Here is a 68,948-nt window from a genome sequence, read left to right as displayed (position 1 = left end):
ACATCCCTGGTTTCCCATCCTCTCTTTCTTGTGAGAAGTGCAGCGAAGAAATGGGGGAGCAGATCGCTTGGCTCTGCAGAAATGCCCTTAATGCCTTAATATCCCCCTCTTTTTAGGGTACAATTATGGATCGGCTGCACCTCGCCACCGTAAATCAGCATCAAAGGCCGCCCCGCGTCAATGGGAGAGCACATGTACTTACAAGACTCCGTCTGTTTGATGCTAATAAAACGAAGATTAAATGAGAAGTCGTCATCACTGCTCCCAAGCAGCGTGGGCAGCCTTGAGGGGGGGGGGGGTGGGTTGTGCTGGGACGGAGCCCCCAGGGATGCCCCCACTCCCGGACCCCGCCCATGGGGTTCCCATCCCCTGCAGCCCCCTGCCCCACGCCCACACCCCGTGTTGGATTTTGGGCGCATTAATCACTCTCCCTAAACTGACAGTCCGGCTCCTGCAGCCGCAGCGATTATCCAAGCGTTTTAATGACACCTTGGACCCAAAGGTATCAATTAGGCATGTCGGGAGAAGCAGTGCCCTGAGCTGATTCAGCCCCACACGACCACGAGGCAGGGCCCCGTGCCAGGCAATCCCCAAAATGCGGCCGAGCCTTTGGGGCTGGGGTGGCTCTGAACTTCCCCGGGGGGATGGAGGAGGGCTTTTTGTGTCTTTTATTTAGGTCTTCACACCGCTCACCCCTCTGCTTGTGCAACAGCTCCTGCAGAGTGCTCAGATGTGCAGCGTGGTGGTGGATAGCGTAGGATGGTGTGCAGGGGGAAATGGGGGCTGGGTTTGGGTTGGACTGGGGGAAATTTGGGCTGGGTGGGATCACAGGTCTCCTGATTAAGTTCCTGCACAAAGCAGAGTCAGCTATGGGGTCAGGTTACTCAGAGTTTGGTCCGTTCTGGTTTTGAGAGCTTCCAAGGATGAAGAATGCAGTAAATATACATTGCTGGAGGGAGATGGGATGGGATGGATTGGGATGGGTTGGGATGAAGAGGGAAGGGATGGGATGGGATGGGATGGGATGGGATGGGATGGGATGGGATGGGATGGGATGGGATGGGATGGGGTGGGATGGGATGGGATGGGATGGGATGGGATGGGATGGGAGGGGGTGGGATGGGATGGGATGGGATGGGATGGGATGGGATGGGATGGGGTGGGATGGGATGGGATGAGGAGTTTTCCAGCCAGCCATTGGCATAGAAGGGATGATACAGAGCTGGGACAGACAAGTCCTTAGGACAGGAACCCTGAAAGGAGCCCCAGATGAGAGATCGTGCTGCCATTGCCCTGGCACCACTTCTCCTGGTGGATCTCCCAGATGTCCTTTTGGGTCCTTTTGGAACTCTCTGACCCCATCATCCCATGAAGACACAGTGGATGTGGTTCGGGGTCCTGGAGGTGAGTGCCAAAACCTGGGATGTCACACATAAGAAGGATGGATGGGAACAACCGTCTGCACACGCAGCTGTGGTGTGGGACACACACTTCATCCCACAGTTGGGGGTCTTGAGATGACCCCTGCAGCCCCAGCTCCTTGTGCAGGACACAGAGCCTCACTCCTCATTCGGATCCATCTCTCCCTTTGAGTCCACCAACACTCACGACCTCGAGGAGACCTCACAGCTCCACTTTCTCCCTTCGAAGCCTGAAATCCTGCAGGCTCCCTCTGACCCCAGGCAGCCAAGAGGAGGATTTCCGCTGAGGGAGACCAAAACAAGACAGAAAACCACCCTTGAGAGCAGAGGCCGAAGGCTCGGGCGGCAGCTCTGCCTGTGGTCATCTCTCATGGCAATGACTCAACGCGGTCGCGGGCTCAGGTTCTCGCATTCCTCCCTGCGTTCCAGCATCCTTCCCCAAGGGAGAAGAGCAAGGAGCCTCCAAGCCAGCTGTGGGCAAGACGAGGAGCTCTTTGTGGTGACACAGGGCCTGTCTTCATCAGCCAGCCTGCCAAAAATGTGTCTCTTAAGATGCTGGCAATGACATCTTTTTGGGAGCTGGCTGCCTCCTACTCCTCTGGAGCTAGAAAGGCTCTAAAGCCAACGAGCTGTCAAAGCCTGAGGGCTATAAACATGTGGTTTTGCCACCCAAGGTCTTTCTCCTTGGCTTTTACCATTCTGGCATTGGGTGTTTTCTTTTTCTTTCTGCTTTTTTTTTTTTCTTTTGAGGAGCCTCTGGGAGAGGGCAGATCTTGTGCACACAGCTATGGTTCCCTGCTGGTCCTGCAGGTACCAGGTGTTGGGCCAAGAACAACTCGGGGCCGGGGAGAATTCACCATGAAACCACAGGCGTGGGATGCAGGACTGCTCGCTCCTCTCTACCACAGTGTTGGCCAACCTCTGCCCTCCAATCTTCTGTTCCTGAGCCCGCGGGGAAAGGGTGAGAGTTGTTCAGGTGGACATCGCCTACGCTCCCAAATTTATCTGTGATCCCATACCGTGTGCATCACATCCTGGTGCGATTGAGACGGGGTGCCGACCAAGAGGTGTCTGACTAAAAGAGGTGGAAGCAGAGTGGGGTTTTTGTTATCACACCAAGGCCCTTTAGTACACGCTGCTCAAGCTCATGGCTTCTTCTCATGTCCCCAGCAGACAGGGGAAGGCGTGCTCCTCCCTCTGCAGCAAACGCTGATGCGAAGCAGCGAGGGCTGCTCCTTCTGCTTCCTCTTCCCTCCTGTTCTCACTCAGGCTGCACAAGCAGGGCCGTGTTTGGTGATGCTCCTGGTCACCCTCAGCCTTTTCCTCCGTTGGTCCCCGGATCGTTCCTGAAAGAGGTGCTGAGAAGCGGTCGGACCGGTCTGTGATAAGGCTGAGATAACAAACACTCCGTTATAGGCAGAGGGGAGGAAGAGGCACCTGCAGACGGTGAATCACCACAGATCGGTACCTGAGATAGCACAGGTGAATTGTGAGCTGCTCCCTGCTGCCATGCTGGGTGGGACCGCCATGGGCCACGGTGTGACCCCACAGTGGGACTTCGCATCGAGCGAAGGGGGGTCCCATCCACCCCTCTCATTTATGGACCCCCATCGGGAGTACGGCTGCGTACCCAAACTGGCGCTGCCCCGATGCCGTTGCACGGGCAAATCTTGTCCCAGAATCTTTATTTATTTATTCATGTAATGTGCCACGGAGCGTTGGTTGGATTCCAGGACATTTTTCACATAGCTTTCAGAACCAGCAGGAGGTGGGGCAGGGAAGAGCTCTGTTCTGGAGCTAAGCTGGGATATACGAGCTTAATTCAGCACTCCAAGGGAATTAATTCAGCACTCCAAGGGAATTAGTTCTCCACTCCGAGGGAAGATCGCTGATGCAAACAGGAGTCGAAGGCGCTGAGCTGAGCATTGCAATCCCATCCTCTCCGGGGCACATGGGAACGTGGCGGTGACTCAAAAAGCTGTGGTAGTTGCTGCTGGGAGAGGAGCTAGTCTGAGCCCGTCAGTGCACGTGAGAGTGGGCAAGGGAGGGCAGGCAGGGTTAGAAGCAGCGCTGCAGAGGGAGGGAGAGGGCTGTGGCTTCTTAGAGCAAGGGGGAAAATACTGTGCTGGAAACAGCGGCTGCGGTGGCACAACAGGACGGGAGGAGGAGTACGGTGGGGAGCATCTGTCATCCACCATCATCATCATCATTCTCGAAACGCAGTGGTACATGAGGGCTGAGTGGGAATGGATCTGGCCCATGTGTGGATGTCCAGCTCATTGGCTTGGCGTCCCATCTGGGCAACTTATCCCATCCCATCCCATCCCATCCCATCCCATCCCATCCCATCCCATCCCATCCCATCCCATCCCATCCCATCCCATCCCATCCCATCCCATCCCATCCCAACCAAGTGGGTGACATTCACAAACCCTGAGCCATCCACCAGCCCAGACCAATCCAACCAAAGGGACATAATGGTGATAAAACCCCAGTGAGGGGCACCTTCCAAGAGTTCGAGGCTGATGGGAGCATCATTGTGGAGGGTTGGTGGGTGAATTTGGGCAGCTCAGGTCACTCAGAGCTCATTCCCCATGAGGTTTCCTGTCACAGAGGCTGAGTGGTGGCCTGGGTTGGGAGGAAGAGCTGGAGGAAGCAAGAGGCTCTTGCCAAATCTCTTCCTATCGCCTCGGGTAAGCCTTTATCTTCTCAATCAGCAGCCACAGAAGTATTTACTTTCATTGGACAGCTCCTCAACGAGTCCTGGGCTGTCCATCTCGGACATCCCAGGTGGTCCTCTCGAAGTGCTCATTTATCCCCAATGGGACATTGGCCAAGCTCACACCCCATGGCCGGGGTAGAGCATCCCACCAACCACGGCAGTCTGAAGCCATTTCCTCCTCTACTTTCCCTCTCCTTTGATCACTTTTGAGATGGAGGTCGGGTCGGGAGGTGCCCCGGGGATGTCAGAAGGCGGTGAAGGCACCAGCCGTGCCCAGCCTTGCTCACCATCCCTGCGTGGAGACGTGCACCCAACGAGGTCACGAGTTGAGAAAAACTGCCTCAGCATCGGCTGGCGGAGGCGAGGGGATGGGTTTGTTCCAGGCAAGGAGACAACCAGGCCAAAGAGTCATGAGTTCTTGGCTACGGAGGGGCCCATTCCTTGCGGAGAAAATTACTGGCAAGTGGCTGAAGCATTGAGTGCTGCTCCCCGGCCCTTCCCTCGCTGAGAGCGATGTGAAGGCAATTATTAGAGCTTCTGCAAGGGAAAGGGGGAGGGAGAGGAGGAGAAAGAAAGGATATAAAAAAAAAAAAAAAGAAAGGGAACAACCTGGAGAGCTGAAAGCTGCTGCCTGGATGTGGGTTTTCAACAAGAGTGCTTGGCACATCTGTTTGCCTAACCCAATGCATCACACCGGCTCCGAAAGCTATAATCAGGCAATTTTAGGGTGTGGAGTTGGGCACTAAATAAGTACTGAGATAAGTGCACGCATTGTTCACACGCCAAGAGTAGAAAAGACGTGCAGACAGCAAGCCCCGTGCCGACCCAGGGATGGGGTGAGCCCTGAAACCCCAAACCCAACCGTGCCTGGTGGTGATGGGGACGCCCCAGGGCCGGGTTTGAGTGTCCCATATCAAAATGCCTGCAGGGAGAGGATGAGAACTGGGGAAAAACCCATAGATTCAGGAGCAGAGAGCATGGCTATGCATCCCCACGCCAAAAAAACCCTCTGTAAGTGTCAATGGCGTCATCGTGGAAAGGTGGTGCTTGTCACAAATAAATCACCCCTTGCCTTTTAGCTGTGATGATAATTATATGGTGTCTTAAGTATCTGTACAAACTGTCAGGGGAAATATATGGTGAGTAAAGAAACTTGGAGCTTGCTAGCAGGGAAATGTTAAGGTGTCTCAGCTTAGCTGCTACAAAGGAACCTTGTCTGGATTTATTTGGGGGTGGGAATGATGAAAGGTTGGATTCGTGTCCTTTCTTGTCCGTCAGGAGACATTTAACGCGGTTGTATAACCCTAATGGTTTTCTTTTTCTTTCTTTCTTCTTCTTCTTTTTTTTTTTTTTCCTTTCTCAAAAGGAAAATGAGAGATTTGGAGGTTAGAGGAACACACATGGGCCCAGGGCGGGGCAGAGGGGACCCCTCTGGGCACAGCTGTATCTCGGGCGCAGCTGGGTCCCGAGGACATCTGGATCCTGAGGACATCTGGATGCAGGGCGCAGCTGGATCGTGGGCACAGCTGGATCCATGCACAGCCGGTTGCTGCTGCTCCCAGATGAAGGCCCCAGGGCCATCAGGGATGCTGGCACACCCCAACCCCCCTCCCCAGAAAGCTGCACAGAGAGCGGCTGTGTGGGTCTGGCACCCACAGGAGGGAAATCTCCAGCTGTTGGGTCCCACACTGCACCCCATCCATCACCTCCCTGCACCCCACAGCAGTTATGGCGCTGTGGGAGTGGAGCACGCTCTGCTTTTCCTTCACTCAACCCCCAGCTTTGGTTCAGCATCCCTGCGCAGAGATCTGACTGAACCAAAACTGCTCCATTTTCACCCAAAGAAAACCCCACCCAACCCCACTCTCTGCACTTCTCCCCCTCTCCCAGCTCTGATGAATCCCACACGAGCTGGGCTCGGTCGCAGCTCTTTCAGTTTTAGGTGTGGTCGCTTACACAAACCATAATTACCCCAACAGAACCCCCACGGGGGACACGACCGCCGTGCCAACGCCGGGTCTGCACGCTGCACTCCTCCAGCACGTCCCAGCCAACTCTGTGGTCACCCCAGGTTGTCCCCGTGGGGGAAACTGAGGCACGGGGGCCACAGTGTGCTGAGGGCTGGTGGTGTCCCTCCTCCTCCTCCTCCTCACTGCACGATGCCCTGAGCGTGGGGATGCTGCAAGCTCACACACGCTGCAGTGGGGTAATCCCCGCCTGCATTGGCTCCCGTGCTGCAGATGGATCCCAAATCTTTTCTTCTTCCTTTTTTCTTTTCTTTTTTTCTTGGAGGGGGGGAGAAGGGGAACGCCCTCAAGGGGGAGGTGGGGACCTGCTGGGGTGGTCGCTTGCGTTGCTCCCCAGTGCAGTGGGTTTGCGGGGTGCTGTGTGACAGTGTGGTGTGTCCTTGTCTTCATCCCCAGCACTGCAGGACTGACCCAGTTTGCAACCGGGATGGGGCAGAGCATCCCCTGGGGATGGGGGGCTGCGCTCTCCCCCACTCCTCACGGAGCACCCCCAACCCCACAGCAGCATCCCCAGATCCGCGTCCCACCCCGCTTCCCTATGGGGCAGCCCCCACTTATGGGGCTGCGCCCTCAGCCAATCCCCCTCCGCCAGCTGTGCTCCTGACCAATCCCGTGCTGCCACCTGCCTTCGCTCCCAGCCAATCCCGCACAGCCACTCACGTTCCCAGCCAATCCCGTGCATCCAGCCGTGCTCCCAGCCAATCCCGTGCTGCCCCATCCCGGCCTATATAAACCAAGGAGGGGCCATACGAACCCCACTGGTCTATTTCTGGGGAAAAAAATGGTGTTTTTTTGCTAAAAGGGGGCATGCCAAGCACCCCATAACCTCCCCCACGCAGGCAGTGGGGCTGCCTGTACCCCACAGACCTTCTCCCCTCCATCCCTGCCTAATTAGGCCCAGCTCCACAAAGCTCATTAGGGCCTCATTAGGCCGTTAGGGCTCTCATTAACCCCTACCCGGTGTCCTTGCCCTGCTAACACATCCCACAAAGCCATAATTACGACAAAGCCAAGCTCCAGCTAACGAGCTCCAGCTAACGAGCTCCTCAGGCACCAGCAGCATCCCACCTTTCGCTTTATTTCATTTTCTTTTATTTTATCTTATTTTATAATCCCCTCTTTCCCCTCCCTGCTTCCTCCGCTCGTTTATTTATGGCCCTTTTATTGCAATGGATATTTGCACGGAAGCTGTTTCCTGCTGTTCCCGCATCCTCGGGTCGGGATGCGGCGGTTTCCATGGCAACGCAGCACGATGCTGCAGAGGACCGTGCTGCCGTCAGGTGGGAGCGGGGAAGGAACAAAGAGGGTCCGAAGGGGGGGGGGGGAAGGACCCCCATTTCTGTGCCTCTGTCCTGAGCAGAGGAGAAGGGAGCGGGAGGTGTGGGAGGGGTCCCAAAGGGATCAGCTCCGCTCAGTGGGAGCACTGTGGGGCGATGGAGAGGGGCGGCTGAGGGCAGACCCCAAACTCAGCCCGTATTTTAGGGATCTTTTCGACGGGGGTTCTGGCACCGCCCTCAGGTTGGCTCCTGCTGCAGTCCCCACCCGTGCCCTCGTGAGCTGCTGCCTCGGTGCCACCCCCCACGTTCCCCTGTAGCACCGCCGCAGTGTTCGTGTGCTCGAGACAAAGGCTCAAGGGCACACGTGGTGGTTTTCCACCGCATCCCCCACAAAACGCATCCGAGAGAGCTCTGCGAGGTGCAGCACCATGGGCAGCTGCCTCGGACTGACCCCCCAGCCCTGAAAAAGCCCGTTTCCCTCCAGGTATGCCCCCGTTTCCCTCTAGATTTGTCCCCGTTTCCCCCCAGCTTTGCCCCATTCCCCACCAAGGCCACCGAGGCTGGGGCTGATCCTTCCCTCCCTGCCGTAGGGAATCTGGAGGCAATTCATCCTGGAAATACGGCCCCAAGAGTGGGGAGAGAAGGGGACAGCAGCGGCCGACCCCGACGGTTGCAGTGCGTCGCCGTGAAGCTTGCACCCCCCCCTTCCAGCCCAGAACAAAGGGCAGGATGGGTCCCCAGCAGCGACGCCTTTCCCCCACGTTTCGTGGCCCGGGGGAGGGCAGGGAGGACATCGGGCAGTGGGGAAACGCAAAGGAAACGAAAAACACGTCCACGGCCGCGGCTCTGCCCCATGGCTCAGCCCCACTGCTGCCCCCTCCGCTCGGCTCTGGGCCATATTTCGTGCCAGACTCCATCTCCCCCTCCTCCCCCTCGGCACCCCCGCGCCGCCTTTCGCTGTGTTTTCATTTTGATTCCTCCACCGGTCTATAAAACGGCGGTAATAGGGGCTGCAAATCACGGGCAGCCGACGCTGAGCGCGACGCTGCCGATGGGCTCTTTGTGACCCCGCTGCTGCAGCGCTGGTTTTCTGTTCCTTTTAGTGTATTTTGTTTCGTTTCTTCTTAATTTGTTTTGTTTCGTTTGGGTTTGTTTTTATTTTATTTTATTTTATTTTATTTTATTTTATTTTATTTTATTTTATTTTATTTTATTTTATATTTTATTTTATTTATTTATTTTATTTTTTATTTTATTATTTTATTATTTTATTTTATTTCTTATTCTATTTATTTATTTTATTTTATTCTATTTATTTATTTTATTTTATTTATTTATTTATTTATTTTTTATTTTATTTTATTATTTTATTTTATTTTCATTTATTTTGCTTTACTTTATTTTTTTAATTAATTATTTTATTTTGTTTTAATTTATTTTTATGTTATTTCATGCCATCTTATTCCATTCATTCGCTATTGATTTATTTCACTTCTATTCATGCAACTATTTCCATTCTTGTTTCATTTTTTAAAATGATTTCGGGCCGTTTCACGTCATTCTTTATTTATTTATTTATTTATTTAATTGACAGGTATTTTTATTTTATTTTGTATAATTTCATTTCGTTCTATTCTATCATTTATTTCATCCCATTTCTTTGGCGCTGACCCAGCAGCACCGGCGGCAACAACAAAAATAAAACGGTAATTTCTGGAGCCGATTTCCCGCACCAAAGGGAAGGAGCCGACCGCAAAAAAAAAAATACCCCCCCCCCCCAAAAAAAAACCAACCCCAAACCCAATAAGAGGATCGGAGGAACGTTAAAGAGGAATACAAATGAGGCAGCGCCGCGATGCCGCTCCGTGGGGCCGTTCCCCGCACCCACTCCGCCATATGTTCCCCCCCCCCCCCCTTTCGCTTTTGCGCCGCTTTTGTTCCGCGTTTGAAACCGAGAGGAGGAAGGGGGGGGTGGGAGGGGGGGGCTTTTAATCCAATTTTTTGGTGTGCCCACCCCCACTCGTGTTTCCGTCCCGATTTGCGTTGGGAATTGGGGGAGGGGGGGGGGGGAATAAAATCCCCCCCGGAGCGGTGCGCGCATCTTCAGCCATTTTCGCGTCCCCGCCGGAGCCGCAGCGGAACAATCGCGCGCTGTGTTCGCGCTCCTCTCCATTCATACGCTAATTAGGAAGCTCGGAATGACAGCCCGCTTAATGACGGCTGTAATGAGTACCTGCACCTCGCGCGGCAGCTGGCGCAAAACGCGGCCGTGTCCCTCGGAGATGGGCTGATAGGAAAACCTCGAGCTAACAAGGAAATAAATCTCCCCAAGGCTAAACTTCGCGGCAAATGGGTTCGTGAGCACCGGGAGGAATCTGAAATGAGTCGGATAAATCCAGGCCCGGCGGCGGCGGAGCTCAGGACCCCGAGCCCAGGACCCCCAGCTCAGGACCCCCAGCTCTGCGGTGTTTTGTGCTGGGATAAATCGGGGCTGGGGAGGGGGGGGGGGGGGTCCTGAGCGATGGGGTTTTGCTGGGGAGGGGTCCTGAGGCCCCCAAGTATGGTGTGGGGTGAGGAGTGTGGGGGGGCTGATGTCACATTGGGCTCCAGGAGGGAAAGATGGGATGGGGGCTGAAAAGAGCCCCCCCCACCGCCCCATGGCTGGGGAAGGGCGGCACCGCGGCCCTATATCCATCATCCCCATCTCCATGGAGGGGGGATCCCACATCCCCCCACCCCTTTCCTTTGGAGACCCCCCCCCACCCCTCTTCTTTGGACACCAACCTCAATCCACAGACGATGTGATGCCCTGGGGGGCATTTTCCCAAGCATTCACCCCCCCCCCCCACCCCAACCGGGGTCCCCCTTCCCCTCTGGGGAGCGTCTTCGTCCCTTCACCCTTCCAGCATCCTACAGAATGATGACAATGGGTGCTGCAAACCGAGGGCTGAAGTCTGCGTGCCCCATGGATCCTCCAGCCCCAGTTTCCCTCCTGGTGTCTCCTTGGAGGGGGAGGAGAAGGAGCGAACTTCCAGCGGTGACGCACAGTGGGGTTTAGCGCGTGGGACGCGGTGCAGTGGGGTCTTGGGTGGGGTCTGGGTGATCTCAGGGGTCTTTTCCAACCTGAAGCACCCCGGGAAGCTCTGAGCAGCCGAGGTCGTGGTCAGCGCGGTGGGTTTGGGTGACCTCAGTGCTCTTCTCCCACCGGAATGACTCTGACTCTGACTGCACCCCAACGCAGCGCGCCCACCCGATGCAGAGAGCCCCAAATCGCTCCCCTCCCCCGGACCCCTCTGGGACCAACGCTGGAGCCCTCCAGACGCCCCTCGTGCACCGCACGGCGCTCAGCGCGGGGCTGGGATCAGGATGAGACCCTCAGCCACGAATTCCAGCCGCGGCCACGTGCTGCCTCTCGCCGATGATTTGCGGCCCCGCTCGCTGCGTGCCTCCTCCCAACGGCTCCGTCTGACCCGGCTCAAGTTCTCCCCAGCACTAATTGATTTCTGCTTCCTGCCAGCTCCCTTCCACCCCCCCCGCCCCCCCCGCCAGCCCCCAGCCCTCGGGAACCCGCAGACAAAGCCTCCCGGCTCTCAGTTTCCTGCACTCAACCTCCGACCATCCGATCAAGTGTCTTAAAAAATCTGTGAATTCCTCGATCTTTTTTCAATATATTCCCCCCCCCGCACTCCCCCTTCCCCTTTTCTCAGGGATCTCAGGGGAAGTTCCCAGAGCCCTCTCCCCATCGCTCGCAGCCATCTGCTCTGACCCACGGAGGGAAGACTCCCACCCCCTTCCACCCCTTCAGGAGCTAATCCCCCCCCCTCCTGGGGTCGCACACGGCTGTTCCGAGGGTCGTGGGAAACGTCCCCACGCACGAGGAGACCTCGAAGCCAACACCAGTGAGGTATCAGCGTGTTCCCATCGCAGCCCCCGGCCGTTATCAGCCCGTAAATGCGAATCCTACAAACGACCCCTCGGCGCTCTCCCTCCATCCCTCCTCACGCTGTAGTGTCAAACAGGGGAGGGGGGGGGGGTTTGGCAGAGCGGTTTCACCCCCGATAACCGTCCCCAGATCCCACTCTGAGTGACGGCCCTCAGCACTGTGCCCCCCCCCCAGCGTGGGTTCCCTGCTGGCTCATAGGGCTGTGCTCCGTCTGTGGGTTTCCTTCGGTGGGGAAGGCCGTGGACGCAGAGATGGGGCAGCAAAAGGGGTGTTCCTCCCCCCCCCACCCCCAAATAAATGCCCCAAATGCGGAGCCAGGTGACAAAGCCAATGCCCAGCGAGCTCCATGCTGCGCTCCCTGCCGGCATCTCCCATCTCCGAGCCCAGAATCAGCTCCCAGTGCCTTTCACCCTCAGATTGCTCCACGCTCCCTGCGCACAGGGCCTCTCCCAGAGCAGCACTCCACACTCGGGGTCAGCATTTAGGATCTGGAGACGCCCACCACGGTCCCACCGCCGTCCCGAAGGCCGAAGCGCATCCGTCCCCCTCCCACCCCGACCCAAGCGTTGCCCACCCAGCGCTGGCGGACCCCACGCGCTCCCCTTTGTCCTCTGAGTTCGGCTCTGAGGGTGCGTGGTCCCCTCGTGGTGAATCCCATCCCACTTTTTCCATCTGGGCTGAGATTTACGAGGCAGCAGCACGGCTCAGATCGGGGTCTGATTCCGACGGTCGATGCAGGAATGTGATATTTTCCTAAACGTCCCCGTAGTGCCATGAAACGCAGTTATAAAGAAAACAAGGACATGTTTTAACAATAAAACCAATGTGCATGATCTAATTAAATGGCATAATAAAATTAGGAAATAAATGCACAAAGCATGAAAATCTGTTCCTCGAAAAGCGAATCCAATCGGCTCCTAAAAGGAGCGTTTATTCCTCGCGAAGGGAGCCCGGATCCTCCGCCCGGCTCCGGGTTTTGGGGCGGTTTGTGCCGCCCGGGGCCGTTTTTCTCCCGCTTTGAGCCGCGAGGGGGGAAGGGGAGAAGGGATGTCCGCGGACGGACGCGTTCACCTGCAGGAAAACCCATAAATACATCCCCGCGGAGCCCCACGCCGGGCCGACATCGGGGTTTGGGGACTCAGAGCTCCGAGCCCAGCGCAGAGCCCACGGCCCCACGGACCGCGGGAGCCCACGGAGCTGCGGGCGGAGCCACGCGTGGAACCTCCGCGTCCTCCCGGCCCCAGGGGATGCGGCGATCGCCTGCGTCCGCCGCGGCGTTTTCTGCTCTCGCTGTCATTTTTTTCTCTCTTCGTTTTCATTCATTTATTTATTTATTTTCTTCTTTTCCCTCTATTTTATTCTTTTTGTTCTTTCTCTGTTTTCTCTTTTTTTTCTCATTTTTTTCTTTGTATTTTTTCTCCTTTTTTCCTGTTTTCTTTCATTCTTTTTCCCCCCTTTCTATTTTTCTCATTTATTTTCCCTTTCCCCCCATTTTTATTGTTTCTCTTTTTTCTCTTTCTATTCTTTTCTCTTTATTTTTTTCTATTTTTTCCCTTTTTCTCATCTATTTTTTCTCTTTATTTTTATTTTCTCCTTCTTTCTTTTTATTTATTTTTTCTTTTTATGTTTTTTTCTTTCTTTCCCTTTTTCTTTTTTCCCCTCCTTTCCCTTTTTCTTTTCCTTCTTTTTTTCCTTTTCTTTTCCTCTTTCCCCCTTCCCATCTTTTTTTTCCCCTTTATTTATTTTTTCTCTTTCTCTTTTTTCCCCTTTCCCCCCCTTTTTTTCCCTCATTTCTTTTCTCTCCAATTAATTTTCCTCCTTTCTTCTTTCTTATTTTTTTTCCTACTTCCCCCCCACCCCTTTTTATTCCCATCACCCCTCCTTTATTTATTCATTCACTTTCTCTTTCCATATCCATTCCCCCCCCCCTTTTAAGATCCTCCCTGTATCTCTTTCCCTCACACTCCCAGATCCCTGCACCCTTCCCGCGCGGAGCCCCGCAGCGTGCTGTGACGTGAACCCATAGCCCACGGTCACACACCCCACCATCCCAACACTGTTGGGGCGCTGAGCCCCCCAGTGCCCCCCCCCACTTCCCCCACTCTCCCAGCACCGCCGGCAGAAGATTCCCTCTGCCCCCCCCGTTGGCAGCCCCCCCTCGGGGCCATCCATCAGCGACTTGGCGCGCTCCCCCTCGCAGTGTCTGTGTCATCTCGCATACCCCCGTGGTGTTAAATAATTAAAGCGTAGCACGTTGTAAAAGAGAAAAAAAAACAGCGCTCTGTCTTACAGCTGCAGAATAAAATCGTTTGGCACCGACGCCGAGATCGGATATCTCCTGGCAGGCGGCGGTGCCGGCGTTTTGAGCCAGAGCCGTGCGTGGGGTGGTGGGGTTTCTTTTTTATTTTGCGGGATTTTTCTCCCTCATTGGAAGGGGAAGCGGTGCAGCTCTGCCCCAACGCGGGGGGGGGGAGGGGAGGGGTGGAAAAACACGACTGGAAAATAACGGTCGCCCACCATCGGTCGGCAGCGCCGGCACAGAGCTCAGCGTGGGGCTGCTCCCCCCATCAGCGTCGTGGGGTCCGGTGTGGATGTGGGGTCGTATTTATGGCCGAGGTGCTGTGCCAACGCCCCTCTGCGGATCCCCGAGCACCTCCAACCCTTGGCCTCACCCAAACAGAATGGAGCAGAGGGTCGAAAACGGGTAACCCCCCCCCCCCCCCCGAAAAAGTTTGGAGGTCGGCAGTTTTCCCGGCGGTTTTACCCACTAAAAAACTTTCTGATTTATTCCCAGCCCCCGTTTTTCACGCTTAAGGGCATGACACACATTATCATTCACCACCTTCGTTTACATGTAGCAAACATAGGTCAATTTATTCCTAAATCCCCTTTTTTATGGCTCTATTGAACTATTTGCCACATTATTTATACGTTAATGCGATGAATCCCTCTGGATATCACGCTGTCTAATAAATAACGCGACAAATCATTAAGCAGGGTGATAAAATCAAGCCATTTAAAAATACATCAACCTGTGTTGCTTTCGTGTAAAATAAGCTCCGGGGGCCCATCAGGGAGAGGAGGAAGGAGAGATGCACATACACATGTGCGCACACGCACACGCAGAAAAAGGCAAATTTCTCCTTCTCCTTTTACCCAACGTCCTGGAAAACCAAGAGCTGCGGGCTCGGGGGCTGCTGGTTTGGGTGGCTGTCTTTTGGAAGGGGGAGGCTGAGAGGAGAAGGGGAATTTGGGGATAATGTGGGGAGGAGGAGAAGTGCTGTGTTCATCTCTCGCTGCAGGCGCTGCGGTGGGGGTCGGGTGGGGGGTGGGCTGGCTGCTGCGTCTCTTACAGCACCCAGAGTGCACCCAGGGGTGAAGGAGGGGATGGGACAGCGGGGGCACTGCTGGAGGAGAATCCTTCCTCCCTTTTTGCCTTGACTTTCTCACCCATCTCTGGGTGGCACTGCACAGAGTTCGAAGGCTTCGTCTTCCCCATCAGACGCCCACTGGCTCTACTGGGATCCCAAACTGGTGCCACCGGGATCCCAAACTGGTGCCACCGGGATCCCAAATCAGTGCCATTGGGATCCCAAATCATCTCTGGATCTCAAATTGACTCGAACTGGATTCTAAATCAGCTCCATTGGGATCCCAAATAGATTCCAGTTGGGCCCTATGCCAGCTCCATTGCGACTTCGGATTACCTCTGTCTGAATCCCAAATCGTCTTCAATTGAGTCCTCAATCTGCTCTGCTGGGGTCCCAGATCTGCTCCGCTGGGGTCCCAGATCTCCTCCACTGGGGTCCCAGAGAGGCCCCCTCTGCACCCCCAATCCATCTCACCCGAAGCCAAAGGAGAAAACCCGCAGAACTCGCCCGCTCACCGCTCCGGAGCCATTGCTTGCCTCTGGCACTTACAAATGATGTAATCCACTTTATTTGTGTGACAACAAAACGGTTATTATAGTAATAAGTATAATTAGCACGAGACAATTACCATAATAATACATTTCCCTTGTTCCAGAGGTACTTTTAAAAAACAGGTTTATTTAAGATTTTGGAGAAAGGAATAAAAATTGCTTAGCGAGGCACAGCTATAAAGCATCTCGTTGTGCTGATGCACAGGGAACAGAAAGCGGCCCCGGCCCGAGGCGAGCGCGTCCTCGGAGGTCGTGGAGTTCCTCTTTGTCCTGCAGGAAACCAAATTCCATCCCAAAGATCTCCCGCAAACGGGGAATGTGTGGGGAGTGGAGGAATCTCCCATTGGGCGCCCCGAGTTTCGCCATGGGGTTGAAGAAAGGTCGGCTTGGTGGCAGCCATAGCAGAACATTCCTCACCCCAAACCCACAGATTTCTTTGGGGTTTGTTGGAAGAGACAATATGGGATGGGGCCACCAGTGGCGAGTGAGAGGATTACATCAGCTACGACTCAGCTTTTTGGGGTTCAATCACGCCCTTCGTGTCCCCCACGGGAGCAGGGAAGTGTGGGGCTGGAGGTGCCCCGGGGCTGGGAGGAGAGCATGACGCAGAGGGGTCAGGGTCTGTAGGCAGCATTTAAACCCACAGAGGTTAAAAATAGTCCCATGGGGTGGGGGCCGTGGGGAGATGCCCTTGCACCACATCCCCAGCGGTGGTGGGACGCGCTCGGCTCCAGCGTCACCTTCATCGGACCACGGAATTGGACCACGTCTGAGTGGAACAGAAGTGGGGAATCTGTCAGAGCGGTTTCATCCCCGATAACCGTCCCCAGATCCCCCCCATGCAGTGCCCCTCAGCACAGTGCCTCTCCCCGATGTGGATTCTCTGCTGGCTCGTAGGGTCGTGCTCCGGCTGCAGATTTCCTTTGGTAGGGAAGGTCATGTACACGGAGATGGGGCAGCAGTTGGGATTTGGGTGGATGCCCACCACTGACCTGCTGCCATCCCAAGGGTTCAAACACACTTTTCCCCCCTCCTGCCCCAACCACTGTCCACCCAGCAGCAGCCAATGGTTGACACAACCCCACGCTCTGCTTTGTCTGCTGAGTCCTGCAGGAGCACAGGTGAAGGCAATGCACCTGTGTGACCCGAAGGGGTGGAGTCTGGCTCCACCTCTCCTAGACCCCATTTAAGGGCGGACTGACCATGGGAAAGGATCCCTTTCCGGAGATCGCTCCTTTGGAGTTTCCTGCTGTGAGCCTGGGACGCAGGTGAGCATTTTCTTTCATTTTCACTGTCTCTTTCCATCGCAATAATCTTTCTAACCACGCCATCTGCATAATATCTCGGCTGCAGTGCTATCTGGCATTGTTCATTGTGTGAACCACACACCTCTCCACTTATCCCAGGGATGGGATCTGCAGAACACCGCCTCTTGCTCCTCTCCTTTCCACACACCCCGACAGGGGCACATTTTCTCCCCCCAGCGTCACCTGCCGCCCCGTCCCACCACCGCAGTCCTGCCCGCGGTATTTTTAGAAGACTCTTTGAAAATTCATGTGAGGACCCCTGTTCCCACAGCCTTATTATTTGCAGATGCAACGAGCACGCCGTCGGCAGCCGGAGTTAATGCGATGCGAATGCGATGAATCCACCGCAGCCGAACTCCCGACGTCCCCGCGCGGCTGCGCCCTTGATTTCTCGACAATGGGTCTTTGGAAAGACACCAGAACATCTCCTGTGAAGGATTTGCTCCTCTTAAGTCTGGTTCAGCTGAAAGTTTATTAGTGGAAAGGGGGTAATGAAAATAACGTGAGCTGGCATCGTAAACACGCACACTCAGCCGATGGAGCTGAGAGCAGTTTGGAAGAGGCCGTGTAAGCACCACGGTGTCGTATTCCTTCCATCCTCCCAGGCAGCCAAATGCCAATAATTAGCCATAAATAACACCTAGGCTCCTCGCAGCAGGTTGATCCACTATAAACACGAGCCGAGCTGGGGAAATAACCCTGCGATGGAAAACAGCCTGGCAGCCAGGAGAGAAGGTTTGTGCAGATGGAGACGCTGCCAGGTTTGGAGCCGTGGATCTGGGCGGCTCCTTGGCTCCTCCTGCAGCTCCTTGGCCACCGCTGCCTCGGTGTGGGGTCGGGGTGCTCCAAGCCAGCAGACCTCTCCCCAAATCCCATCAGCGTGGCTGGCTGCGGCCGTGATGTTCAGGATGGTGGGAAATGGGGAGTGGCAGCCCCTGCCGCACGGAGAAAAGCTTGGACAGAACGAGGAGGGGGCACCTATTGTCAGCCTCAATTCCAGCTCAGGGTGAATCTCAGGAGACATCGAGGCTCTCTGTGGCTCTACAGCCCCGACAGGGAAGGGAAGGGGGAGGAGGGCCTGCCAACGCAGAGCTGCAGCTCTTGGGGCCACGGTCGGTGGGTGTGGGGGGGGGTGGGCTGGGGTTGGAGTTGACGGTCAGGGGGGGACCTTTCCAACCTTAATAATGTCTCTTATGATCTGAGGATCTGTGCAGCTTCCCTCCCGGTGAGGATGACAGTGGTGGTGATACTCAACAGATGACCCATGACCAGGGACGGCCCGGAGGTGCCACCAAGAGATGGCAATGCACCCGGTCCCCACCCTGTCCCCCCATCTACCACCACATCACAGGGGGTCGGGTCGCACTCCCCTCCCATCTGCAGGAGCTGCCAAAGCCTGGGCTAAACGGAGGGCCAAATTCCCACCCCTGCCCTCCCAGCTGTGATTTATAAAGCTGCTGCTTTCATTAGAGCCGAGCAGGAGAGCGAGGAGGGCTCGTGCACGCTGGGAGAGGCGAGGCAGAGCGGAGTGTCCGTAACGCGGTGCAGATGTTTCACCGATGCAATTTAGTCATCAGCTGCTTTCATTTTCCTAATGTGTTTTCCTTTTTTTCCCTCTTCCCCTCCCATATGCTTGAAGCACTTTTTCCCCTTTTCTTTCCACACTTTCCCCCCTTTTCCTCCCCAAGCTCTCTCCCTTCTCAGGCGCAACCCCACTATACCCCCAAAATGGGCCTGTAGGGCAGAGAGAGGATCCCAAATCCACGGCATGCAGCCGTGCCCCAGGGCCACGACTCCCCCCATGCCCTGGGGTCCTTTGTGGTCGTTTCTTTCCACCCCAGTCCTCCCAGTATGGGTGGGAACTCTGGACTGGTCAGACAGGGAGAAAAAGCCGAGGTCTGCTCTGCTCAGGGTGGGCTCATTCAGAGAGAAATGCACAGCAGAAAACCCCCCATGAAGGGGAGCGACGGATCGATGCCCCCACAGCACAGAGCAAACGTTTCCCTACTGCCACGGGACGCTGTGGGGCTGGAGATGGGGACAGGAGCGTGGTGTGGGGCAGGGCGATGCAGACCCCGAGCAACGCCACCCCCTGTAGGGGCGGGAAGGGGCCGGGGCCGCCCTCGTCCAAAGAAATCACCGCGTCCCGGAGTGCCAAGGGGGCGAAGAAAAGTCGGCTTCAGCCCCGGCATAATTCCTCTTTGTCACTCGCGGCGAGGAGCCGCATTCCAGCGGCACTCAGCCCCGGCCGACCCTCCCAAAATATCCCTTTCACCACTTCTGCTTTGCACATTCCTCTCCCGGGGGTTGAACCGCTCCCCATCAGCCCCGCGCGGTTCGGCCCCGCATCGCAGCTGAGGAATGCGGGCAGATCCTGGCTCCCGTGGGGCTTCACAAAACAGCTCCACGTTTCCTACAGCCGTGTTGTGCGTGTGTCACCCGACGGCTCCGGAGATGGAGCCCAGAGCCAAGCACCGGCCCTCGAGGGAAGCAGAGGCCACCAGGAGGATGCTCAACGTTTGTAGACATCAGAGCACCCACACCGCTGCCCACTCATCCCCTGCAGCCCCTCGCTGCGAGCCCGGGGCGCAGCTCCTGCCCTTCGGGTCCCTCCTCCCACCCAAGCTGCGTTTTTTAGGATCCCGTTGCCCAATCTCCTCCACATCAGCCCCAAATCGCGGCTCTCTTACACAAACCGCATACCTCGAGGATGACACCGCCGCCAATTAGGGATCACGTGCTCCCAATTAAGCGCGTCGGTGTCGTTGCGAAATAAAATGAAGCTAAAATATCAAGTGGAGCCCATTATATCAGCTAATTGGCTGGCGGCATGGAGAGGGTGTTAAAATGGGTCTTTTAACTGCGTGTTAATCTCCCCGCAGACAAACTGTTTGTTTTCACGTTTTTACGACCCTCCCTCCCACACACGTTGTATATTTTGACCCGGATGATGGACAGAGTTATGGGAGAGAACTGTAAAAAGTAATTACAAATTATGAAAAACATATACAGCCCTTTCAGCCCGGTGGATGCGGCGGCGCGGCCGACGTCTTGCGGAGATTTAATGCTCCTGGGCTTTATTATCTCCCTCCAACCATCCATCCTTATAAAGTGAGCGCGGGGCGGCGGGCAGACGGAGCAGCCCACGGTGGTGATACGGATCCGGCCTCGATCGGAGCGACTCCTCCAAGGTCAAACCTCATCAATTTGTCTGATGTTAACGAGGGGAGGGAAGGCGGGGGCACGGGGCGAGCACGCGGGGCCTTGGGGGTCCCCACCCCGTTGGGTTGGTGCCCCCGTTGGGTCGACCCTGAGCGTGTGGTGCAACCGTGGGTGCGTGGTGCAACGTCTCACGCGCGGCACAATGCGTGTGCAACGGCCTCAAGCCTCAGCACGTCCACGGCCCGCCGTGCCAAGAGCTACGTGCTCCTTGGGGGGCAGCGGGGTGGCACCCACCACTCCGCCGGTGAGCAACGACGGACGAAAAATAACCGATGGGGAAACCCAACGGTGGGGCAGCCCCACGGTGGTGGAGCTGATGAGTGGGGCACCGTGCCCCCCCCCCCCCCCCACCCCGTCCCTGCACTCGGAGAGACGACGAGGGCCGGATGCTGGCAAGGAGCTGAAGGCAAAATGAGAACCATGAGGTTGGAGAGGCTCCAGCTCCTCGACACGGCGACTGCTCGCACGTCTCCGTGCCAGATGAGCTCCGGCCAAGAGACAAGGGCCAGCTCCCCCAGGGTAGTTGAGGGGGGGAAGGGGGGGCTGCAAAAGGGCTCCGTGCGTGGGATTTTGCAGCTCGCTTCCAAAAAGGAAGGTCCTCCAGGAGGAGGTGTCCCCTGCCCGCTGCCACGTGCAGGTGGGTTGGAAACTGTCCCCAAACGGTGGCCAATGTGGGGTCAGTGGGGACGTCTGCTCTGTGTTTGGGGCACTAGGGTGGTGTCCAAGCCCGGGGTTGTAGCACCATAGAACTGTAGAAGCACGGAGTCACAGCACTGGGGGACTCACACCCCATTGTTGGCATCTCCGTCCTTGAGGTCTTCCAGCCTTGGCCAACGTTGGCTGCGGTTCCTCTCGGATCCCATCCAGCCAACGCTGCTGCTCCCTGCATCCAGCTGGGATCGGCCCCACTGTGCCTCCCCACAGAGCCCCTCCAGAGCCCCACACATCTCCCAGTTGGCACCAGAGCTGTCCTTCTCACGCAGCCACAGTGAATGGTGTCCACCCGAGGTCCCTCAGCCAAACCCAGAACCGCTCTGGGGAATCTGAGCTCACCCTCTCCCCTCCGGATCACACATGTTTAATTCACCACGAGATTTTAGCACTGATTTACAGCACCCAGGCCCTGGTATTTCCACGTCGAGTCCAACCTGCTCTCTGCTGGGTTAGCAGCCACGGGGTGCTGGTGGATCAACCCATCGGGCCACGGCACGGTGGCCTCACAGCGAGGCATTCCCACAAAGAAAACGGTCCACACCATCACCGGGGCTGGAAGGGGATGTGGGAGGTGCTCCTCGAGACGAAGGCGATGTTTGGAGGCAGAGCCATCTTTGGGGTTTGCAGGAGTGACATTCAGGCCTGCTTGAAGTCGCTTTGGGTTGGGTGTAGTGTGGGCATCCCCACCTCCTCAGCCTTTGTTTGGAGAGATGTCCCCACGGGCAACGCTGCAGCACCCAAAGGAATGGGGCTGGGGGGGAAACTGAGGCCCACATCTTCCACATCACACATGACCACAACCTTCTGCGAGGACCCACCAGGTGAGTCCAGGGGGTGACCCTGGTGGGTCACACCACCACCCGTGAGCCCACGTGGGCTGCGGTGGCCCACGACTCTGATTTCCCTTTGGCAACGTCCCCTCGCTTTCCCGTGGCTGGAAAACCGCACAAAATCATCTTCATTTTGTGAGTTTTATTGCACTATAAAAAGGTGTGGACCTTCCATTCCGGCCAGGGAGAAAAAGATAAATAACACATCCCCATAAATCACGCTGAAATTAATGGAGAGGGCTGAAGATAAAGCAAATAAGGGCACGTGCTGGAGCAGCAGAGCTGCTGAGGCCCTCAGGGAATGGTGGTGGGATCCTGGAGGAGGAGGTGGGATCCTGGAGGAGGAGGTGGGATCCTGGAGGAGGTGGGATCCTGGAGGAGGAGGTGAGATCCTGGAGGAGGTGGTGGGATACTGGAGGAGGAGGTGAGATCCTGGAGGAGGAGGTGGGATCATGGAGGAGGTGGGATCCTGGAGGAGGTGGTGGGATCCTGGAGGAGGTGGTGGGATCCTGGAGGAGGTGGTGGGATCCAGGAGGAGGAGGTGGGATCCTGCTGCTGGTGGGATGCCACTGATGTGGGAACACTGCTGGCAGTGCAATCCTGTTGGCATTGGGATCCCATTGGCAGTGGGATCCTGTAGGTGTGGGATGCTGTTGATATAGGGTCCTGTTGGTGTAGGGTCCCGTTGGTGTAGGGTCCCGTTGGTGTAGGGTCCCGTTGGTGTGGACCTCCCTCGGCAATGAGATGCCATCCATCGTTGCCTGGGCACAGACCGCTGCGTGCCTCAGTTTCCCCTCCCCATCTCCACCACTGTTGGATGCTCCCAGGGCTCTCTCTGCTCTTCCAAGGCCGCTTCCCCTCCCCCTCCCACCCCAAACCTGTGTTCAGCACCCACGGCCACGCAGCCCCGGCCATCAGCACATCCCAAAAACGCCCTCGGGCTCCTCCGAAGCGCTGGATCCGACTCCCGGAGCAGATCCTCTCCGCTCTCCCGGCTGCTCTGCCCGCTGAGCTGCACTCCCACATGTGCTGAAAGATTTATCCCTGGGTAGTTGGCTGAGTTTCTAACGAGAGCCGAGACGGATGCTCCGCTCGCCAGTTAATAGGCTGGGTCTTGGATTAGTCACACTCACTGGCATCAGCGCGCTGATTTTCTTTTTATTGCACATTATAACTCACGCCTGGGGAGGAGAGATAGAGAGAGGACTCCGGTGGCACCGGGAGATACGGCCGCGGCTCTGCCACGAGGGGTCTGAGCCCCCGAACCGGGGACCCCCGTGGGATGTGGGAGATGGGGAGAAGAGGAAGGGGGCAGAGCTGGGGGGTCGGGCTGGAGACCACCACCGGAGGTCTTTTGGGGGTCTGTTTGGCGCCTTCGCCACCCAGGGAGGAAGGAGCCCACACTGCAGCTCCTCCCACCCAGTGCAGGGCCACGGTTTGGCACATCGAGGAGGGGGGGGAATCGCCCCTCCAGCCCCGAAAGCAGCGGGATCGTAGGGCTGGGACGTACCCGCCCCCATCCCGACGGGGGCACGGGGACTCTGCTCCCCGGGTGTGGGGTGCGGGGTGCGCGCAGCTCTGCGGGGCCGGAGAGCGGCGGCAGCAGCGCGGAGCTCCGTGCTATCTCCCCATCTAGTGACCGCAGCACGCATAGCAAGGAGCTGCGGCTCGCTTGGGTCAGTCCCGAATTCAGCATCCCAACGCGGGACGGGGGGGAGAGAGCTCCAGGATCCCCCCCCCCCCAATAAAAACCCGACGGCGGAACGCTTGGATGTGCCCACAGCGCGATGTCACCCGCGATGCCAAAGCTGTGCAGTGGGTGGCCAAATCCCCCCGTGAATTTGGGGGCACATGGGGGTCCCCATCGGCGGCGGCCCCGAGCACGGGGCAGCGCCGCAGGGATTCCCCTCCGCTTTCCCCACTCAGCACCGCCTCTGATTTATGGCCTGACCCCCACCCGGACCCAAACCCGACGGGACCTCGGGTTTGTTTTCGTGTTGCGCTGTGCACGCCTCTTTTTTCTTCTTCTTTTTTTTTCTTTTAGGGTTTATAAATTTGGAGTGGAAACAGCGCTGCTTCGCTGCGACTTCTGGGGCTCTGATTTCGGGCACTGTGTCCCATTATTCCGCTCTGATTTCGGGCACTGTGTCCCATCACTCCGCTCCGATTTCGGGCACTGTGTCCCATCACTCCGCTCCGATTTTGGGCACTGTGTCCCATCACTCCGCTCCGATTTCGGGCACTGTGTCCCATCACTCCACTCCGATTTCGGGCACTGTGTCCCATCACTCCACTCCGATTTCGGGCACTGTGTCCCATCACTCCACTCCGATTTTGGGCACTGCCCCCACCGCTCCGCTGTGATCTCAGGGGCTGCAGAGGGCACGGCCGGGCTGGGGGTGCAGTGACCCCAATTTGAGGCTCCTCCACCCCAATTTCTTCCCTTCTGGGGGGGGGACGACACACGTGGGGATGGAGGCCGAGTTCTCCCTCCGACCCCATACAACCAAACCCTCCTTAGTGACGCCCACCCCGCATCCCACCGCCCTCGGGGCTCTCCCAGCACCGCGGACCGACCCCAATTTGGGATCCCAGTGTCCCCGTTCCCCTCCCGCCCCAGGGAGACATCTCCACGCGAGGGAAGCGGAGCAGAGCCGCATCCCAGCGGTGATTCACAGCTCCTTTTCTTTTTCCAGACACTTCCATCCCTTTCCTAACCGCTTTCCGGAGGCAGAACGCGGCTGATAATTGTTCTCATGCAAATTAGAGCCAATTAAACCGACGCAGGGTTTAGCGAAAGGCGAGACGGACCTTCCACGGGGCGAAACCTGTTTGAATTTCATCACGTCGTTAACGAGCGATTAACGCGGAGGTGAACCGCGGCCCACGGCGCTTCGGTTTGCAGAATTTCTCGGTGTATTTCATTCCGATTTTCAGAGAAAGAGAAGAAAAAACCCTAAAAAAAACCCCAAACCCCCGCACCGAGAGGTTGTAGGACCTCTGCTCTACACATCCCGATGGGATGGGCTGCGGAATGAGGGGTCTGGGGGGGGGGGGAGATGTGCGCAGAGAGGGGGGGGGATGTAAAAGGGGAAGGGGGGGGGCTGCTCTGCAGCCGCGGAGCCCCAAAGGGGAGCAGAGCTGCGCCGACGCATTTGCGAAGTATGCAGGGAGCAAGCTGCAACAGGTCGGGCTGCAGGCGGCGAGCACGGCGCGCCCCGATGCGGGGAGAGGGGCCGGGGGGGGTGGGGGGGGGGGGGGAGGAGCGTGCCCCCACCCCTCGCATCCCAGCGTGCTTCTTCCAAGCAGAGCCCAGCGGTGATCGCGGTGCGGGGTTGGGAGCTCCGGTGATGCTGAGAGAGCTCTGACGGTGCCCCCCCCCCAAAAAAAAATACCCAAACAACCCGGTGACCCAGAGGTGATTCCCACACGTGAAGGCAAAGCTGGAGATGGGAGCGCTCCCCCCCCCCCCCCCAAACCCAACCGCTTTACCCCTTTTGGGTGCACAAAACTGTGGCTGAGCAGTGAGCGCTCAGTAGTCACCCCGAGGTGGGGGGGGATGGAAGTGGGAGGGGGGGGGGGGGATTGTGACCGGAAAACGCACCCTGCAAAGGTGACCCCTCCCGCAAAGCCTCATGTCCTCGCAGCACCCCGAATCCGCGCTCCCTCCCCCGGTTTTCCTTTTAGGCAGCAAATAAATTACGGCTCCGTCTGTTGTTCTTTTCATTCCTGGGGAGGGGGGGAGGGCTGCGGGGGGGGGGGGGGGGGGTTGGTGAGGAGGGGGAGATTTCATCCGGAGCGCATCCCGGCAGCTCCGTATGGCGCAGAGCAGCGCTGCAGCGTTCGCCCTTTGCAGAGCACTGCAGCAGAGCTCCATTTGCAGCCATTGCCCCCCCCCCCCCCCCCCCCCCCCGACCCCCGTGGGGGCTCTCCCGCTCCGTTTGCTGTCATTGCGACCTCTCCCCCCCCCCCCCCCCCTCCCGGGGGTGCTTCGCTTCTCGTGTCTCTCGTTGTGCCCCCCCCCCCCTCCTCCCCCGTTTTTGGGGTGATTTAAAGGTTCCCCCCTCCCCCCGCACCCACACACCCTTACAGAAATAATCACCCCCAATCGGTTTAATTGTGATGAGGAGCTCTCTGCGGGGGATGAGGACGCGTACCCCCAAAACTAAAATCTGAAAAGGGGGTTGGGGAGGGGGGGAAAGGACCCAGAGGTGGGGGGGGGGGGGGATGGGGGGGGGGGGCTCAGCGCCGTCGCTGTGCGGTGCGATGTGCGGATCCGCAGCGGCATCGCTCCCCCTGTCGATCCGCTCCGCCGCGAAACGCCTCTGCAGCACCGCACTGTGCTGCAGCCCCCACCCCCAAACCCACCCCCCACACCGCCCCGCAGCCCCCACCCCTAAATCCCCCCCCACCCCCTCTGAAGTCTCCGTCTCCATCAGCGCGCGGTCCCCATTCGGGGTATCCCACTTGCCCCCACTTTGAGGTCCCCCCCCCCCACTTTTGGAGGACGTGGGTCCATTTTTGCGCCACTTTGGGGTCTCCATTCGGGGCATTCAGTGCTGCGTCTCCGCCGCTATGAGGTCCCCCATTGGGGAACTGTTTCCCCACCGCTTTGGGATCTCCCATTGGGGCGACGCTGGGACATCCCTCCCCCATTTGGGATCGCAGCATTTCGGGTGCATCCACCAAACGTTTCCCCCACACTTTTTGGGGAGGAATGCGGGGTTTGGGGCCGCGGTGCCCTTTCCCCGCTCCCCCCTTTGCCTTTATTCCCCGTCCCCATTTATGGTCCATCTCTGCGGTGCTCATTACCACCGCTTCTGTTCTTCCGGGTGATTTTTAACTTTATTTTATTATTATTATTTTCATTTTATGACTTTTTTTTTTTTCCTTTTTTTCTTCCTTTTATATTTTTTTCCCCTTCCTCTAAAAAAAAAAACAACCAACCCCAAATCGCGTCCCCCTCCGCCCCCTCTGCCCGAAGGGATCCGATATAAAACGCGGAATAATGTCGGTTACAGCGGGAAATAAAGATGATGGATCGGGGGACGGCTGAGCTCTCCCCCCCCGCCCCCACCCCCTCCATCACCGCACAGCGATCGCCTTTTGGGGGCGGGTCGGGGGATTTGGGGGCTGTGGCGATGTGGAGCTGTTTGTTTTTAAGCGTCACCCCAAACCCAAACGGACCCCAAAGCCACCGGGGTGCGGCGGCGTCCCCCCCTGCAGTAGGAGCCGCGTTGGGATCGGATCTGTCTCTGTTCCCGACTGTTTTCCGCTCTGAAGCTGAAAATACCCAAATTTGGGGCTTTTTTAAACCCCAAAATGAACCTTTTCGGTCCTTTCATCCCCCCCTCCCCCCCCCTAAAAAAAAAATGGGCTGAGAAAAAATTCCTCCTGCGAAGATTTGGGGGGAGTGGGGGAACGCTCTTTTTTCATTCAACCCCCAATCAGAGCTATAGAAATAGGGCAGCATAGGGACCAGTGCCCACCAGTGCCCACCAGTGCCCACCAGTCCGGGAGAAACGAGACTTCCCAGCACTGCTTAATTAGCCGGGATAATTGCAAGGCTGATTAGCGCTGGGGGAGGTTCCGTCCCAGAGTTTGGCTCAGAGCACCGCAGGGGGACGCGGTGCAGTAGTGGGATTTTGGGGTAAAAAATGGCGTTTTGGGGGAAAAAAAATGGAGGATTCCACCCCGGGGGTAATGTCCGTGAGGATGTGGGGCTCCACCCGTGGCAGTTTTGGGGCATTTATGGCGATAAAAGTGTGCACTGAACGGTTTGGGTGAAAAAATGCCAAATTCGGGGCCTCGGAGGGCAGAGGTGTGTGTGTGCCCCCCGGGTGTGGGGTACGGGGTGACACCCGAATCTCTGCTCCTCTGGTTCCTGGGGCTTCACTGCAAATGGATCTTCATCCGATCCATCCAACGGACCCCACCCCCAACGGACCCCACCCCCAACGGACCCCACCCCCAACGGACCCCACCCCAACGGATCCTATTGTAAATGGAGCCCATCCCCGAGTGACCCCACCCTGAATGGATCCTGCCCCAAACGAATCCCACCCCCAGTGGACCCCACCCCCACGTGAACCCATCCCAACAGATCCTATCCCCGATGGACCCCCCGGGGGGGGCGGAGGCCCGGGGGTGGGGCTGCCCCTCACCGTGGCGTCGGGGCCGTGTCCCGCTGACATCCCACCGCCTTCCAAGCACGCCGCCACCACCCCACGTCCCCAAACCCAGAAAGAGGGAAATCGCGGCGGTGACAAAGCACCGTGAGGACAAAGGACCGCAGCGCTGCGCTCAGACAAAGGCTGCCGGCGGGGGGGGGGCTGCCGGGAGCCCGTAAATCAGCGGGGCCGCTGCCAGCACCGGGACGTGGCAGCGCCGTGTCACCCGCTGGCGTCAACCCGGGGTCTGCGGTGTCACCTGTGTGCTGGGGGGGGTGGTCCCACTGAGGGATAATGGGGTGAGCAGAGGTCTGTGCTGGAGGGGGGGGTGAGAGCTTCCTGATGGCGGAATTGGGGTGAAGGGGATGGGAGGGGGAGAAGGGGGCAGGGAAATGGGGGAGGGGCAAAGGGATGGGGGAATGGGGGGCAGGGGGGTGGGGGGACAGACAGGCTGAGCCCCACTGGTCCCTGACAACCAGAAGGGATGGATGGGGTGGAAAGAGAAGGGGGAGATGGGGAGGAGAGATGGAGGGGAAGGACGGATGGGCAGTAGGGATAAAGTGATGGGAAGGACGGAGGGAAGGGAGGATGGAAAGGGAAGATGGGTACATGGGTAGGAAGGACAGACAGACATGGGGTGGGTGGAGGGAGGGAAAGGACAGAAGGACAGAAAGAGGAAGAATGGAGGGGTGGAAAGGATACGTAGATGGGGAGAAGGGATAGGAAGGACAGCGGGTGGACGGGAAGGACAGAGGTCAGGAGGGGTGGGGGGGGAAGAGGAGAATGCAGTGTGTGGGGAAGGAGAGATGGGGGAAAGGACGGAAGGAAAGGAGGGGTTGGGTGGGCAGGAAGGGCACGTGGGGAAGGACAGACGGGTGGGAAGGATGGATGGGTGCAGTGGCACACGGGGAAGGACGGATGGGTGGGAAGGGCAGACATGAGAAGAAGAGAGAGGTGGGAAGGACAAATGGACGGGAAGGACACGTGGATAAGGATGGATGGGAAGGACAGGAGGAGAAGGACACACGGACGAGGACTCCTCTTTGTGCTCCCTCCCCCTCCTCTCCCATCCCTCCCCCACAGCTCCTCTCCCCTCGTCCCTGTCCCCATCCCAGCCCCCTGACCCCATCCCGTTCTCTCTGTGGGGTGACCCTACATGAGAGTGGGGCCGTGCGGTGCTCCCAGCTCCCTTCCAACCCCTCCTTCCTCCTCCTGTTGGATTTTCCACCCCGGTTTCAGGCTCTGCACGCCCGCCTGCATACAAATTGCGGCCTTAACCCCAAATGGAGAAATGCAGATGTAATTTTTTTCTCCTTTTCTTTTTTTTTTTTCTTGCAGGTTGCCATGGAAACCGTCCCTCGGCTGCTCTGTACTTGTAAGGGAGAGGCGGCCGAGGTGGGATCGCTGGGATGGAAAGAGGTCCCCAATGGGGCCCCGAAGGGATCGGGGACGGGAGGGGATGCGGAGGACCCCTGAGGGGGTCTGGGTCTCCCGGGAGGGGCGGCCACGTCGCTGCGTTCCTGTGCGAGTCCGGAGGGTGGAGCAGTTGGCCCAAAAATGGGACGTGATGACCCCACGCACCATTCGGGCTGTGGGGCAGGGACCCGGCAGCACCGCTGCCCCATGGGGCCCCCCCGGCGTCTCCATCCCACCCCATGGCACAGCCCCGTTCCCCGACGCGCTGTGCGTTTCCGTCCCATGATCCATCCCACTGCATCCATCTCATCCCATCCCCTATCCCCTCACCCCAACCCTATATCATCCCCTGGCTCTCCGTATCTCCCCTCCCACTTCTCCACCCTATTGCCCCATCCCCTGTCCCACCACCCCACCCCACTTTCCCACTCCTCCATCCCACAGCCCACAACCCGTCCCATGGACCCCCATCCATCCCATCCCATCACCCGTTTTCCCACTCCTCAGCACACCATCCCATCCCATGGCTGCCCACCCATCCTACAACCCCAACCCTTCCCCACGGGCCGGGCCGTGCTCGTCCTTTCAGCTCCCAGTGCTCTGAGAACAAAGGAACGGCTGAAAACATTGGGAGAAATATATGGGATTGATTCCCCCCCCTTTGCCTTTTGTCATAGGTTCACAGTGTGGGGGGAAGGGGGGCCCATAAATCCCCTCACCGCTGTAACGGGGGCTGTCCCCCACCCTGACATCTGTGCATGAGCACCCGAATGGCAGTGGGGTGTAATGGGCCTACGGGAGCATGAGGATATGGGGCTGTAGGGTTATGGGGCTGTAGGGCCATCCCTGGTGGTGACGTCCCCAGGTCCGAGGCGCAGCCCTTAGGTCGGATCTCCAGGTTGCCCTTAGGTCACATCCCCAGCTCTGTCCCCAAAAGTGTCCCCGAGTCCACAGTGTGGACCTTAAGCCGCGTCCCCACGTCCCAGATGTGGCCCCTACACCACATCCCCAGCTCTGGGATGGCACCTCTGTCCCCAAACACGTCCCCACGTCCCAGCTCTGTCCCCCAGGGGACGCACAACCCCATGTTTGCCACCAGAGGATCCCCACCGGCCATGGGTTCCCATCCTGGGGAGGGGGGGGGGTCACACCATCCCTGAGCCCCCGATAAAGGGACATCCCCACCCCACAGCTCATAGGGACGGAGCCGGACCGGCGCTGCGCTGTCGGAGTAAATCTCACCGCTCCCCCCGACCCCAATAAATATCTCCATTTCCCACTGTCCCGGAGGGAAGAGCCGATCCGCTGTTAAATGTCAGAGACGTAAAGTGAAGTTTGTCATAAAAAAAAAAAAGGGGCCGTAAAAAAAAAAAAAAGGAGAAAAAAGGAAAAAAAAAAAAGAGGAGAATGTCCCTCTGCGGAGGGGGGTGGGGGATGGGGGGTTGGTATCCATGTCCCCAAATCCGGGGGGGTGCAGCGCATCCCCCCCCCCCCCCCGTCCCCATCAGCGGCACCAAAAAGCCCCAAAGTCGCCCCAAAAGCCCCCCCCCCCCCCGCCGTGGCTTCTCCTCCCCCCATCCCAGCTCCCCGCATGACGCCATCCCACCCGGGCCCCTCTGAATCACGGCCGTTTCAGGCGCTAATTAAGCAATGAGCCGCAGCGGCGCGGATTTATGGGGCCGTATTTCAGGCGGTGGCACCGAACGGCCGCGAACGCGTCCCCACCGGGACCCCGGGGCCACCCCGCTACGGGGGGAGTTGGGGGGGAGGGGGAAAAGGGGCACTCAGCGCCCAAAGGTGCTGCTCTGTGTAGCGGGGGGGGGTCCGTTGGGTCACACTGCGGAATTGGGAACGTTCTCGGTGTCACCGGATCGCCGCCGCCCCGTGCCCCTTCCCCCCCCCTTCCCCCCAGCAGCTCCCGCCCCGCCACACCGGGATCCAGCTGTGCCCAGATGTGACATCGACACCCCCCCCCCCGGGATCCAGCTGTGCCCAGATGTGGGGGTCGATCCCTGCGTCCAGCTGTGCGCACACGTGACCGCGATGTTGGGATCCAGCTGTGTGCAGCTGCAGCGCAGACACTCCGTGCCCCCCCCCTCTGTGCCCCCCACCTCTGTGCCCCCCCCTCCGTCCCTCCATCCCTGACCCTTCAGGATGGGATCCTCTCTGCCCCCCTGGAATTGTCGGTCTCTCTGTTCCCATCCCCACCCCCATCCCATCCCTCACTGGGACGCATTGGGGACCACCACCACAGTGACAATGACCTCTGGGTGACGCCGATCCCCCTCCCCCAAAGCCCCCCACCCCATAACGACCCCCACCCCGTAACGACCCCCACCCCGTAACGACCCCCACCCCGTAACGACCCCCACGTGGGCGCAGCAGCCGCTCCCCCCGCGGTGCTTTGGAGCCGACGTTCATCCCAAGGTCAAAACCATCGCGGTGACATTAACGCGGCGATGGAGGGGGGGGAGTGGGGGGGGGAAGGGGGAGTGGGGGGGGGGAAGGGGGAGGGCCCCCCCGGGGGGAGCGCAGACGCTGCGCTTTAATTTAAGCCGTTAAGGTCAATGGTGGCGGACGGAGCCGGGGTTTAAATCAGGGAATAAAGGGGCAAATAGGAATTAAAACATAAATGGGGTGGGGGAAAAATTGGGGGGGGGAGGGGATACGCGCGGGGGTTTGTGGGAATGGGGCCCGGGGAGGGGGGGTGGGCGGTGCCCCCCGGGACGGGCTCCTTCCAGCCCGGCTCCTCGCTATTGATTTTCCTTTAATGAAAGTTAATTATAACAATGATTTAATTAATAGCGGCGCGCTCTGGCTTTATGGCTTCCCGCATTAGGGCGGCCCATAAATCGCCCCACACCCCCCCCCCCCCGGCAGCGCCGCGGTGCCACACGTCCGCGCACGGCAGCGTGCACGCGCACGCGTGAACACACGCGCGCACACACACACACACACACACACAAACACACACACACGCGTGCACGGACACGCAAACATGCACACAGCTGCACACTTACACGAACGTACGCGCACACAAACGCACGTGCACAACATGCCGTCACACGTGCACGCGCGCACACACGCACACGCGCGTGCACGCGTTCCCGCCCTCCCCGCGTGGCGCGCGCTGTTCCCCGCGCAGCCGCCAGGGGGCGCCGCACACCCCGCCCGTTTGACCACGCCCCCTTTCACCTTGACCACGCCCCCTTCCTGCTCCCGCATCTTTGTTAGTCCTCCAGAGCGGCAGGCGGCGCTGCGGGGCGGAAGGGGGCGCTCTGTGCACGGCGCTCTGTGCTTCCCTCTCTCTCTCTCTCTCCTCGTTGGTTCTTCCGGCGGTGCTTCCGGGCGCGCCTGCGTACTCGGAGCCGCCGCGGTTTGCTCGCTGCCAGGTGAGGGGGCCCGGGGCGGCGGGGGGGGAATCGTGGCTCCTCGTGAGTGGGGGTGGGGGAGGGGACCCCGTCACGGAGTGGGGACAGGGACGGGGGAGTCCCCTGCGGAGCTGCTTTGCGCTGTGGTCACCCCCACGTTGGGTTCTATGGGAACCTCCTCACGGTGAGGCCGGGGGTGATTCCCCCTCCCAGCCCCAGGTTTACCTCCGCCCGTTTGGGGGGCTGACCTCTCCGTGTGTGTCCCCCCTCCCCTCCCCATATGGTGTTGGGGTGACCCCTTCATACAGTGCTCCGCGGGGAGCCCTTCACCTCACAGCGCATTTTGGGGTCACTTTCCCCTCGCACTACACTTTGCCATCACCCCCCCCCTCACCGTGAGCTTTGGAGACCCCCACGGGGACCCTCCCGCCCCCTATCCTGCTGTGCTCACTCGTGTCCCCTCCCTGTTCCATGCCCTCATCCCAGTGACCCCTAGCCCCACCCCCACAACCCAGGATCTCATCAGCTCTGTGCCCCCCAGCTCTGCCCCCCACACTCAGTCCTTTCCCCTGGATGACAGGGACATATCCTGCCCCTGTGGCTCAGCCCTCGCGGTGTCCCCTCGTCCCCCTGCCTGTCCCCAGGGCCACCTTCCCCTTCACTCTCCCGTGTCCGTGTGTCTTTTCCAGCTGTGTCCCGCACGTGTGTCCCTCTTCCCTCACCATGTACGCCTGTACAAAGTTCGTCACCGTTCCTGCGCTGGTGAGTGGTGACAACTGGTGACAAAGCATTGATGGGTGACAAAGCTTCGACCCCAGCATCTCATCCTGTCCCTCCAGTGTGGGGCTGGGTAGGAGTGGCACGAGGTGGTGCCCCGGGTTGGGGTGGGAGAGAAGTTTGGGAACACTTTTTGCAGCTTTAAGGCCACAGACTGGTCTGGGGGTGGCGGTGGGGGCTGTGTCATGTCCCTCCCAGGAATGTGACAGCAGCCGTGCCTTGCAGGTGTGGAGGAGCCCACGGGTGCTGTGCCAGCCTCTCTCTGCCTCCTTGATGAGTATACCCAATGCACGGATGGAGCAGGTAACGTGGGGGGAGATGTAGGGACCGGGGGGGCTCAGCGCTCGTGGACATGAGGAAGGAGTTGAGCCCTGTGTGCAGTGTGGGGTCCTCGGATGCTTGCAGGGCAGGAACTGAGGCATGAGGGGGCTGTGGTGAGGCTGCCCCCCCACTCCACCACTTGTCCTCACCAGCCCATCTCCCAGGTGCGCCCAGGCGCCCGCAGGACCATTGTGACGAGCGTGGCCCGCAGGGACATCGACACTGCTGCCAAATTCATTGGTGCTGGTGCAGCCACTGTGGGGGTGGCCGGCTCCGGGGCCGGCATCGGCACCGTCTTCGGCAGCCTCATCATCGGCTACGCCAGGTGAGCAGGGGGCAGAGGGGAACGGGCGGGAGGCACATCAGCTGTGTGCCACTGACCATGTCCCCTTTCCCCCAGGAACCCTTCACTGAAGCAGCAGCTCTTCTCCTATGCCATCCTGGGCTTCGCCCTCTCTGAGGCCATGGGGCTCTTCTGCCTCATGGTGGCCTTCCTCATCCTCTTTGCCATGTGACAGAGCCAGTGGCACAGTGGCAGTGACAACACCTGTACTGGCTTGGCTGTGAATGTTCAGTGTGGGGCAGGGCCCACCCTCGCCCCTGCTGATGGGGGGAATAAATCCGGTTGGAAATGACCCTGTGTCCTCGTGCCTCCTTGGTGGCCCCAGACTTCGTCACTTGGCTGGCCTGGGGACACAGCACAGCCCCGCCGGGCGGCTCCGGTGGGTGACAGCGTCCCCGGAGCGGACACCAGCTGCTGAGTCGTCTCATCCCCAGGGCTCTCAGCCACGTCCCAGATTGGATGGAGGCATCGCTGACCCCGCTGCGGACAGCCGGGATCCTGCAGGGCATCGGACGGGTTGGGTCAGCTCCACCTCTGCCTCCGCGGGGACACTGTGAGCAGCACTCGGTGCCGTGGGCTCGGCATGTCACCCTCTGTCGGGTGTCCCAGCGTGGCCCAGTTCTCCCAGTGCTCCGCGTCGTTCTGTCGCGACATCGCAGCTCCGCCGCCGCCGCTGCGGGAGGGGGCGTGGCCAAGAGCACAGCACCCCTCTAGGCCACGCCTCCCCTGTATCGAAGCCACGCCCACCGCGCTCCGCTATTGGTGCACGCGGCGGCGGCTCCTCCCCTCGGGTCTCGCGAGAGCTCGGTGCGCGGGGCGGGCGGGGGCTGAGTTGGGGGGGGGCCGGGAGCCCGAGCGCGAGAGGCAGGCAGCGCGAGGCCCCGGCAGCGGCGGCAGCGGTCCTCCCTGAGGTACGCGGCGGTTCCGGGCTCGGCGAGGCCTTCCCCGGTAGCGCCGGGGCAGCCCCGGTGGGAGCGAGGGGCGCTGGGGAGCGCCGGCCCCTCCCCCCACAACTCTCCCCGAGTTTTCCTCAGGCGGCCGCTCAGCCCCCCCCCCACCCCACCCCACCCTCCTCCCGCCTCCCCGCTGATTGACGGCGCGCGACGGCCAATCAGCTGCGCGGTGGGCTGTGAGTGGCGGGCGGCGCGGCCAATAGCGGCGCGGATGGGTGCTGCCAGTGGGGAACGCCCCTCCCCTTGTGGGTGGGGCTGCGGGAGGCTGGGAAGGGGGCCCGGGCGGTGCCGGAGGGGGAACGCGGGGGCCTTGGGGGGGGGAACCGGGATGGGGGAAAGAGGGGAGAGTGGGGGGCGCTCAGAGGTACAGGAGGGCTGTGGGGTGGGGGCCTAAGGGGGGGGGGGTGGGACTGTAGGGGGAGCTGGGAGCCGGGGGGGGGAATCTGAAGGAGTTATAAAAGGGGCGTGGGAGGGGGGGGGGGGTCTCCACTTGCGGATATGGCGGGGCACTGAGGTGAGGGGACGTGGGGGGGGGGATTGGGGCAGGAGAGGGGATTTGGGGGAATTCTGAGGTTTGGGAGAGGCTCTGGTTCACAGCCCTGGGGCACCCCCAGGGGATGGGGAGTGGGGAGGGGGGGGGGGAGGAGGGGGTGTCCAGAGGGCCCTCCCCTAAGTGCTGTGGGGCTCAGGGCTCCCAGGCGGTGTCCAGAGGGCACAGCGCAGCTGTGGGTGCAGGGGGTTGGGGTAGGGTGGGGTGGGAGGTAGAGGGAGCCAACCCCACCCCGCCCACCACCGCAGCGATGCCCATGGCACAGGGAGACGTGCGAGCAGCAGAACGTGGGGAATTTGCTGTTTGCTTTCCCAGGGCTGAGCCCAATGGTTTGTTCTTGCTGGGGGGGGGCTTTGGGAGCACTGAGGCATCGCGATGCCTCTGGGTAGCTCCGCTTTGTGAGCACGGCCTCAGAGTCCCTTTGCAGAGGTGTCAGTGTGGGGTTCCACAGCTTTGGTGGAGAGCTGCAAAGGGGCCTGGAGCATCTCCCTGATGGGAAAGACCGGCTGCTCTGGGGCTGGGGGGAAGAAGGCCAAAGTTGGGGGGCTGAGCTGCTGGAAAGGAGCTCAGTGGAGAACCTGGGGGTCCTGGTGGCCAGCAGTGTGCCCTGGTGGACAGGAGGGCCAATGGTTCTTGGGGAGCACAGCACAGAGCGTGGCCAGCAGGACATGGAGGTGCTCCCCCTCTCTGCTCTGCACTGGGGGGGGGGCATCCAGAGCACTGGGAGAGTCCTGGTGCAGAGCTGGGGGGGGCCCTGGGCACCTCCTGATGTGGACAGGCTGAGAGGTCTGGGGTGGGGGGGAATGGGAGAGGGGATCCAATCAGTGCTTATCGATACCTCCAACCCCTCCAATTCTGTGAGTAGGGCTCACCAGCTTCGGGTGTGCGGTGCGACACGAGCGCTCCTGCTTGTGCCCAGCTCTGCGTGCCGTCGTTATCTTTCCTCGTGAAGTTATCGCTCCTCTCCCTGCTCAGGCCCCTTCTCACGACCACGTTCCTAACGTGGAGGAGTGCAGCACGAAGGCGTTGCTAGCACTCGAGCTGCCTTCCCCATTTACTCTGCCTCGCTGCAGCACTGCTGGAGTAGGGGCGTATTTTTGGCCAGCAGCGCTGAAGTCTGAAGGGATTGTCTGGTTCTCTGCAAACTGCTTTAAAAATAGTTGTCACTAAAATGCAGTCGTTTCTGGAGGGGAATTCAGCTGCAGTTCTGAACCGTGGGCTTTGTTGGATGGTTTTTTTGGATTGGGATTTTCTCGGTGGAGACTAAGAATAACTTCACTGTTTAAAAGTGGAGGAGAAGTCTGTGGGAGGTGGATTTAACAGCCAGGTTTCTGAAAAACAGTAGGTTACCATCCTCGCTCCTTGTTGTTTGAAGTGAGAGATCACACTTTCCTTTTCTGACGTGAGTGGAGTGATTTGTGTCAGCAGGCATCATCGCTCTGTGGGCTCTGAGTGCTGCGGTGCTTGTTTGCTGTTAGGATGGCCGACCCCAGAGGCAGTTGGATCAGCTGATGGGAGCAGCCAGTGATGGAAATCGTGGAAGCGTAGGATGGTTGGGTTGGAAGGGTCCTTCAGGATCACAGGACCACGGGATGTTGGGTTGGGAGGACCTCCAAGCCCCCCAGCCCCCCGCTGCTGCTCCCACCCCCAGCAGCTGCACAGGTTCCCACCCGTGGCCCTGAGCACCCGCAGGGATGGGGCAGCAGTACAGATTTCCCCCATCCCAGCTGGGTCTCCCCTCCTGGTGCTCTGCCCCTCGCCCGGCCGGGAAGCCCTGCAGTGGGACACTAGCACCCAGCAGAGCTCACTGCTTCGGGAGCTTCACAGTAGCACCGTGAATCTCCTTAATTGTGTGCCAGTCCTTTGGTTAGACCTAATTGGAGCATGCTGAACACTTCCTCTGCCTTCTGGCACTTGCCTGTCAGCTAGCTAAAAGTCGTCCTGTCCACCTTCCTTAGGGCTCAGCCCCGCTCCACGCCCAGTTATTTTAATCTTGCCCTGTAAATCAATCCCTCCAGCTGCTTAGCTCCGTTTTCCTGAATGCCTTCCAGTTTGCCACGGTCCCTCTGGTGGCTCTGAGTGGTCGGGGCTGTGCTCTGCCTCCCAACTTACCAAGAAGGAAAAGTGTGGCAACAGCTTTTAAAGGAGCTGCACCTTCCAGTTTCGCTCCGGCGTAACTTTCCCCCCACGCTGAAGGGCATTCCTGGCATTAATCTGCCCTCCTTTGCTCTGCTCACATTTCTCCTGTCTCGAGGCTCCTTGTTTTCCAGTCCTTCCCACCGTGTGTTGGTGATTTATGGAGCTGGCAGTGGAAGCCAGCTTCCTGCTGAGCCGTGCTGAGCGCTGCGGTCCCGCACACGCCTCGCTGTGCTCCTGCTGCCTTTCCCCAGTGATCCAGTGGGGCTGTGGGCAGTGCTGTGTGCCTGGAAGAGCTGCAGTCCGTGGTTGTGTGGATGAGCAGCGCAGGAGCAGGCAGGAGTGAAGGGTCGTGGCTCCAAGGCTGTGGCTTCTCGTCGGTGTCCTCGTTCACGTGTCTTCTCAGGCCCTGGGATCGCAGCTGGGGGACAGGACAGCTCAGCAGGGCTGCAGGAAGGTGCGAGCGTGGCGTGGGGAGGGCAGCAGCCTTCCTCCCCTCTCCTGAAAGGGGGGAGTGTGAGCACAGAGGTGTGGGTGCTGCGAGGAGAGCAGTGCCCTCGGCCCAGGAGCAGAGATCCACTGTCCCTGCACAGTGCTGCGAGCTGCTGGAGCCCTTTGGGGTGTGCACAGTGCTGGGTCAGTCCTCGTGCTGCGCGGAGTTCTGCTCAGACCACGGATGCTCTCAGGTCAGGTATTGTTCTGGGTTCATTTTCTGCCGCGCTGCGTTCTGTTCGGTGTTGGTTGTGCTGCTGACATTTTTGGGGCCCAGTTTCCAGACCCGCTCCTCCTCTGAGCAGTGAGCACCCAAATACAGCGTGAGCTCCGAGAGGGCTTTCCAGTGCTGGCAGAAAACACGCATCACACCTTGTGCTTTGGGACGGGGGACCTGGAGCTTCTTCTCACTCCCTCCCCCAGCACTTCAGGCTAAGTGTTTCTCTCGTTTTCCATTTCAAGGAGCTTGTAGCAGGTGCAGAGCAGCAGAGCTGAGCAGAGGTGTGAGCGGGCCTGGGGAGGCAGAAGGCAGAGCCCTTGGGTGCAGAGGAAACCACACACCCTGAGCAGGACAAGAGTAGGTTGGACACAGTGCTCCAGCAGAGGATCCCCCGTTTGTGTCCCATGGGGGTCCCCAGCAGATGGGTGCCCACACTGTGCCCCCAGCCCCAGGGGTTCCAGCCCCGGGCTGACGCTCTTTGCTCGGCCACATTCTCCCTTTGCAGAGCTGCTGTTTTCCTCGTGTTTGCCTGCAGTCAGTCTTGACTGGTGGGAGCCCACCTTAATTGTTTCTCTGAAGCTCAGCTTTGTGGTCTTCCACGAGGTTTCCTCTGTTCTTTCCACCCGTTTGGCACACCTGGTGGGAGCACACCCAGCCATTCAGCAGCGTCCGTACCGCACGCGCTGCGCTGCGCCGCGTGCCAGAGCTTGGCGTTTGTTTTTAAAACATGATTAATTCGGTGCCTCAAACAACTCCAACGCAGTGCAGTTTCACCAGGGCTAAACCGAGCTCTGCTGCCACCTCATTACTGAGCAGAACAAGTTGCTTGGATTGCACCTCTTCCCTCCAAGCCCTGCGTGCTGGGCTGGCAGGCCGGGCTGAGCTCTGGTCCCTCCGTGCAGGAGCAGGGGCTGCTGTCCCTCGTGTGGCTCAGGGCAGAGCTGAGCTCCTGGTGCTCGCTTTGTTGCACTGTCCCACCAGCAGCAGCTCTCTCAGCTTGCAGGGGTCGCCTGCAGGCACTCTGGGATGCTGCTGTGCTGTCCCACCCTCGTGCAGGAGATGCAGTGCCAGCTGTTGGCGAGCAGACAGAGCTCCCAGGCCGCGCCACACCGCGCAGGGATCTCTCCTCTGAGCTCCCACTGTGAGGCACAGCCACGAGCAGGCCCAGGATGAGAAGCGCTGCGGTGCTGTGAAGGTGTTTTCCCCCCTTCTCAAACTGCTTTGCTGTGAAATGCTTATTGTGCTTTTGGTGCTGGAGAGCAAAGGGTTGGCCACTTCCCTGCCCCTGGGGACGGCTGCCATGCGCTCGGGGCTGCTGCTGGCTCAGCTCTTGTAGCTTTCTCTTTTTTTTTTCCCTTATAGAGTTGCTTTCAGCCCCAGCTGGCAGAGGCCTCACTCCGAACGCCATTGTTACTATTAAAATAATATTTAAAACCAAATTAAAAAGCCTTTCACGAAGCTCAGTGGCTGGGGGAGGTCCTGGCAGCACCAGGGGTGGGCTGAGTGTGCTGGCACCTGAGCAGCACTCACTGTTACACCGATCACTGCTCCCAGCGTGAGTGAAGCAGGGCTGTGGTGTAAGCAGGTTACTGCTCTGATGGCTCCGTGCTGCTGCTCGCTTCCCCTGGATGCCTTCCACCTCCCTGCCCTCTGCTGCCCCTCCTTTGCTTTTGGGAAGCTCTCTGCCCTCGCTGTGTTTGTATGAGCGGCGTTTAGGACCTGCGCTGGATCCTGAATGGATGTGAGCTATATATAGGAGATGGTTGCCTGTTCACTGCTGAGACGTGGTCGCTCGTGAGGCAGAGAGCAGCTCTGGTTAACAGGAATGCACAGAGCTTCCAGACGTGGTTTGCACTGGGGATATTTCTTGCTCCCCTCTGGTTGTAGGGCTGGCATATCAAATAATGGCGCCGTAAAACGTGTGTGCCTTTGAGTGCTGAATAAATAAAAGCGCCCACGTGTGGTGTAAATAATAACAGGTAGGACAAAGTATTTTTCCTTTACGACCACGCACACATACAGAGCTCTGTCCCTCCCCCTCCCCCCGTCCCACCGGCGCCGTTCCTGTGGCTTTCATTCATGGACAGGGGTTCGTCCGTAGGCAGTGCTCACACGAGGGGCTCTCCAGCCCGGCCTGGATCTTCCCATGTTCACACACAGTCCCGGGGAGGATGCGTTGGAGTTTCGTTGGGGCTCTGGAGTCCCATTTTTGGGAGCTTTTTTCCCTTGCTTTCATCGCATCGTGGGCTCTTAAGCGACGCAATAATTTCAGGAGATGGGTTTGGGTTTCTAGGTCACTTAGGCATTTCCTGGATAAAATAGTGCGTTCTGCGAGGCCTGTCACTGCTCTCCTGTAATTATCTCTGCTCGGTGAGAAGCAGTGGCTCTCTGAGGTTTTTCTCCCTTTCTTAAAGGTGAATTATTTCTCTCTGCTGTAGTAGATCTCTTGCAGCACGTTGTCCCTGCTGCGAAGACGCACATACCCGAAGATGTATCACCACTAATGAAGGAGCACGAGGCGACCCGAGGCTGCCGGCTGCTTTTTGGAGGATGCTCTCAGAGTGCTCCACTTGCTGTAATCCTGAGCCTGCTGCAGGCAATGCCACAGCACATCCCACCCGCTGAGCTGCTCAGAGCACCCGATCCCGCAGTGTGCGAGGGTTCGTTCGGCCGTGGCACGAAGGAGGGAAACACACGGGGTGGGCAGAGGCTGTGGGGAGGGTTTGCACGTGGTGCTCTGGCTTGGTGCTCAGCTCTGCTGCTGCTCGGTGTAGCTCTGAGCTTGTCCTGTGCCCCGTTCCTCCGGGCTTAGTGCAGGAGCTGGGCCTGCCCTCATCTCGGAGGTGGCAGTGCTGGGAGTGCACTCTGACCTCCAGCTCGGGGACTTCTGTGCAGCCCCCCTAAGCTGGAGCGGCCCTGCAGCAGCTGCTGGGGGACAGGCCGTGCTTGGGCCCTCTGCTGAGCTCTGTGCTCCCAGCACATCACACCCAGGTGCTGAGGAGCAGTGCTCTGCTCGCTGCCTCTTCTCTTAGCAGAACCTGGACAGGAAAGCTCAGTTCTGGTTTGTGAGTAGTTGGACTGTGACTTAGAAATGGTGTTTCTCCATCTTTTTGCCTCGGGAAGTTGCTGACTTGCTGGTTTATGTTGGATTTTGACTCGTGTTCATCAAAGGCTTTTAGACCCTTTGGACAGATGCCTTTTTCTATTGGGAATCTGATACTTGGCGCTGAGCTGGAGGAGCCTCGCTCGGGTTGTGCCAAGCTACGGCTGCCTTGGCAGTGCTTGGTGAGGCTTCGGGAGGGGAAGGCATTTCAGGAGAAGCCACTGTTCATCTCCCAGGACCCTTCCTGTGAAAGGAGGATGCACAGGGCTGTGCCCCTGGGGAGGGGAGAAGTGCTGATGGGGGTCAGGATGGGGCCCGCGCTGCCCGGCAGCGGACAGGGGCAGCCCTGCAGCGTGGCTGCTCACACCACCGCGGTGTGAGACCTCTCCAGCACCTCTCCCGCATCACAGGCCGGGCCGGATCTGATCTGGAGGTTGGCCAGGGCACGGAGGATCTCGGACAACCGGGCTCCACTCGCAGCTCTTGTCCTGCCAGACCCCGGCGTGGAGGTGAGGTTAAGGAATGGCACTTCTTGTTATGGTAACAGTAAACTTGGTTCTGTTTATAAGAGTTATAAACAGTGTGAGTTGTGCGGCTGGGAGGACTGGTGGAAGCTGTGCTGGGAAAGCATCTGGCTGCCTGGGGCTCTCAGACGAGGGGGTTTGTTGATCTTGCTCCAAGGGAAAGCTTTTCTAGTCCCAGCCACATCGCCTTTGGCTGATGCTGTGCCTCGGGGCCATGGTAATCCCGAGCTGCAGTTTTACATCTGACAGGACACCAACAATGCCGCCCTGTCCCATCCCATGCACGTCTGCAGGAGGACAGGAGCTCTGGGAGGCAGCTGCTGCTTCTCGTGCCACCCGACCCTGTACAAAGCGCGGGGAATGCTCCCCTTTGCAGCTGGGCTGTCCTCCGGGTGCTGCCGGCTGCTCTGTACGTCGCTATGGGGCCAGGATGCTGCCCACAGGAGTGGGGCAGCTCCGGGGCTGCTCCTTAGGGGCTGAGGATGTGCTCAGTGCAGTGTGGGTACACCTGAGCCTGCTGGTTTTTTGGGGGGGGGTCTTGTGGCCGTACCCTGCAGCCTCGGGGCTCAGGGCCAGGGAAGGTGCAGTCCCACTGGGACTTGGCCTTTCCCCTCGTGTAGGTTATAACCCGTAACGACTTGTTAAATGCCGCGTGTCTGTTGGAGATGAACCTCGCCACATTCCCTTGCCAATATTCCAGTTTATACAGTTGGGTTTACTTTATCAAGCTCACGAAGCATCGGGGTGTTGGGGCTCTGAAGCAGAATTCACAGCGTCTGTCGGCGCCCTTTCCCAGCTGACGATTTGAAGGCTTTGTCACTTTCTGGTTACAAAGCAAACGTTCTCACTCCTTCCCTCACACCCCAGAATAACTCTGAAGTCAAAGCCTGGCGCTCCCAGCAGCTCCTGCTCGCTCTCTGTGCTCCCCTCCCTGCGAAGCTGGAGAGCTCTCGGTGCATCTGCAGGAGCTGGTGATGAAGAGGAGAACCCGGGCACCCCGGGGGGGGGGGGGAGTCCCTGCAGACCCCAAACCATGGCTGAGAGCCTGCAGACCCCAAACCAGGGCTGAGAGCCTGCAGACCCCAAACCATGGCTGAGAGCCTGCAGACCCCAAACCAGGGCTGAGAGCCTGCAGACCCCAAACCATGGCTGAGAGCCTGCAGACCCCAAACCAGGGCTGAGAGCCTGCAGACCCCAAACCATGGCTGAGAGCCTGCAGACCCCAAACCAGGGCTGAGAGTCGGCAGCCCCGGGTGGGCACGGCTGCGGGCAGCACGGCAGGATCCGATCGCTCCTGAAGGGGGGTTTGGTGGCAGCGGGAGGTCGGCATCAAACCCCCCCGGCTGTGCAGGGTGGGGCCGGGTCCCCCCACCCCTGGGCCGGGTCGGGGTGCTGCTGTCCCTCTGGCTGCGGAGTTGAGCTGAGCTCACGATCTGAGGGGGCAGAGAGCCGTTAATGGCCGCACAATGAAGAGCCTTTCCCGGACGGCTCTCAAAGCAGCACGTTTCCTTCCTTGCATTTTAGTGGGAAATCTCTTACTATTTTCGAGTGCTCGGGGCAGTGCCTTGCGCTTCCTTCTCTTCGGGGCAGTGGCCCAGAAGTGGCCGTCGTGCTCTGCCTTTCCTTCCCTCGTGCTCACCGAGCAGCACTCCGCTTCTTCACTGCGCTGAACCTTCCCCCCCCCCCCCCCAACCCCCCCCAGCAGTTGCAGCTCCCAGCGGCAATTACCGATTCTGCACCGCGCCTGCCTGCGCTCTGCTCTATTCCTCTGTAGTGAGACGTATGCCCCAGCACAGATCCCGTGCAGCCATCCATAATAATCTCGTTTATTGTGGTTTTATCTCTCCTCCCCAGTAGCAGCGCGCTGCCTGTCCTTGGGGCTCGGGCTGGTGTCTTGAGCACCATTTGTGTTTGAATAGGCTTGTTTGTATGGTGGCTCCGCTTGTTAATGCTCCTGGCACGGCTCCCAGGTCTCAACGAAGTTACCCAAATTGATCTGGGATGGCCTTGTGACTCATTAGTCTGGGAGAATTAATCCCATGTAGCTCGGCCTCGTAAAAACTTAACTCCTCGCGCCGTGCTCCGTTTCACATCGGCTGCCCGGGCTGGGGGGACCTCGTGCTGGAGGTGGGGATCCCTTCCCACGGCTCTGTGCGGCTGTTGTGCTGTGTTCCCCTTCTCGGCGGTGCCGTCGGGCAGCCCGGGTTTCCCGTGCCACTGCCCCACTCGGGGCCGCTGGGACGCCGTGCTCTGATGGGAACGTCGGAGCTCTGGGAGAGCAGTGCAGCTCATCCTGCAGCAGCAGCAGCACACCGGGTGGGATGTGAGCACAGCGCGGAGCGTGGAGCCGATCCCACCCGCAGGCGTGTGCTCCCCTGCCCCATCCAGAGCCCTTCTGGTGGGCTGACCTCTCCACGCCGTCCTCAGGTGCCTCCTCTCCCCGTCCTCCTCCTGGCATTGCACTCTGCAGCTCGTGCTCCTCCCGGGGCAGTGTGAGCAGAGCAGAGCACGCTGTTGCCTTTTGTTTTCTGTTCCTGTTTTTAGGAGGCAGCTCCGCAGCCCTCCCGGTTTCGTTTCGTAGTTGGTGCAAACCCTCTCGCTTTAATTCTGCGGTCATATTAACGTGAAGTTTATCCTTCTGATTTATGGGAACCGACCATCCATGTGCTGGTGCTGGAAAACCAGTGCTCGTCGCTGCTGGGGCGGGGAGCTGTGCTGGCACATCTGCAGCACAACCATCTCTGCATCCACCCCAGCGTTCCCCGGGATTTGAAGTATTTCAGCTCGTTTTGCGAGGCGCAGATGGGGCAGCGCTGGGCACAGGCATTCCTGCAGTAACAATAGTCACAGCAAGCACAACAATGGAGCCTTATTTTTAGAGCGTTTCTCGGGGCAGCTCTGTCCCCCAGAGTTCATCCACCCCACGATGGGGGGATTGGTTTTTGTGGGGTGCAGAAGGGGTCCGGTGGTGCTGTAGGGCTGTGTGTGGGGCCAGCTGGACGTGGGACGGCAGCACTGGGGGGGATGAGGGGCACCCCGGCCTCCAGGCCACGGCGGCTCGTTGTTTGTGCAAAGCGTGACTTGGATCTGCACGGGAAGGACGGCTTTCCAATCTCCACTTCTTGGTGATGTGCTGCAGCAGGACTGGCACAGCTTTAAGGTCAGAAAGCCACAGCCTGGGGCTGGGTGAGGGCCGTGCTGGGACGTCGGCGGTGCGTGGAAGCCCAGTACCGAAGAAGAAGAGCAGTGGGGCGGTGGTGGTTCCTGTGCCCCCCAAGCAACGCCGCGGCCAGCCCACGTCCCGTGGCTGCAGCACACTTCAGAGCCCCTCTGCTCTGCAGAGCTGGAGCAGCGCGGCTGAGAAGGCGCGGAGCAGCTCGCATGGAGGCGCCCGTGGCCGCCAGGTGCCTTTAAAGCGCGCATCCTGCTCTTCGTGTCTCTCTCCCGTAGTGTTCCCAAATGGAAGTTGTTGGGAATGGGCTCGGTGCGGTGCCAGCACGCGTCCTGGGGGAGGTCCGTTTCAGGAAGGCTGGTCTTTCATTGCTGCCGGTGGAGCGTGGAGTACATCTAATTTGTTCTAAGGGACCTGAAATGTTACCCCTAGGTGTCTGTCTAGACTAGGATAACGGGCTGAGTTTTGTTCTTAATGGGTTAGTTAACGCGCTTTGGGACCACTTTGGTTTATGGACTGATTTACCAGGGGGAAAGCAGCATATGGGTTGGCTTTAATATCTGCAGGAAGGATGAAACTTTTTAAAAAGCATAAAATGCCGATTCCTGAGGTAAGCAGAGGGAGCCCCTTCCGCTCCTTCCCCACGAGGAGGGGATCCAGCTCTCATCAGCTGCCATCGCCGCTCCTGCAGACCCAGCCGCCCGTTGCTGTGGGTGACGCACGTGTCTGAGCCCAGCATCCTCCCAGCTGAGCCCGAGCCGACTCTTGCTTCTCACCCAGGGGAACTTTGTGCCCCATTGTGCTTGGATGCTGCTGAGCTGCACCTCTGGTGCATCCTGCAGTGCTGGGGGGAACACAGGCAGCGGAGCTGGGTGCTGACAGCAGGGAAAGGCAGCGTTTTCCTATCAGATCAGGGAGCGCTGAGTACAGGAGCGTGCTGTGCTTGGAAAAGACCACTTCAGCTCATCAGATGCAGCCATGTGGACTCAGCTAGGTCGGGGTCCTCACGGCCAGCATGGGCTCTGCCCATCCCGGGCACCGGGAGCAGGTTGGTTGTAGTGTCACGTCAAGTGTTTTGTCTGCAGTGTCAGTCCTGCGGTGCTGGGGCCTTCTGCCGGGCTCCGGGAGAAGCAGTTTCCACTTCAGCCCAAAGGTGATGTGTCCACTCAGGCCTACGTGGCTCCACGTCTTCAGGAAGGACTCAGCACTGGAGAAACACGCCGCGCCCTCGTGCTGCCCTTGGAAGCCCTCTCGTGGGGCTCCCCTTGCTGTGCTGAGGGCTGCAGGTCGCAGCCGGGGGTCGAATGAGCTCCGCCGCAGAGGGGTGGGCTCTGGGAGCCGAACTCATGCCGCGTCCTCCTGCGCTGTCTGAGAGCTCTGCTGTGCCCCCTCTGTGCTCTGCTGACTGCTGCTGGGGCTGCCCTCGAGCTTTGGCTTTGGGTTTTCCTCTCGTAGGGTGGAACGCTCGTGAGCCGCGGGAGCGCGCTGTGCTTTGCTTGGGAGCGGCTCTTTGTTCTTCCAGGAGCTGCTGGTGAGCTCTGCTCGCAGCTCTGTGCTCACATCACTGATCTGCCTGCGTTTCCTCGCCGTGCCCAACGTGCTGAAAGTCACCAGAACGCTGAAATACTGTCCCACAGCCCCAGGAAGAGGAGTGGGAGCGAGCTCCCGCTGTCCAATCGTCTGCTTATTCCGCCTGTTCTTAAGAACAGAATTTATTGAAGCAATTTATCCTGACTAAACGCGATATAAATCTGAGCACACGTATGTGCACAGCAGCTGGATTCCTTGTGAGCCAGGGGCTCAGTCTGTAGGGAAGGAGCAGAGCCTCCTGCTGCCCGGGCAGCTCCGGCCTGCCGTGGCTCTGGTGTGCGGCAGGGCCGGTGCTGTGCTGTCACTCGGAGCTGGCAGGCAGCCTGCAGCACCCCCAGCTCAGTTCTGCTCTGCTCTGCTTTGGTTTTCCTTCGTGCTGTTCTTGTGGGTGCCCTGGAGGACTTTGGTCCTGGGGATGAGTTTGGGGGCAGGCCCTGAGCCCTGGTGGCACAGGGTCCCCTTGCAGCCGGTGCTCCAGGAGCAGCTTCCAGGCTGCTGGGGTGGCTGTGCTGCTATTTCCATCCAGGAATGCTTTTCAGACGTTAACCTCTGAGCCCCACAAGTGCAAACTTGCACCCCTGGCTTTGGAGGCAGGGAACCGACTTGTCAAAGCCTGCACACATCACTGACTAAATGCGGGCTGGCGAGGCTGGAAATAATGACTTGCTTCTGCCTTCAGCGTGATGGACAACGCTGCCTGCAGCTCACGTGCGCAGTGCTGCGGCACACACCGTGCCTCCCATGGGCGGGGAGGACAGGCAGAGTGGGGCTGCGGGGGGGGAACGGGGTCCAGGCTGCCCAGGGCAGCGGTTATCGGACCCTGAGTTGGGCTGAGTCCTGACAGCGGTTGTCCTGTGCTGGGACTTCATTTCTGCTCAGCGCTGTCAGCTCGTGGTGCTCTCCCAGGGCTGCTGGATGCTCCTGCCCATCTTTGCTGTTGCTCTCGTCCTGCTCTGGGCAGCAAGATCTCCCCCCCCCACCCCCCCCAGATTGAGGGCGTTTGCTGTATTATGGCTTTTTAAAACCCCACTATAAAAGCAGCAGTGGGTGGAGGGATGTGTTGTTTCTCGAGTTTGAGGCGGTGGGGGCGGCTTTATTTACTCTTATTTCTTATTAATAAGAAGGGCTCCGCTCGTCGCGTAATCGGAGCGAGTGTTTTGTTATCCTTGGCTGTAATCTGTGATGAAGTGCCCCTGCCATCGGCCTCGTAGTTTACCCACTAGGGAGCCGGATTATTGCCTTGTAAAATGGAGCACCACTCCTATAATCCCTTAATTAATTAAATGACAAATTTTAGTTCTCTCCCATTGAAAATATAACCCTCACACAGTGAGGGCTTGGATTTATTCGATCGCTCCTCGCTCACACGTTGGGTTCCCCTCCCCCATAGACCGTCGCTGCCTTCGCTGCTCAGTGCTGACACAAAGTGGGGGTGAAGCAGAGATGTGTGGGGTCACACGGGGTGGGGGGGGGGGGAACCCAGTGGGTCCTCCTCCCACGGGGCAGCACCTTTCCCACACTGAGAAGCGTTGGGGCCGCCTGCACGCGGGTCGGGTTTGTCCCTGTTCCCTTCCACGTGCAGCATCCTCCTCCTCACGGCGGTCCTGCACGGGGGCACTTCTGCTCGGGGTGTTTCTGCTCGGGGTGTTTCTGCTCGGGCTGTTTCGGAGTCGTTCATTTCTCTCCTGCTCATTTAACAGTTTGCTCTCTGCCCGCAGCGTCGCGGAGCCGCGTGAGTGATGGGCGACGACCGTCCCTTCGTGTGCAGCGCTCCTGGCTGCGGACAGGTACGGTTACACCGCGCTTTATGGTCGCTGTGAATCACAGCGGCTGTTTTATCGCTGAGACAGAAGGGTTTGAGGGCGGTGTTTGACGGCGTCGCTGGAGGTGATCGGATCGGAGGATTCGCGGTGCGTAAATCCTTAGGAGCTGAGGTCGGCGCACGTCGGGGCTGACTCCATCCGTGTGCTGCACTGCCCGGGGGGTGCACGCACTCCTCCCCTCCGTGCCCCCCCTCTGCACGCTGCTCAGGGCACAGCTTTGCTCCCTGCAGTTCCCTAAAGCAGCTGAGAATGCGGCCGCCGATGGTTCGTGTCACGGCGTCTATTCTGGGCTCGCCAAGAAATGAAACAGAAAGAGAGGGAGGGAGGGAGGGAGGGAGAGAAAGGAGCCATTGTGAGCTTCTCCTCTGCGTGTGACATCCTGGAGCCGCAGAGTTTTGATGCAGACTGTGGGGTGATCTCCATCCCAGCCCGGCCCCACTGCTGCGTCGCACAGCCCCCGTGCGGGCTGCTGCAGACTGGGCCAGCTGTGACCCCAAAACGCAGCAGTGCCCCTCAGGGCTCTGTGGTTTGCAGTGGGACCCCCACCACCATGCTGCTGCTCAGCTTCGGGGGCTCTGAGCCCCCCGGGGTCCCCCCATCCCCTTCAGTATCTTTAACACCGCAGTGCCTCTGCGGTCCCGTGCAAATTCTGTGATACACTGGCTTTTGTAGCACAGAAATGTGTCCCCAAAAGTGCCTTCCTGGGGCTCTGGAAGCAGTGCAGCGCTCCCTCCCCGCCCGCAGCTGATGCTCCTCCGGTTATCTCTTTTTTTTTGCAGGCTGCTTTTTATCCTGAACTTCTTTGCCTGTGAAATTGTGCAAGTCATTTATAAAATGTATTAGCTGTATTTGAGCACTTAATGGCGTGAGCACTTCAATCACACAACCTTAAAATCGGATTCAAACAAGCAATTAAGGCAAACAACAATGTATTTAAATTTAATCTCCCACAATCTCCCACCAATGACACATAAAGGTGGATGCTTCCTCCTCTCGCTGTTCCAGACTGCTGCTTATGGGTAATTCTGACAATTCTTCATGTTCATATTGAAATGTGAGAATCCGGGTAATTCGCACGGCCGTGATTCATGGTGATCCAGGCTGACCTCGCGCACGGCGTCCCAGAACGTCCTTCACTACCTGCTCGGAGCAGAGCATGTGTGAAATAATGATGATCCGAGCTTGATTTGAATTATTTCCAGCGGTGGAGAATTCACCGCAGCCCTCGCTGAAGTTGCTCTCGTAGTTAATTGCTGTCTCTGGTGGGCACCGAGTGCCTCGCTTCCAGACTGAGCCCGCTGGGCTGCAGCTCCCGGGCTGCAGATCCTCTCTGTTTTTGTTTTGCTGGGCAGAAAATCCATCCCAAGGAATTGTGTGCAGTGTTCACCGGCGGAGCAGCGCTGCGCGGTCCTTCAGGCTGCGCACGTGGAGCCCCGGCCGCTCCCTGTGAGCCCGGTGTCCATCCATCCCTGCACGCTCTGCCCCCTCGGGTGCATCCCCCATCTCTGGGGTCCCCGTTCCCGAGGACGCTGTGGCCCCGAGGAGCAGCAGTGGGTTCAGCCTCCGTCACCAGCGGGCGCTGGGCTGTCCCCCATCCCACTGTGCTCCGAGTGCCGCGTCCTTCCCCATAGAGCTGTGCGCTGAGCTCAGGAGAGGGGAGAGCAGAGCCAGCCTGCCTGGGGGGCTGAAGGCCGTGAAGCTCGTGGGGATTTTCCCACTTTGGCTTCAAGGAGAAAGAATTCTCCCCTCCGTGCCTCCCACCTCCCAGCCGGGATTCCTCTCTTCCCCACTCTCCCTCTGTCGCTTTGGGCTGAAGGAGTCCACGAGAGTGAATTTCCAGGGAAGCAAGGAGAGGGAAGGGGGGGGGGCAGGCACCAAAACCAACTGTGCCCATCCCTCCGTGGCCCCAAATCGCTGCAGCCCGTGGGGCTCCGGTGGGGCCCTCACCATGCTGTGGTTGCTCGGTCTTTAACAACAGTTATTTTCGGATCCCGATCGCTTCCCGGCAGCGGAGCTCCACGTGTGCCCCCGCGCTGCCCCCCTGCAGGATTCCTGCCAGGGCCGTGGGGTGGCAGTGACACAAATCACGGCCGGGTCGTGATGCAGCGCCGTGGTTACACAGCCCATTTCCTCCAACCGTCGTTTGCTTTTGAATCCCATCCTTAATTTAACAATTGATTCCCCTGAACGCCGTGGTGATGTCGTGCAGTGTCCGAGGAGCTCAAAGCCCAGAACTTTCACGAGGCCAGACAATGATTTTTCTTCCTGGTGCTTTATTGTATCCTCTTATCTTGTCATATAATAGAAATAATGTTTATGGCATTGAGGCCTCAGCATCACTTGGCATTTAACCAACCTCAAAAGCAGTTTATTGCTTTGTATACTCTGCCACCGTGACCATTATCCCTTAAATCTCTATTGCTTTGTAATATACGAGGCAGCAAATGGCTTCTGCGATTGGTCCGGCGTGGGAGCGAAGCTAAGGTGTGTTTTGTAGCTGGTATAATCCAAACGAATATAGATTATCCCCTTCATTCAGGGCAGGAGGAGGAAGGAGCGCGCTCTCCTCCCTCCGAGGAGCATCCTGGTGATGCTCTCCCTGCTGAGCTCCTCACTTGGCCGTGGTTATGGGATGTGCCCGGGGCCGGGGCGGCTCGGGGCGCTGCCGTGGGATGCTCCCCCTGCCCGGGCTGTGATTCACACTGATATTTCTTTGTCCTGACTTCAGGTCGGGAGCACCGCAGGGACCGACGCTGCTCCCTGCTCCTGCAGAGGCTGAACGCCCTCGGTGGAGGCAGGCTGGATCCAGAGTGATGCAGTGCAGCGGGCAGGAGGAGCGCAGGGTGAGGGAGAGCAGCGTCTGCACTGCAACAGCGGTGTGAGCTTCAATTCTCTGTGCTGATAACGGCCCTGGGGGGCTCTGCCTCCCGAGGCCCCGAGCCTGGGGACGGCCCGATTTGCTGCAGGGAAATTCAGAGGGCTGAAATCAAACCCTCGGGCGACGTCAGCCCCGTGGGCGACCTGCGGTTAGAGCAGGCAGGAGTGCAAGCGGTCGTTAAGCAGAGTGATGGCACCCCGTCCTCCACCTGTCCTGGCGTGGGGACCCGCTCGGGCACGGGCTGCTTTTCCTAGAGAGCTCAGGCTCCTGACAGCCGCGGCTTCAGCAGGTTGGAGCCAGAAGGTCTTGGGAATCGGAACCTAATTTGGCAGCAGAACGGCCGATAGCATCGGTCAGTGGGGCTGGGCGCCCGTGGGCTGACACAGACACGGCACCGTGGGGGCCAGCACGGGTCTGCACCCCACACAGAGCAGTTCCCATCCATCGCGAGCCCCCCCTCCCCCCGAGGGCCACGCTGTGCTCACATACGACCAAACGTTAACGTGAGAAATGAGAAATGGTGGACGGGAGCGGCAGAGAGCGCCTTCCCCGGAGCTCTTCCTTCTGCTGGGGCACGGACCCCCCGGACCCCCCGGACCCCCCTGGCCTGCACTCAGCGTGCACAGCCACGTCTGCCTCCGTCCCCGCTGCACCCGAGTGGGTTTATGGCCCGGCTCTGGGCCATAAAGCGCAGCTCCGTAAGGGGACGGCGACGGCGGAGGCTCCGCCTGCTCGAGCACATCTGCAGCCCTCGCTCTGCGGCCGCGGGGGAAACCCTGCCGAGAAACATCTTGCTTTCAGGGCCTTCCATCATTCCGCAGGAATGCGGGTCGGCGGAGTTAATTACTTCTTCCCAATTAGGGCCCGTACAGCTGCGGTACCTGGAGGAGGGGAGGAGGGGCTCCGAGTTACCCGCACCCAAACAGCAGCGCTGATTGGAGCTGCAGGGCCGCCCCCCCCCCCTCCCCATCCCCCCCCCCCCATCCCCCCCTGCTCCCAGCCAAGGTGTTCTCGGAGGTGGGCAGAGGAGAGCGGGCTTTGAATAACCATCAGCTGCAGAAGGCATCTGAAACCAGTAAACGTTTATTTTTTACACTCCTATAACTTAAAAACGGCCAAACCAATTTAAACCAAATTGGATAATAAAAAATATTGCTCCTAGGCTGAGCCCCTCTATGCCAAGATCCAGCCTGGAATGAATTTTTATGGCCGAATTATAAACCCCCTAGAAATGAAGGTTTAAAATGGAAATGTTGACAGACCTTTAACTACAAAAGCACTATAATAGAACTTCTTTTTTTACAAAATGGCTGTTTTAAAATATAATTAAGGCTTAAATATTATTTAATAGCAGCATTTCCTGTAAGTTAAAGCCTTTATCATTCCTGTGGCCGGGATTCATCGCCAGCTCCGAGAGGGCCGGTCCTGCTTTGCATTGGAAGCACGTGTGCACGCCGAGGGGCACAGACACGGTCTGTCAGATGGAGACGGCTCTGGGCAGCTTCCCAAGGCCCTCTGCTGAACGAGAGCCCGGCTGCCAGCGTGCTGCCTGGGCCTGAGCACAGATCCCACAGCAAACACGTCAGCCCGTGCCACAGAGCCCACCCGTGCCACGGTGCCCACCCGTGCCACGGAGCCCACCCGTGCCACAGAGCCCACCCGTGCCACAGAGCCCACCCGTGCCACGGAGCCCACCCGTGCCACAGTGCCCACCCGTGCCACAGAGCCCACCCGTGCCAGCCTGAAACACCAGTGCAGGGAACAGGGAACGTGTTTCGCTGCCCTGGCTGCCGGGGGTTGGTGAGGAGCTGCGCCTCTGTGGCTGATGCATTCACCCTCTGCTCTCATGGTGCCGTGGGGGGGTGGGGGGTGGTCCCGCAGTGCACACTGTGGGTGCTGCGCAGGATCTGCTCCGTTCAGATCCCACTGATGAACTTCAGATCCAATTAAGCGTGCTTTGGTGGGGGGGGGGGGGGGTCACCAATTGCTTTAACTTTTAGACAGGGGACGTCTGTCGGCGGGGGCCGCCCTGGAGCTGCAGGTTTCTGTGCAGCCCGGCTCAGCGCGCTTGGCAGCCGCCCTCACACTTCTTGGAGCTGTGTGCTCCACCGAGCAGCGCTGTGTTGGGATTTCTGCCCCATTGGCTGCAGCCGTTACTGGGAAGCAGTGGGGGCTCTGGATGTGCAGGAGCAGCGTGTGGCCTGAGAGCAACGCCTCCGGGGCTGCCACCCCGGCCTGGTGCCTTGGAGCAGTGGGGCTGTTGCACACACACACCCCACAGCCCCTCGTGGGGCGGAGCAGTGGGGCTGTTGCACACACACACCCCACAGCCCCTCGTGGGGCTCGGTGCCCCTTCGGAGGTGTCCCGGAGGAGTCCTCACCCCCCCTGCGCCGGGGGTGGGGTTCTGCTGCTGCCCCCCAACCGTGGGGGCACAGTGTGGCTCAGGGACCCCAACCCTGTGCTGGGTGATGTGTAGGTGTGAGTGGGGCGGGAGGGGGGGGCTGCAGCAGCAGTCACTGTGACGGTCTGTGGGGGGAACGCAGCCGGGGGGGGGGGGGGCACGTTTTGCAGGGGGGGCTCACGTTGGGTGCAGGTTTTGTGGGGTAACTCCATTTTGGTGCTGCAGAAGGGGCACAGAGATCCCCCCCCCCCTCCTCGAGGGGTCCCCGCGCAGCACTCAGCCCACGGAGCCGCCCCTGCAGCGCTGCCAGGTTTCTAACATCACATCTCTGCTTTTTCTTTCTGCTGAGCCGTATCCTTTGCTGTTCGTGCTCAGATTATGAGGCAGTTTCCACTTTGCGAAGCGGGGGGGACGGGGAGGGGGGGCTTCTCCTTTCTTGGGAACATGATCAGGGCTGCAGAACGACCCGCGAAGGAGCGCGGCGGGCACTGGCGGGGAGCGCTTTCTTCTGCTTTTGATTTAAGGGGCTCCACGACCACAGAGTGTCTGCTCTGAACAGAGTAATCTCAGCCCGCTCCTTACCTCGAGCTGTTGCTCTATATCACAGATGCAAGCTGCGTCTGCTGCCAGCACGAGGCCGTAAATCGAGCCGGGCTCTTTTATTAACTCAAAATTAGATGGATCTAAAAACTTGCTTGTGGTCTGCAGCTTAACAGGAGCACGAAGCTGCCCAGGGCTGCGTGCTGCAGCATCGCACTCTGCAGTGCTCTGTGCTCCTGCAGTGCACTCTGCAGTGCTCTGTGCTCCTGCAATGCACTCTGCAGTGCTCTGTGCTCCTGCAGCATTGCACTCTGCAGTGCTCTGTGCTCCTGCAATGCACTCTGCAGTGCTCTGTGCTCCTGCAATGCACTCTGCAGTGCTCTGTGCTCCTGCAGTGCACTCTGCAGTGCTCTGTGCTCCTGCATTGCACTCTGCAGTGCTCTGTGCTCCTGCAGCAATGCACTCTGCAGTGCTCTGTGCTCCTGCAGCAATGCACTCTGCAGTGCTCTGTGCTCCTGCAGTGCACTCTGCAGTGCTCTGTGCTCCTGCAATGCACTCTGCAGTGCTCTGTGCTCCTGCAGCATTGCACTCTGCAGTGCTCTGTGCTCCTGCAGTGCACTCTGCAGTGCTCTGTGCTCCTGCATTGCACTCTGCAGTGCTCTGTGCTCCTGCAGCAATGCACTCTGCAGTGCTCTGTGCTCCTGCATTGCACTCTGCAGTGCTCTGTGCTCCTGCAGTGCACTCTGCAGTGCTCTGTGCTCCTGCATTGCACTCTGCAGTGCTCTGTGCTCCTGCAGCAATGCACTCTGCAGTGCTCTGTGCTCCTGCAGCAATGCACTCTGCAGTGCTCTGTGCTCCTGCATCGCACTCTGCAGTGCTCTGTGCTCCTGCATTGCACTCTGCAGTGCTCTGTGCTCCTGCATTGCACACTGCAGTGCTCTGTGCTCCTGCAGTGCACTCTGCAGTGCTCTGTGCTCCTGCAGTGCACTCTGCAGTGCTCTGTGCTCCTGCAATGCACTCTGCAGTGCTCTGTGCTCCTGCAGCATTGCACTCTGCAGTGCTCTGTGCTCCTGCAGTGCACTCTGCAGTGCTCTGTGCTCCTGCAGTGCACTCTGCAGTGGGCACAGACCCTCTGCTGTTTGGGTAGCAGCGTGTTGCGGAGCTGGCTGTTTGCCGCGGGGTTTTGTTTGCTTTTTGGTGCTCGGGGGTCCCCATCTCAGCCCGCTGCTGATCTCTGTGCTCTGTGGCAGGAGCGCATCTCCTCCTGCTGACAAAGCCCTCGGCTCCGCTGCACGGACACGCTGAAATCCCGGACACACGCATGACGGAGCTCTGCAACTGAGAGCCGGGGGTGGCAGGACACCGAGCACAGACCGACCCCCCCCCCCGGGGGGCCCGGGTCCCCCTGCAGTCCGGAGCGGTGGGGCGGGGGCTGCTCCTCCCCTCTGCGGCAGTGGGTGCAGAGTGGGGACAGCACGTCCTGTGCAGGGAGAGCCCCGCGCCCGACGTGGGGCAGCTCTTCCTTAAGGTGCACGGCCCCCCCGGGGGCTCTTCGCAGCAGTAAATGCTTTCATTTTGCAGAGATGGTGGGGGAGGCGCGGGGGCTGCGGGCACACAAAGGGCCGCACACGTGTGGGAGGGCTGAAGGGGAAGGTGCGCTGCGGCTGTTCCTTCGGGGGGGGCAAAAAATGGGGTCCTGGGGGGGGGGAAGGGGTCCTTTGGGGGCACAGTGTGGCAGGTGGGGGTTTTGAATGGGGAGCGTCGGCTCTGTGCTGTCCGAGGAAGAGGTGGAGGTGAAATTGGGGGGGTGGGGTGAAATTAGAGGGGGTTGGGGCCAATAGGTGGTTCTTGGAAATGCGAAGGGGGGGTTGGGGGGGCTTTGTGACATGCCCCCCTTTGCTGGTACACGATGTTTAACTGCACAGAGCGCAGCATCACCCGTGGGCTGAGCACAGGGCTCTTGGGGGGACCTGGAGAGACCCCCGCTGCCGAAGGGGGCTCCCCATGGGAAGTCCCATCTGGCTGTGGTGCAGGAGGAGCTCCCCCGCGGATGATGGAGGGGGCAATTAGGAGGGGGCAATTAAGAGGGAGCAATTAGGAGGGAGCGTGAGCTGCAGCTGGGATGGCTTTGGGGAAGGGAGTGGAAGCAGAGCGGGTTACCTGCGGGGACGGTGGCCAGGTAACCAGGGCTCGGGTTAGGGGAGCTAAAACCCGGGCAGAGCTCAGTGCTTCGGGGGGAGCAAGAAGAAATTGCAGGGTGTATAAAAGGAGGGGGGGGATGTGGCCCCCTCCAGGAGGAAACGGGAGACCCGGTCCGCGGGCAGGCAGGGTTACAGCTCCCTGCTCTAGGGCAGGGCTGAGTGCAGCTCCCCGCTATGGGGCAGGCAGGATCTCAGCCCCCAGCCCTTTCCGCAGGACGTGCTTTGCTCCCGAGGGATCCGGGGACACGCAGTGGGGTGCGGGGCCGTCCCCCCCCCTTTGTTAAGGTTTCCGCTGCCGCCCCCATGCAGTGCCGGTGCCCCTCCCGGCGGATTTTTGCTGCTTAGGTTGGGGGCGGAGGATGGATGTCCCTCCCAAGGTCACCCCGCAGCGCTGCGGTGCTGCCGGGACCCGGCTCGGAGCCGCGTGGATGATTCACGTCCACGCCGGAGCCATCCTGGGCTTCCCACGGGGCACGCGGCGTCCGTGGGCACCGCGCTCCGCCCCCCCCCCCTCCCCCTCCGTTAATTACCTCTGCGCCTTGGCAGCGCTAATTAACGCGGGGGGTCTAATAACCTTGTCTCGTCTCCGTGCGCTCCACCGTGTGGGAGGGGGTCCTCGCTGCAGCGCCGGGGGATGGGGAGGGCGGGGATGGGAGGGGGAGCGGGGACAGAGGGGTCACTGACGCTCCCGACCCAGATTTGGGGTTCGGGGTTTTGGATTTGAAGTTTAAGGTTCGGGATCTGTGCTGCTCTCCTCCGGAGCACTGCAGCCGTCTGCTCCTCCTCTGCCTCGTGTTGGGGGGGGAACCTGCGCGGGGATGGGGGTGGGAGCAGCAGTGGGGCTGGGGGGGCTTGGAGGTCCCTCCCAGCCCAACATCCCGTGATCTTTCAGGACCCTTCCCCCCCAGGCTGTGCAGCCCCCCGTGGCTGTCGGTCATCGGTGTGAGGTCCGGGTTCGGTGCCGGGTTCGGTCCCATTGGGGTCGTATCCCCCGGGGAAGCGCTGCTGCGGAACTTCGGCTGCCGGATAAAACCAGCGCAAAATGATAATGCAAAAGTTGAGGGCGGATCTGAAGGAGTTTTCCCTCCGTCCTTGGCCCCAACGCATCCCCCCCCCCCCCCCCCCCCCCGTGTTGTTGGACAGATGGCTGCTGCCCCCCCCCCCCCCCCCAACACCTGCATTCAGCGCGGGGCAGATGTGTGTGAGAAGCCCCCAGGGACAGCGGAGCTATAGAAATGTAAATGAACTTATTTACCTGATCCCAGCTCAGTGCTCTGCCCTTCTGGGCAAGGAGGAACGGGGTGGGGTGGATCGGTGGGGTGGGATCGGTGGGGTGGGAATAGGATGGGGTGGGATGGGACAGGACAATGGACAACAACGGGAGACAATGGGCAACGATGGGACCCCCAGAAATGAAGCAAAAGAAGCCAAAATCGGGGCTCCGCGTTTCACTTAGGGGGCACTTATGGGGCCGATGCGTTATGCTTAGCCCCACACCCCCACCCCAAACCCTTCAGCCCCTCTGGATCAGCGTCTGCATCCACCGCAGTGCGTGGAGGAGACGGGGTCTGAGAGGCAGCGCCGCGGCCGTAACTCATCCCCGTTTTTATCCCCCCTCCCCCCGTCCCCCCCGGCGCTGTTCTCAGTGTAATGTGATGTGATTTAGGGCCGAAGCTCCGGACACGGCCTCGGGGGGGTTTCATTCTGTGCTGGGTTATTGGGGGGGGGGGTTAGGGTGAGCAGCCACGACGCTGGGGGGGGGGGTGGAGGGGGGAGATGGGGCAGTGGGGCTGTGCTCGTCCCACGCTGACCTGAACCCCTCCTGCCCTCCCCAGCAGACACCGAGCTGCAGATCGGGGGATTTTCCTCCTTTCCCCTTTTTTCAGCATTTGCCGACGCTGTGGGTCCCCCCTCCCCCCCCCCCCCCCATGCTGCAGAGGGTTTATGTGCTGCACGTTTCTGTTCCCTTTGGAAAAATGGGGTAAAGAGTGCAGAGTGGGGCCGAGCTCTGCTCCGGGGGTCCTTTGTTCCGTGGTGCTGCGCTGCAGATGGGAACGGGGAGAGGGACATTGGGGGGGGGTGGGGAATAGGGGGGAGTGGGGGATAATGGGAACAGGGGGGAATCGGGGGCAATAATGAGGAGTGGGGAACAATGGGAATAGTGGGGGATAACGGGGAGGGGAAAGTGGGATACCCCCATCCTCCCCTCGGCCCTTTCTCCCTTTGTCTGTGATCCAGCAGTGCCCCACATTGCGGAGATCTGTGGGGTGGCTGTGAGCCCCCAGCCCCACAGAAACCCCTCTGTTTTTTCCCCACGGTTTTAGCACAGGGGAAGCCCTTCACTGCTCCCCCTCGCCCCCCTCCCCCCCCAATGCCACGAAGCAGCCGCACCGACCCCCCCTTTTCTGAACCGCTTTGTTTCAGAGGTTTACGAACGAGGACCACCTGGCGGTGCACAGACACAAACATGAGATGACGCTGAAGTTCGGCCCCAGCGCGCACCGACTCGGTCATCATCGCAGGTACGGCCCGGGCACGAAGCACGCCGGGCTCTGCGCGTGAGCACGAGCTGAGCTCACGGCTCTCTGCCCCCCCCCCCCTCTTTACGGTGCTGGAGGTGTTATTGGGGCTTTGTGGTTCTGCAGCACTTGGTTGGGGGGCCGCGCTCTCCCCGGGTCCACCTCCAGCCCCACATCGGGGGGGCTGACCCAGGGAAACAGTTCTCATTGCTGCAGCCTTCGGGGTGGGGTTTAGGTGGAAGGTGTGTGTGGGGTTGGGGTTAGGAGCTATGGGTGAGGCCCGAAGAGAGCGGGGGGTGGACCCCGAGGGGGTGCAGAGTGGGGAGCGTTGGTTCCACGTGGGGACGGCTTTGGGGTGGGGGCTGCAGGCGGCCTCAGTTCCCACTGAGCTGCAGCCAGCGGCGGCCGTGGGCTTAATGGGGAGAGATGTGGGCGAGCAAAGCGTGCTTAATGAGCAAATCTTAATTGGGGCGGGGGGGGGTAAATGTACCACGGCTCAAGGGAAGCGTCCCCGAGGACCCCGATAGTGCTGGAGAATGCAGAGGGTCCCGTGCAGACAGATTGCTGCTGGTGGGTTACTGCTCTGCTCCCTCTGTGCTTTTGGGGTCAGCTCCTTCTGGGGGCACCAACCCCCACTCCTCCCCTCCGGTGTTGACCCCGAGGACGGGCAGAGCCCCCGGAATGGGAAAACGTGGTCAGATTCAGTGCCAGGCGAAGGGCAGAGGAGAGGAGGGGGGGGTATGGTGTGAAGTGGTGTTTTTGTGATCCCCCCCCCAGATCAGACCCCAACGCCGACTCGGTTCCTGAAGAACTGCGAGGAGGTGGGGCTGTTCAACGAGCTGGCCAGCTCCTTCGAGCACGAGTTCAAGAAAGCCTCGGAGGATGAGGAGAAAAAGGCAAGAGGAGAGGGGCAGCGCCGGGGCCGGGGGGCTGTGCTGGGGGGCACACAGCGGCTGCCGGCGGGATGTGCTGCCCCACACACGTGGGGCATTTCCTGCGGGGTGACTCTGGCTGCGGTTGTGCAGTGCGTGGCCGTGGGGGCGGGGGGGGGCTGCGTGCAGGAGGGGCTGTGCTAACAAAGCCCCCTCGGCCGCGCTGCCCCTCCCCACCGCGGGGCTGAAGGACGGCGGCATCTCGTCAGCTCCTTAAGGACGGTTCCCCCCCCTCCCCCCGTTCTCGGGGAGCGGAGCAGCGCAGATGCGCGCGGGGCTCTTGGGCTGCCGCATCCATTTACGGCGCTGATGGATGGACGGCAGCGGCCGCTGCTCGGAAATAAACCGCGCGAGCGGAGCCGCGTAAATCATCGCCGCGATGGGGGACGGAGGAATCGGGACCGGCCCGCCCCGCTCCGGCACCGCTCCGTCTCCTGCTCTGCACCGCGGGGCTTTCTCCCCTCCGCACCTTTTGTTCTCTGCGGCTGTGGGGGGGGGGGGGATGGGGGGGGGGGGGGGGGGGGGGAGGAGCGCTCCGCTCCGCGCTGTGGATGGGGACCGCCCATCCCCCGCAGCGCTCCGCTCTCCCATATCGCCCTTCCCGTGCTTGTTTCTCCCGCTTTAGGATGGGCGCCCGCAGCCCCGAGCTCGGGGGGTGCACTGATCCCCCCCGAGACGTCCGCACGGCCCCAGCCCCGCGTTAATTAAAACCACGGCGGCAGCGGAGCTCCCCCGGAGGCGTTTTAAGTGGGTCGAAATTTCCCCGCACGTTAATCCCCCCTCCTTTGTGCTTCCCATCCCTGCTCTGCGGGGCCACGAGCTCCGCCGTAAATCAGCACCGGCGCAGCCCCAGGGGCGCACATTTACCTTTCTGCCTCAATTTTCCCTCCCTCCAGAGGAGCTCGGATGCAGCGGAGGAGGAGGAGGAGGAGGAGGAGGAGGAGGAGGAGGTGTGGGTTCGGGGCCGGGACACGGAGAGCAGCTCTGCCCCAACCCGAGTGCTCAGTGCGGAGATTTCTCCATCCACATCCATCCCGTGGCCCCATCCCCCGCTCCCTCGTGTCCCCTCCCCCGTGGTCGCCCTCATCCCGTCCCCACTGAGCCCCACGTTGGCTGAAATGGGGCGCGTGGCAGCGCGGGGCTGAGGGTGCTGGGGTGTTATTTTAGTGGGGAGCCCGTAGATGTTTCCCAGCTCACGCAGCTCTTGGTTTGCTTTCGGTCACTACCGTAACCCAGGCTGATGTACCGGGCGCTGCGCAGCTCTCAGAGCGCTCTGTGATCCCCGTCCTCCATCTCAGGGCCCTTTTCGAGCAGAGGGATGGAAGGAGCTGCGCCGTGTGGGGCCGTGTGGGGCCGTGTGGGGCTCTGTTCCCACCCTCGGGCTCCCGGCTGCCGCTCCAGCACCAATAAATAAGAATAATTTGGCAGGAGCTCAGAGCTGCAGCTCCTCCTCGGGGGATGAGCGTCCGTCCCGCGGGCAGTCTGAGCTGACTGTCCTTTCAATCTGTCGCCGCTTCTCCCGCAGAGCGCCGGAGCCCTGGACATGTCCCTGCCCTCCACCCCAGACATCAAAATAAAGGAGGAGGAGCCGGTGGAGGTGGACTCGACCCCCCAGACAGCCCTGCCTCCGCCCCGCGCTCACCGCAGAGCAAGGAGAAGGTAACGGCCCCAGGGCTCGGGCAGAGCAGACCGTCTCCCATCTGGTGCCGCTGGGGCTCTGTTCCCATCTCATTTGTGGAACAGAGAGAAACACTTCTTCCCTCCCTCCCTCCCTCCCTCTGTCCCCACCTCTGTTCACACACACTTAAATCCCCACACAGAGATGGGGGGAACCTATCCCTGCATAGCCAGGGATGCTCTTCAGGTTGGAGTAAAGCGCAGCAGTGCAGCTCCTTCCCACAGAGCAGGGGTGGAGGGCTCAGAGCTCCCAGCACCGGGGCGTCAGCCGGGGTGGGGGCAGTGGCTCAGAAAGGGGTAGAGCCCCAGCGTCCGTGCCCCACTGCTTGCAGGGACGTGCGGTCCGTGTGGCTTCGGGTCAGCCGTGCCCCTCAGTGCTTGAACTTGCACTGAGTGGCTTCGAAGCCATCCGAGGGAAGCTGGGAGGGGCAGCCAGGTTTCGATGAAGGTAACTCATGGGGTCACGGAGTGGTTGGGTTGGAGGGGAGCTGAGGGATTGCACGGCGTAGGGAGGTTGGGCTGAAGAGTCCTTAAGGATCACAGAGCCGTGGGATGGTTGGGTTGGAGAGGATCTGGCAGCCCACCCAGCTCCAGTCAGGAGCTGAATGGTGACCTCATGTCTTCTTTTGTCTGTTGACCATCTTCAGGAGATCACCCCAAGCCGTGATCATTTCCACGCCAACGCCAACCATCGTGCGGCCCGGCTCGCTGCCCCTGCACCTGAGCTACGACCCACTGCACCCCACTCTGCCTTCCCCAACCTCCGTCATCACGCAGGCCCCGCCGTCCAGCAGGCAGCTCGGGTGAGTGCCACGCAGGGAGCCCCCCCAGCCCAGAGCGTCCCCTCCCGGCACGCTCCCTGAGCAGTGATTAGGAGCCAGGAGAAGAACCGAAGTGCTGCGATTCCCACCGCGGCTGCTTGGGCACGAGGGCCTCATTGCAGAGCTGTCTGCAAAAGCAGAAGGGTGGAAGCACAGGAGGCAGGAACTCGTTGTAGTGTCATGAAACGAGGCAGAACTCACTGCAGGGAGAAATGAATCCCCAAACACAGGGCTCTCCCGACAGCCTTCAGTCCTCCCTGAACTGGGGAGCACAGCACTGGGCCCAGTGCTCCAGATGGGGCCTCCCAGTGCAGAGCAGAGCGAGGGAGCACCTCCCAGTCCTGCTGCCTGCGCTCTGTGCCGTGCCCCCCAGGGAATCATTGGCCCTCTTTGCCACCAGGGCACACTGCTGGCTCGTGGTCTACCGTTGGTCAACTGTTGGTCAACCATTAGCCAGCCATTGGCCAACTGTTGGTCAACTGTTGGTCAACCATTAGCCAGCCATTGGCCAACTGTTGGTCAACTGTTGGTCAACCGTTGGTCAACCATTGGTCAACCGTTGGTCAGCCATTAACTAGCCATTGGCCAACTGTTGGTCAACCGTTGGTCAACCATTGGTCAACCATTGGCCAGCCATTGGCCAACTGTTGGTCAACCGTTGGTCAACCGTTGGTCAACCATTGGCCAGCCATTGGCCAACTGTTGGTCAACCGTTGGTCAACCATTGGCCAGCCATTGGCCAACTGTTGGTCAACCATTGGTCAACCGTTGGTCAACCATTGGCCAGCCATTGGCCAACTGTTGGTCAACCATTGGTCAACCGTTGGTCAACCATTAACAGCCATTGGCCAACTGTTGGTCAACCATTGGCCAGCCATTGGCCAACTGTTGGTCAGCTGTCGTTCAGCTGTTGGTCAGCCAGGACAGCACTGTTGTTCTTAGCCACCAGGGCACACTTTGGCTCACGGTCAACCTCTTGGCCACTGGGACCCCCAGGTCCTTCTCCACGTGGCTCCTTTGTGTGAGCACAGCCCCTGGCCCGCAGTGGCACGCAGTAACACGCCGACACGGCGCTCGCCGTGTGTGCCCGAGGACTCCCAGGTTGCCTTTGCAGCAAAGATGAACGGGAGAGAGCTGAGCGGAGCCGCCCGTAGGAAACCGTGTGTGTCCTTTAATGGCTTTGGGATTTTCTCAGACAGACGCTGTCTCTGCAGCGTAACCTCCTCCCATTGCCCCCCTGCTGGGTCAGCGTCTGCCTCGGGAGCTGTTTGATTCAGCAGAGCCAACTGCTGCTCCTTTTTGCCCCTTGATCAGTGCAGACAGCGTTGGCTCGGCGCTCAGGAGATGTGCAGTTCCCCCCCCCACGTGCGATGGGGTCGGGATGCTTCTCGTTGGCTGTGGACCTCTATGGGTGACCCTTGCTGTCTCCTCACGTTAACCTGGCTGGTTTTGGGGGGGCTGTCCCTTCGTATTTTTCTGTCTGGTTTTGCTTTGACCTCACGGCACCATCAGTCCCAACTTCCAGACAGAACATCTGAAGGCATCGGGGGGTTGCGGTGGTCCTGGGGTCCCAAAAGAGCGTTGCACCCCTCCTGCACCCCTCCCATAACCCAGGCTGTTCAGCATCGGGTTCCCCCTCTCTTGGAGACGTGAGAAAAGCAGACCGGAGCAGTGTGGGCTTCAAAAGGGTTTGTGTCCTCGGCAGCTCGCAGGGACGGATCCCTCCCGGAGCTCCGTGGGGGGGTTCAGCTGCAGTGGTAACGGGGCTGCAGCGGCCGCGGGGGGGCTGTCAGCGTGACAGAGATGGAGGGGAGGGCTGTGACCTCGCGGCAGCTCGCCTTGTTAGCCTGGGATTTTCAAAGCAGCCTGGAGGATTTGGGATGCCCAATAGAAATGAATGAGAGCCGAGCGCTCGCGTTCCCAGGGCAGCCTTAAAAATTCCAGGCTGAGTTATGGGCACGCTGAGCCCCCCACTCTGACCCCGCTCCCCCCTCCCCACCATCGCTCCGTGCCAGCTCCATCCCGCTCCCCCCGTCCCCTGGGCTGGAGGAGGGGGCAGCGGTTCTCCCCACTGCCCCGAGCAGGAGGAGCACTGGGGACGTTTCCCCCCCTCTCCCCATCCTCGGCTCCATTTCCCCCCCTCCCTCTGCCTGCACGGGGGGGGGTGGGGGGGGTCACCCCGAGCGCAGCGCTCTGAAATGGAGCGAGGTGGAGTGAGATGGAGGCAGGGACGCGTGTGCCCGTTGGCGCAGTGCGAAAACGTGGAGCGTTGAGGCTCCGTCCCCACCGCCCCCTCCCCCCACAGCCCTCCCACACCCCCAGCTCACAGCCTGCCCTTCAAAAGGGGGACAGCCCAGGGTCCGTCTGACCCGAAACGACCCCCGGAGTGACGGTGGGGCTGTCTTTGCAGGTCGCCCACAGGTTCCCTTCCGCTCGTCGTGCAGCTGCCGAACGGACAGACCATGCCCGTGCTGCCCGGCCCCCCCGTGCAGATGCCGTCTGTGATATCGGTAAGGGAGCGCAGCACGGCTCTGCGAGGCGGGGGAGGGAGGGCGGCCCTTCTCCCCCTGCCAAGAAATGAAAACGGATCTCCTCCCCCCCCTCCCCGACACGAGGCTGGAGCAGGAGGAGGGGGGCAGCTCTGGCAGGGCGGTAGCGCCGCGGCCATCACACAAGAGGGCAATGAGTGCGGAGCAGAGACAAAGCCGTGCCCGGACAGATGGCGTGAGCATCGCCAGGGCCGGGAGCTGCAGCCGTGCAGATTGCCGCTCCCGTTGGGAGCAGCGTGCCGCAGCCGGAGCCATCCGAGCTTGCGACAACGTGTTGCTCTTCGCAGGCCAGCAAACCCCCCCGGCCCCGCCGTGCACGTGTCCATTGCCCGTGGTGCAGAGCTCGGGAGCAGCTCTGCTGGAGCCCCGGGACACGGGGGCACAGATCCTGCTGCGTTTTTCAGCTTTGAACTGAGCCACAGCTAAACCACCGTCACCGGGAGGCGGCTCTGCCCCGTGCAGCCGCAGCTCCGGGGCTGCAGCACCCAGCGGTGCCCCCGAGCACAGTGCTGGCACTGCTGCAGTCCGTGCTGAGGGCAGAGCTGTCCTGGCTTGAAAACCACGGTGCTCCGTCCCCCCCCCCCCCGTACCCCACCACGCTGTGTCCTGCCCGGGGATGGGCCGGGGGAGGAGCGGTGTGTGTGCAGGGCCGGGCAATCCTTCAGCAGACAGCGCGGCCACGCTGCCCCCGGGTGACAGCAGAGCTGACGGATGGCAGCAGTGAAACACCGAGCATGTGTCAGGGCTGATAAATGCTCCGCTCGGGGAATGGCTGCGGAGCCGCTCCGCAGAGCGCTGCTCACGCCGCGTCCTTCGTCCCGTCAGCTGGCGCGGCCCGTGTCCATCGTGCCCAACGTTCCCGGCATCCCCGGGCCGCCCGTCAACAGCAGCGGCTCCGTTTCCCCGTCGGGCCTCCCCGTGCACTCAGAAGCCAAAATGGTGAGCGTGCATCCTCGTGCATCCTCGTGCATCCTCGTGCATCCTCGTGCACCGTGTCCGCAGCGCTCCGTCGTCGCTGTCCCCCCTGGTGATGCTTTGTCCCTTCTGCCAAGAGCTGCTCCGGATCTGGAGCTGCAGAGCAGTGCTGGGGGTGCTGCTGTGACTCTGAGGGTGCTGCTGTGGCCCTGGGGGTGCTGCTGTGACTCTGAGGGTGCTGCTGTGACTCTGGGGTGCTGCTGTGACTCTGGGGGTGCTGCTGTGGCCCTGGGGGTGCTGCTGTGGCTTTGGGGGGTGCTGCTGTGGCTCTGGGGGTGCTGCTGTGGCTTTGGGGGGTGCTGCTGTGGCTTTGGGGGGTGCTGCTGTGGCTCTAGGGGTGCTGCTGTGGCTTTGGGGGGTGCTGCTGTGGCTTTGGGGGTGCTGCTGTGACTCTGGGGGTGCTGCTGTGGCTCTGGGGGTGCTGCTGTGGCCCTGCTCGGCCCCGTCCTCGCGCGGCCGTTCGTGCAGAGCTGCTGCTCACTGCTCCAAGGTGACAGATGGGCCGAGGTGGGCTCGGGGAAGGCAGAGCCAGGAGCGGGGCTGCACTCCGGGTAATGGGTTTTGTGCAGAGCCTTTTTTGTGAGAGGAAAAAAAAAGCACCGAGCGTTGCAGGTTTAGAACAAAGAGCGGCGAAACCGCATCGTTTCTGCGGTCGGAGCGGAGCGGCGGTGCTCACGGTGCTGCCCCCCCCACCCTGCCCCACGAGCTGTGTGTGGGGTGGGAGACCTCACAACGCTCGAGGGCTGAAAGGGGCCGTCCTGCCCCACAGCTGGACCTCCAGCATCCCTCCCCCACCCGTGAGGTCCCCGCGGGCAGTGTGTTGGTGCGGGGGGGGGGGAGGCCGGCTCCTCTGAGCAGGGAGCTGCTGCCGTGGGTCGCCGGGCTCCCGCGTGGGGACAGAGCTGGGTGACACCCGAGCAGCAGGTGAAGGGTGACTGACATCCTCTGTTCCTCCCAACAGAGGCTGAAGGCCAGCTTGACGGCGTCTTCTCCCTGAACGGCAGCGGGCTGGTGGTGGGCTCGGCCAGCACCATGGTGACAGCACGCCCGGAGCAGAGCCAGCTCCTCACCCAGCACCCCGACGCTCCCTCGCCGGCTCAGCCTCAGGTCTGCTGCTGCTCCTGCTCTGCACAGCACCCCGAGAGCTCTGTTTTTGCAGCACCGTCACACCACCAGGCACAGCTCCAAGCGTTCGTCTGCCCGACGAGGGCTGGGGTTCGGGAGCACATTTTGCTGCCTTTCCCCGTTCAATTACGAGGGTTAAACGCTCCTCTCTTAGGCAGTCAGCTCCTGCAGCTCCTGCCAGGTCCTGCCAGCTCCTGCCAGGTCCTGCCAGCTCGCCAACTGCCGCCCTCCATCAGCAGCACCACCTGCTCCATCACTGCGTGCCGTCCAAAGCCTTTATGTGCCCCGTATGCTCCGGCAGCGCTGAGTGCGGCCGATCCTGGCGCGCTGGGACCCCAACGTTTCCTTTGTTCTGCATTGGAGCTCCCAGCCCTACACCCTGCCCCAAGCTCCAGGGTCACCGCAGCACTGAGCTCCGTTTACACCTCCTCAGAGGGATGCCTCGGTTTGAAGGAACCTTACAGCCCCCCAGCTGCTGCCCCACGCTCATCCCACGCCCCCATCAGCCGCCCGGGGCCCCCTCCCGGTGTCGGCCAGTCCCACTGGCGCACCTCCTTTGGCTTCGGAGCTCCAGGTGTGGATTCACACCTTCACGGGCAGAGCACTTCTCCCCTGGCAGAGGAAGGGCGGCCTGAACACGGAGGGGGCTTCTTCCCCAGCCCGCTCTGCACACCAGCCCCCTTTTTCCTCCTGCCACAGGATCCCTCATCTCCAGACGCTGGCTCCGGGCTCTGTTAGCACGCTCCCTTTCAGCATCTCTCTTCCCCTCCTCCTCCAGGTTTCCCCCGCCCAGCCCACGCCCAGCACCGGCGGTCGGCGGAGACGGACGGTTGAACGAAAGACCCCGATGAGCGCCGGCAGCGGTTCCTGGAGCGGAACCGAGCTGCTGCCTCCCGCTGCCGTCAGAAACGCAAACTCTGGGTGTCTTCCTTGGAGAAGAAGGCCGAGGAGCTCACAACCCAGAACATCCAGCTGAGCGTGAGTATGTGACCACGAAGGCTGAGCTCAGCCCGGCCGCTCTGGGACGGTCACCACGGAGGGAACGCCATTCAGGGCCTGAGCTGCTGGAAAGGAGCTCTGTGGGGAAGGACCTGGGGGTCCCGGGGGGCAACAGAGTGACCAGGAGCCAACAGTGTGCCCTGGTAGACAAGAAGGCCAATGGTTGATCACCAGTTGGCCAATGGTTGAGCAGTGGTTGACCACCAGTTGACCAATGGTTGAGCAGTGGTTGGCCACCAGTTGACCAATGGTTGAGCAGTGGTTGACCAATGGTTGAGCAGTGGTTGGCCACCAGTTGACCAATGGTTGAGCAGTGGTTGACCAATGGTTGAGCAAGTGGTTGGCCCACCAGTTGACCAATGGCTGAGCAGTGGTTGACCAATGGTTGAGCAGTGGTTGGCCACCAGTTGACCATATGCCAGCAGTGTTCCCTCATGGCCAAGAAGGCCAACAGCATCCTACAGCCACAGTGGTTTTCGTGGCACGACCTTAACCTGGAGGGCGTGGGGGCTCAGGAAGGGTTGGGCAGAGCCCACATGTCCCCGTTTTTCAATTGCAGAACGAAGTGACGCTGCTGAGGAATGAGGTGGCTCAGCTGAAGCAGCTGCTGCTGGCCCACAAGGACTGCCCCGTCACCCGCGCTGCAGAAGAAGACCCAGGGCTACCTCGGTGCGTGGCACCCAGCGCTGCTCCTGGGGCACAGCGGGAGGGAACTTCCCACTGCTCACTCCCTTTTCCCCAGACGTTGTCTCAGTGGAGGGAATGGGGTGGAGCTGTGGCTCCCAGGAATCACAGAACCGTGGGATTGCCACGTGGTTGGGGTGGAAGGTCCTGAAAGATGATAGAACATGGGATGGTTGGGTCAGAGGGTCCTGAAGGGTCACAGAACCGTGAGATGGTTGGGTTGGAAGGTCCTGAAGGGTCACAGAACCGTGAGATGGTTGGGTTGGAAGGTCCTGAAAGATAGAGCCATGGGATGGTTGG

General features: G+C 59.9%; 2 protein-coding genes across 2 annotated transcripts; both read left to right on the top strand.

The window, feature by feature from the left end:
• The first annotated feature begins 32,938 nt into the window (after window positions 1-32,938).
• LOC136044556 (ATP synthase F(0) complex subunit C3, mitochondrial-like) lies at window positions 32,939-33,955 on the top strand. The gene is made up of 4 exons (XM_065729889.1): window positions 32,939-33,104; window positions 33,345-33,422; window positions 33,605-33,765; window positions 33,841-33,955. The coding sequence occupies exons 1-4, from the start codon at window positions 33,066-33,068 to the stop codon at window positions 33,953-33,955; spliced, it is 393 nt and encodes a 130-aa protein (XP_065585961.1). The 5' UTR covers window positions 32,939-33,065.
• Window positions 33,956-34,631: 676 nt separating this feature from the next.
• On the top strand, window positions 34,632-68,633 carry LOC136044555 (cyclic AMP-dependent transcription factor ATF-7-like; the record flags this gene model as incomplete). Its single annotated transcript, XM_065729888.1, is given in 16 exon segments — window positions 34,632-34,694; window positions 48,242-48,310; window positions 58,792-58,857; window positions 58,859-58,889; window positions 59,664-59,782; window positions 61,344-61,422; window positions 61,425-61,521; window positions 62,143-62,298; window positions 64,727-64,826; window positions 65,691-65,804; window positions 66,802-66,820; window positions 66,823-66,947; window positions 67,744-67,800; window positions 67,803-67,943; window positions 68,524-68,601; window positions 68,603-68,633. Coding segments are annotated over 15 exon segments (1,261 nt in total), but the record flags the coding sequence as incomplete, so codon positions are not given.
• Window positions 68,634-68,948: the final 315 nt, after the last annotated feature.

Source organism: Cyrtonyx montezumae, unplaced genomic scaffold (genome assembly GCF_038088225.1).
Source record: "Cyrtonyx montezumae isolate F1298 unplaced genomic scaffold, pur_monq_1.0 scaffold_113, whole genome shotgun sequence".
Taxonomy (NCBI): Eukaryota; Metazoa; Chordata; class Aves; order Galliformes; family Odontophoridae; genus Cyrtonyx; species Cyrtonyx montezumae.
Note: the sequence above shows the minus strand (reverse complement) of the source record. Positions and strands in the feature narration are given on the sequence as shown.

Coding starts and splice junctions, on each gene's coding strand:
- LOC136044556 (XM_065729889.1), top strand. CDS start 33,066: ATGTACGCCTGTACAAAGTTCGTCACCGTTCCTGCGCTG. Junction 33,105..33,344: donor TCGTCACCGTTCCTGCGCTG/GTGAGTGGTGAC, acceptor CGTGCCTTGCAG/GTGTGGAGGAGCCCACGGGT. Junction 33,766..33,840: donor CTCATCATCGGCTACGCCAG/GTGAGCAGGGGG, acceptor CCTTTCCCCCAG/GAACCCTTCACTGAAGCAGC.